General features: G+C 34.6%; 2 protein-coding genes and 1 long non-coding RNA gene across 4 annotated transcripts; 2 read left to right on the top strand and 1 right to left on the bottom strand.

Moving 5' to 3' along the window:
- Positions 1-31,647: 31,647 nt before the first annotated feature.
- Positions 31,648-39,410, bottom strand: LOC112710496 (linoleate 13S-lipoxygenase 3-1, chloroplastic). Its single transcript, XM_025762734.3, has 8 exons — positions 38,481-39,410; positions 38,014-38,294; positions 35,976-36,216; positions 35,283-35,615; positions 33,820-34,013; positions 33,286-33,587; positions 32,905-33,171; positions 31,648-32,612 (listed from the first exon to the last, which is right to left on the bottom strand). Exons 1-8 carry the CDS (start codon positions 38,911-38,913, stop codon positions 31,856-31,858), a joined length of 2,808 nt encoding a protein of 935 aa, XP_025618519.1. The 5' UTR covers positions 38,914-39,410; the 3' UTR covers positions 31,648-31,855.
- A 1,810-nt stretch (positions 39,411-41,220) lies between these two features.
- LOC140175282 (uncharacterized) lies at positions 41,221-43,952 on the top strand. The gene is made up of 2 exons (XR_011865424.1): positions 41,221-41,399; positions 42,877-43,952. It is a non-coding gene; the product is annotated as an uncharacterized lncRNA (long non-coding RNA).
- An 18,424-nt stretch (positions 43,953-62,376) lies between these two features.
- Positions 62,377-65,859, top strand: LOC114924410 (uncharacterized). 2 transcript variants are annotated; one of them, XM_029288913.2, is made up of 2 exons: positions 62,377-62,913; positions 63,620-65,859. In XM_029288913.2, exon 2 carries the CDS (start codon positions 65,066-65,068, stop codon positions 65,552-65,554), a length of 489 nt encoding a protein of 162 aa, XP_029144746.1. In that variant the 5' UTR covers positions 62,377-62,913; positions 63,620-65,065; the 3' UTR covers positions 65,555-65,859. The 2 variants fall into 2 exon arrangements, with proteins under 2 accessions (XP_029144746.1, XP_029144745.1); XM_029288912.2 differs by having other exon boundaries at positions 62,418-62,913; positions 64,256-65,859.
- Positions 65,860-72,089: the final 6,230 nt, after the last annotated feature.

The following is a 72,089-nucleotide window of genomic DNA, read 5'->3' as shown; positions in this document are numbered from 1 at the left end:
GAGTTTTAAAAGCCAAAGTTCACACTTCTAAGCCTCCGATCTCAACATTTGTGTTTTAAATCATTATGATATGCCTAGCAATGAGAAAAGGAGCTAGGGGATGTGGTAACTTGCGAGTGAAGCAAGGGAAAAATGAATGATCAATGAGGATCAAAGATGATTATGTGAGATGCGGAGGATGGCGGTGAAAGTGCTTGTTATGCCGTGGGCCGAAGGGCCGCAATTGTTAATGAATTGGCTGGTTATGGATTTAACCGTGAGCCGGATGGGTGGATTATTATCGTGTTACGACGGAGCCATGATTATGGCTAAGTATAAATGCATATATGTTGTTGAATGAATTGTGAATGTTGCACTTCCACTATCGGAGATAAGAGTTTTCCTGGGAGAAAGTAGTGGCTAGCCACCACGTGCTTCAGGTTGAGACTCGAAACTCTTTTGACCCTATGTCGTCAGGGTGGCCGGGCACTGTAAAAGCCCCGGATGAGCTCACCCCCATAAATATTCACGAGTGAGGGTGATGGATATGGATCATGATTATGATCAAGTTTTTAACTACCAGGACTTGTCGGGTTGGCTCTATAACCGACAGATGATATCATCAGCCATTAGGGATAGGCATTCATCATATGCATACTATGTGAATTGTTTGAGATTGCCTACTTAACTGCATATAACTTGCTATCTGTCTAAATGTCTTATCTGTTCATACTTGTATATCTCTTGTCTGAAATAATTGTGTTTGCCATATTATACTCCTGCTGGTGGTTGGGAGGTCTGAAGGAATTAGAAAGGGAAGTAGTAGTTAGACTGAAGGATCTTTAGTCAGATGCCCTTTTATGGTTTAGCTTGTTTATAAGCTTTGATTTTATCTGGAGGAAGTTCTAAAATTGCCTTCGGCTTTTCTCTATTATTATATATTATATATGTGGAAGCTGTTACCATGCTGAGAACCTCTGGTTCTCACCCATGCGGATTTTGTGATTTTCAGATGCAGGACGCGAGGCTTCTCGTTGAGGCATGCTGGAGATTTTTGGATTAGCGAAGATCCTTTGTTCTTGGAATTTTCTCTTAGAAACTTTTATCTCCATTGAATAATACAAACTGTGATGACTCCTTTTATAGGAGATTTTGTGTCACAGCCCAAAATGAGCCATGACTGGCGCTCAGGAAAAAAAGTTCCCTAACAAGCCTAACAGATTCGAGTATCAGATAAATAAAAATGTTACAAATAATTTTTGATAAATTTACACTTTCTAGAATGAATAATTACATAATTGAACAAAAATAAAATAAATAAATATAGATGGATCCTGCCTGTGACATATGGAGCAGATGACGTCTAAGAACTCAACAAAGAATAGAACCCATTGCAGATCATTACTCTTGAATAGAAAGGCTCACATAATCAAATACTTATTCCTGAAAAATATTTTTTTTTAAAAAAAGGGTGAGTTTTGCAACTCAGTGACTAGACAGTACATCTATAATTCACATGAGACCATCTAAACATTATTATGAAAATAATTTTAGTTAGAAAATAATAATTTATATGAATAAGTGAATTAATAAGGGAGTTCTCATACAGAAATCAAATCAAATAGTCCACACTTGGGCGGCTTCACCTCTAAGGGTAGCCCTTTCCTCTAGTGTGTCCATACGGAATAACAGATCCAACATGTGGCCTACACGTTAGGCTAGCAACTCTCCTGCTAGCTAAGGTCTGAGTCAGATACATCTAGGTTAACGTCATAACCGCCGTTAACTACGATTTTCTAATACGAGCCTCCCAAACCAATTTAAAACATATAATTTCAAATACAACGAATCTTTGATCTTTCAAATATATTCAGTATCAAATCAAATAATACTCTCTTATAAAAAAATCCTTTTCATACTTTACAAATTCATAGTATATGAGTGAGTATTCACAATACTTTAATGTTTCAAAAACACATATTCAATAAAATCGAATATTCTAAAATAATAACTTCATCAAACATGTATATAGTCTCATGTGCAGATTAAAAGTTCGAATTTCACAAAAATAATATTTAGTTCTAATAAATCCATTATTAAAATCAAATTCAAATCCTTTGTTAATAACTTGTAAGTATAGTCATAAATTCAAGTAGCATATATTAAAATAATTATAGACGTAAAGCTAAATAATTATAAATGTAAAGCCTACTCACAACTTGGTCCTGAAGGACCTAAAAGACCAAATCCAGAATGCCAAATTAAAAGATGAGGATGGTTGGAATAGAATAAATTGAAAGAACACAGTGATGGCAACAAATCGAACTAATCCCGCAGCAACATTGCAATAATCACAGCTATGGCGGCTGAAACAGAACAGAATAAAAACAAGGTAGCATAAATGGAATAGTAGCAGAGCAAAAGTGAAAACGAGGCAAGTTAAAGGAAATGACCTAGAACAGAATAAAGGAACTTCAATGGTGTTCTTTCTTCCTTTCTCTTTTTTTTTCAAAAACCACAACAGTAACGGCAACATAAGTTCCGGTAGGATGCTTAAACCGGAAGCAGAGGCAACTCTACCAGCAGCGGCGTACAGCTCGATGGTGGCCTCCTTCCCCAGCAATGACAGCAGCAGCGACAACATGCACCACCAGTACCCCTTTTTCCGGCGACAAGCTCTGCCATGTTCTCCTTTCCCCTTCGCAAAGTCCCTCTCTCTCTCTCCGGCCTCCTCGATGGCACAATGGTTTGATGACGGCGAAGCTAGCTTCAACGGCGGCGGCTAGGGCTCCGGCGTGACGGCGACGAAACCTCCCTCCTCTTTCGTCACGACTCTCTCTTTCCCATGTGTTCTCTTCTCTCTCCTCAGGTTCCCCTCAGCCACGGCGACGGTCTTCCTCACGCAGCCACCATGACGACAGCAACAACAGTGTGGCCCTAACTGGCGTCGTCTTCCTTCCCCCTCTTCTTCCTTTCTTCTCCCTCTCCGTTTCCCCTCTCTGTTTTCCCTTCTTTCCTTCTCAACTGTGTGTGTTAGAAGAGGTTTAGAATGGACAAAAATTAGGGTTAGGGTTGGGAAGAAAGAATAAGGGTAATTTAGGAATTTTGATAAAATTAGAGGGTATGATAGTAAAAAAAAGTTGGGACATTACATTTTGGAGAATAGGTTCTCAGTTCTTGTGCCCCTTTGGGTTTTTCTTGGGGTTTCCTATTTTATTTACTTGTATATATATGTTGCTATGTTCGGACCGGTTATCTTCGCAATCGGATTTTGAGTTTTGATATTTCTATTTTTGACACTCTTTTGTATATATATAATCCCACGTTAGTTTATTCTTGTTCGCTACGTTATCGATCGGAGTGTTGCGTTTTTCGAGTTACGATTTTTGTTTTACCCATTTTTCTTAAAAAGGCTCCTAGTTATAATCATTTTTCACTATACTATTCGTACTAAATTTTTATTTTATAGGTCGTAATACCTTACCATCTCTGAATTATGACTTAAGCATAAGATTCTGTATGGTAGGGTGTTACAATCAGAATCAGAAACAATGTGATTAACAAAATCAACAAATCAATTTTGGAAATAAAATTTAATATTTAAATAAAAAGGACAATTTTAAAATTAAGTTAAACTTTAGGAATGATTTTGTATGCAAAAAATGTTAAAAATCTAAAAAAATTTTCAACCTATACTTTAGAGATCAAAATCGTACTTAATCCTTAAAAATTATGAATATCAGAAATTACTATAGAAATTTAGTCCAATTATTAATTGTATCAGAACTATCAGTATCCTTATAACTTGACTGGTTTCAACTTTCAACTGAGATATATTCTCACAATAAACTTGCTTTTGAAAATCATATAATAATTGTGAGAAGAGTCTGGAGAACTTTAAAACATACGAGTTACCAAAATTTAAAATAACAATTTAACGTTATATAAAGATAATTTACATTATAAAATATATTGAGATAATAAAAAATGACTATTAAATAATTCTGGATGAATATTACATTTTTATTTTAAAAAAAAGAGTTAACTATTAATTTGGTATTCGAAAGATTCAAACACTTATTAAAAGGTCTTTAAAAAATGTTATTGACAAAATAATTCTTGAATAATTTGAAAATACGATAAAAATAATTAATAAATCTTATATTTTTATAAGTAACAAAAAAATTTCATATGTAACAAATGTACCTATCTATTTTATCTGAATTTTTGTGACAATATTTAAATAAATATTTAAAAAATATACAAAAAAATTTAGGACAAAATTTGATCTCTAGATTTTTTTTATTTTTAAAATAATGTGATTATTCACAATAATTTTTTTTAAAAAAATTACTTGAGATAAAACTACTAAAAATTTAAGAATAAAATGATTTTATTTTTTAATAATGTTTACAAAAATTTATATCAAAATCTAATATCTAAAATTATTTTTTAAAATATATATCTAATATTTAATTTTTTTATCCTATTTTTCAATTTTTTAAAAGTTTATTTATTATTAACATATTTTAAAATTATTTTTTGTGAATGATTGAAATTTTTAGTATTATTTTAATAAATTATTTAAAAAAAAGAGTATATACCCATTTTGGTCCTCAAAGAATTTTAGACTGGACACTTTAGTCTCTAACTAAAATTAATTACTCGATTGATCCCTAACAATTAAATCCGTCTGTCACTTAGGTCCTTTACTCCGTTAATTCTAATGGAGGACAAAATAGTCACTGACAACTCTAACAGGGGACAAAATGGTCCCTGACAACTCTAACAAGGGACAAAGTGATCCCTGACTTCTTTATTGGAAAATGACAATGTTCTTCATCAATTTTTATCATATCTCGAATAACCATAACATTCATACTCTCCTTCTTTACCTTCATAGTCTTCTTTTCCATCTTTTCCTTCCTCCTTTTTAGCTCCAAGATTAAGCCATGGTGTAATTGTCACACGTGTCGCACCTACTTCAACATGTCATGGACCACACACTTTCTAAATCTTTGTGACTGGTACATCCACCTCCTCTGCACTTCACCCACCAAAAGCATCCACTTCCACGTCTTTGATAACATCACCTCCAACCCCGACACGTCCACGACATCCTCAAGACCAAGTTCCACAACTAGTCCAAGGGCACACCTTTCTCCACTCTCTGGCAAGCAATATAGATTGTTGGATATTAGGACATCATGAGAAGATTCTCCTTTGACATCATATGCAAATTCTCATTTGAAATAGATACCGAGTGCTTCATTCTTTCTTTTCCAGAGTCCAGGTTGGCAGATAGCTTCGACTTCGGATTCAAGCTATCAGTACAACGAGCAATATCGCCGTTGCCGCTTATATGGAAACTGAAGCGATTACTGAACATTGGTTTGGAAAAGAAGCTGAAGGAAGCGATCGGAGTGGTGGACAATGTGGTAATGGAGATGATAGGGCAGAGGAGGAGGGAGATGGCAACGACGACGACAGGTCTTAACAAATCATATTTGCTGTCTAGATTTATGGGATCCATCAAAGACGATAACTAGTTGAGAGACATAGCCATTAGTTTTTTGAGTATGAATTGGTTGAGAAGAAGTTGAGAATTTTTTTTCTTGTGAACATTAAATTTATAGAGTGTGCATTGTGTAGTTTGAAGTTACAGTGTTAGACTGCTAGTATTATGCGAGATATGATGGAAATTAAGAGAGAATAGTGTCATTTCTGAACAGAGGAGATCAGGAATTATTTTGTCCCCTGTTAGAATTGTCAGGGACTATTTTGTTCTCCGTTAGAGTTAACGGAATAAAGAACCTAAGTAACTGGCGGAATTAATTGTTAGGGACCAATCGAGTAATTAATTTTAGTTGAGAATTAAAGTGTCCATTCTAAATTTTTTGAGTATCAAAATGAGTATATACTCTAAAAAAAATTATATAGGTTCTTGTGTCCAAACAATAAATGACAACGAGATGTTGTATTATAGATGGGTCCTCCAACACGAAGAGGAGTGGTGTCGGAATTATATTATTGGAGGGTTCGAAGGGCACGGAGAGAGAGCAATTATTCAGGGTTTGGAGTAGGTTTGAGTATTGGTAAAGGAGGCACCGGAGCAAAGTAGCAAACAATCTGTTTTGACTTTTGAGTTTATTATTAAGAATTTATATATACATTTTTTTTAATTTTATGTACTTATATATTTTTCGAACTTCAAAGTCGAAAGTAGTTGTTTGTATAACTTAAAAAAGAGATTTGTAGTATTATATTAATATGTGTTACAAGAAAATTGTTTAGTTTTACTGTTTTAGCATTATATATATATATATATTATTGGTGTAACTGTCTTTTCATATACTCTTTAAAGGGCTATTTAAAAGAAAAAAAAAGGCCAGATGATTTTTTTTTTACATGGAATGAATATATAAAATACTTATAATACTAATTACTTTCAGTATTAAAATTACACTTGTAAAAAAATTATATACAGTAAGGTGGAGTGATAATAAGACATGGTTGTGGTTGCTGGAGAAAGAAGCAACCTGGAAAAAGCGTCCCACAAAAGGTTTATAATTAGTGGTACAACAAAAAATTTTTTTTGAATAATCAGTTAACTAGTGTTAAAAATAAAAGAATAATTTGAAAAATGTATTATTAAGGGTGAATCAAATAGTATAATATACAAGAGTATTATACGTGATTAGAAGAATTAAAGTAATAAAAATACAAAATCCTATAATAAATATATAATTATGCTATATAAATATAAATGATATTAACTGCTGATCTTAATTGATCATAATTATACTCTAATATCTCTCCGCAAATTCAAGTGGGAGCTAAAGATACCATCTTGAGTTTGGATACTAGAGTTCGAAAATGAGTAAGATGATGAGCCTTCGTGAAGATATCTGCAGTCTGATCTAGAGTTTCAACAGCCATGAGACGAATAACATCAATAAAGAGTCGTTGCTGAACAAAGTGACAATCAATCTCAATGTGTTTGGTGCGTTCATGAAAAACATCATTATGGGCAATCTATCTAGCACTGCGGTTGTCACAAAAAGCATCAGTCGGGGATGACTGAGGAGTACCCAAGTCTTTGAGAAGCCAACGAATCGAGACAACCTCAGCAGTGGTGTCAGCGAGAGCATAGTATTCAGCTTCTGTGCTGGAGCGAGCAGTGAATGTTTGCTTCTTGGTTCACTAGGAAATAAGAAAGTCACCAAGAAATAAACAATAACCAGTAGTAGAACGAAGATCAGTGGGATCACCAGCTCAATCAGCATCTGAGTACGCCTGAAGGGATAAAAATGAATGGGCAGAAAAATGAAGTCCATGAAATAGAGTGCCTTTGATGTAGCAAAGAATGTGAAGAACGGCCACATAGTGAATAGTACGAGGAGCTGACAAGAAATGGATAAGAACATGAACTGGATAGGCTATGTCTGGGCGTGTGACAGTCAAGTAGACGAGACCTCCAACTAACTGTCGATAAAGAGTAGGATTATCCAAAACAGTGCCATTTATAGGGATAAATCGAATATTAGGCTCAATGGAAGTAGACTCAGTGCGACAATATGTAATCCCGGCACAAGCAAAAAGATCTGAAGCATACATAGCTTGAGAGAGATAGATACCCTCATCTATGGATATGGCCTCTAAACCAAGAAAATAACTAAGAGAACCAAGATCTTTCATCTCAAAAGTATGGTGAAAAGATGCTTTGAGATCAGAGATACCATCAGCATCATCTCGAGTAATGATCATGTCATCATTAATATACAAAAGTAGGAGAAGAACTCCATGTTCACTTTTACGAATAAAGAGAGCATTCTCATGAGGGGTGCAAGTGAAACCGAGATTACACATAGCGGTGTTGAACTTGTCAAACCATTTACGAGGAGCTTGCTTAAGACTATAAAGCGCCTTACGAAGGAGACAGACTTTGCTAAAAGGACAAGGATAACTCGGAGGTGATTTCATATAGACCTTCTTTTTCAAATCCTCATTAAGAAAAGCATTCTTCATATCCATCAAAATAAGAGACCATTTTTTTACCGCAGCAATGGCACAAAGAGCTCGAACAGATGTGAGATGAGCAACAAGAGCAAAAGTCTCTTCATAATTAATACCATACTCTTGCGTAAAATCTTGAGCAACCAATCGTACCTTATGACGGTCAATAGAACCATTAGAGCAAGTCTTGATCTTGTAGATCTATTTACTACCCACAATTTTCTGATTAGAAGGAGGATCAACTAAGTCCCAAGTGTGTATTTTTTTAAGTGCCTGGATTTTTTCCTGCATTGCTTGCTACCAACTTGAATTTGTGGAGGCTTCTCTGAATGACATAGATTCATAGTGATGAAGAATAGTAGAAAAATAATGATAATCAAGATGAGGAGGTAGATTTCTTATCCTAGAAGAATGAGTGGAAGGAGGACAAATAACAGCAGGAGCAGGATCATTGTCTGGTCTGGAATCATCAGGAGATGGAGAAGGTGGAAGAGTATGAGACTGTAAAGGTTGGCTTGAGATAGAACCTGTAGAATCATCAGTAGAAAAAATATCAACATCGGGGTTAGTAAAAAATGGTGATTGAGGAGGAGGAATGGACTCAAATGAGGAGCACCTGGAAAATAAGTGATGCTCTCATAATACAACATGGCGAGATATACGAATACATTTAGAAAGATGATCCCAACAATGATAACTCTTGTGTTCAGTGCCATAACCAAGAAAACAACACATGTGAGCCCGAAGTTCAAGTTTATTACGTTCACGAGGCTAAAGAAGAACAAAATAGACACAACCAAAAACTCGAAGAGAACTGTAATCTGGAGAGGTATGATAAAGACGCTCAAAGGGAGTAATGTTACCAGGGACAAAAGAAGAAAGTCTATTGATAACATGAACAGCAGTAAGAACAGCTTCACCCCAAGTATGCTCAGGACACGAAGAAGAAATAAGCATTGCACGAACAGAGTCAAGAATGTGATAGTGTTTGCGTTTAGCTCGTCCATTTTGTTGAGACGTACCAGGGCAAGAAAAATCAGACAAAGTACCATTTTCTGCAAGAAAGGTTAAAAGTTTGGAGTCACGGTATTCCATAGCATTATCGCGTAAAAAAACTTTAATGACCTTGAAAAACTGAGTTTTAATCATAGTAGCAAAGTTAATATAAATCTGAGGTAGCTCATGGCGATTAGACATGAAATAAACCCAAGTAAAGCATGAATAATCATCAATGAAAATGACAAAGTATCAAGCCCCTCCCATAGAAGCGGTGGGAGTAGGACTCCAAACATTAGAGTGGATAAGATCAAAAGGAGAGCAAGCAAGAGATGAATTATTGTGAAAAGATAAAGCAGGTTGTTTGATAGTTTGACAAGAAATGCAATCAAAAGACTCATTATTAACCTGACCCAAAACACTATGAAACACAAGAGGATGCAATTTTCTTAAGGAGCTATGGGCAAGACAATGATGCAGGTGAAGGGTAGATGGAGAAGAAGCAACACAGAGTTTTGACACAGGAGGAATATGAAGATTCTCAAGTTCAAACAACCTTCCGACCTTACGTCCAGTCCCGATGATTTGTCTTGACCGATGATTCTGTACACGACAACTAGAAATGGAAAAATTGACATCAAAATCGAGATAAACAAGTTGACCAACAAAAATAAGATTAAAATTCAATTTTAGAATATAATGAGTATCAGGGAGATTAAGAGTTGATTGGAAAATAGAACCCTTGTGTGTCGCGTGCAAGAGGGAACCATCAGCGGTATTGACAAAAGGTGCATTTGTAGTTGTAGACAAAGACGAGAAAAGACGACGCAAAGGAGACATGTGATGAAAGCAACCGGAATCAAAATACCATGTAGAATTACCTGAAAGAGTAGAAAAAGTAGTAGGAGTATTACCAGAAAGGGAGAGAAGATGCTTAAGAAGAAACACAATATCAGATAGAGCGACAGGAGATAGGTTGAGAGGAGCAGAGTTGGTAGATTCAATAGTAGCAGCAACAGTAGAAGTAGACACATTCCTAGAGAAGTTGGGACGAGAATGATACTTTGAGTTGATCAGGACGTGATGGGCAAGTAAGACAGTTAGTAATCAAATGTCTTGAGAGCTTTCAATAATGGTAGAACAATTGTGGATAATTGTAGCTAATGCGATCTTTTTGTTGGCCTTTGCGACGTTTAATAAAAGAGGTGTCCAAAATGGTTACAGTTTCGATAGAATTTACCCTTTCTGTCTGTGGTAGCAAAAATATCTGATTTTTCTATAATAGTAGATACAGAGATCAAAGAGAGGAGAAAACCTGCAAATTCAGGGCAAAAATGAGAAAATGGAGGGTAAAATTAGAAAGAGCTCACCAAAAAATCTTAGGGATGGTCCAATTATTTGCCACGTCAGAAGTCACATAAGCCAATGAAGAAAATGTGTCAGCGTCTGAACCACAACTAGAAATTGCTTATTACATATGGATTTACAGACAGATTTGGTATTCATTAAAGACGGATTTTTGGTTATTGACAAAATTACCAACGGATTTTGTCCCTCTATAAAAGCTTCATCGGAAATTACTTACCGACAAATTTTTCCGTCGATAATTTACCGACAGATTTTTCCCTGATACCGACAGAATTTCCCTCGGTAATGGTCTCCCCCTTCGCTAAAAAATCGTCAGATTTTCTGTCGGTAATTTACCGATAGATTTTTTTTGTTGCTGATAGATTCTCCCTTATTAATCGTCACTTCCATTTTGCTAAAACCGTCTGATTTTTCGATAGATTTTTTGTCGGTAACTAGCGTTAAATTTTCTGACAGATTTTTCGTCGGTAATTGGAGCCTTGGAAAAACATTTTCAAACTCTAAATACAGACGGAAAATTCTTTTGTAAATTCGTCAATATGGTAAAATAGGATTTTTTTAGATTTTTCCATTGCAAAAAAACTTGTTTTCATACAAAATAAATATAAATTTAATGAATACAAATTTTTATCTAACTTGTATTCAAACATTTATAATATTTCAAAAAATAAACAAATTCATCGTATTATCAAACTAAAATAAAATATTAGTATCAAAAGAATGTCTATAATAAAGAGTGTATGCATAGTTGGATTGTTTTACAAGACCCTAATTACCAAAACCCTAACTGAGCTACAGCACAAATAATTTGAAGTAATGGTTAGTAACTATTAACCAAGATCTTCATTCGGGTTCTTACATGTTACAATAAACCTTCAAACAGAAAACAATTACAGGGTGAATTCTTTTCTAAACACTTTGTTGAATCATTTTAGCTGCAACAGTTCATTGCAGCAAATATTAGGCTAACTAGGGTATGATGTAAGCAGATCAATGTAAGCAACAAATAAGACTAGCCTGTGATTACCTACATACACCTTCCTCAAAGAATACAAAATTCATATTCCTATGTACATCAAATCTTCTTCCACTATTTTTTAGTGGAAGTGAATATAATGGCCAACAAGATATCAACATGGTTCCAAAGAAATTGCACATGTATAAGCATTCCGATACTCCAGAGAAAAATAGCTGCAAATAGGTTTCGAATTAGTTCCACCTATATATAATGTGAAAGCATAATCAGACAATTGCAATGAACTTCACAATTCAATAAAAAGTAAATAAATACGAGAATGATACTTGATCCAAAGTATATTGAGCAAAATCTTTTGTAGAAACCATAATAGCAACCATAAATAAACCCAATTCAAGACCAAGGCCGAGATTATCACTGCACTGGAAAGATATTAAATAAAGTTAACAAAATGCATAGAATCATAACTAATTACTTACTCTAACAAACTGTATATAAACAGATGTTAGACAAGGCCATTAAGCTTTGAATTGTTTTGGAAAAGCAATATGGAATGGCACACAAATAAATAAAAACTTAGCATATGGTTTTCTTACCCATGCAGAGCGTAAGAGAAAGCAACAACAGCTAGCTAATAAAGTTCATTTGTCTGGATAGGAAAGAAAGCTCATGAATTGCTAACAGAGGCAAGAAAGTGGAAGTAAAACTATGAATCAACTATGAATTACCCTTACCTGAGATGAGAGCTGCATCATCAGTTTAAGAAAGCAAGGAACAAATGACCAAGACAAGACAGGAGTAGCAGTGAGATACAAGGACAGCATTAGCGTCCTACTACCACCCAAAACTGGAAGCAAGACAAATAGTAAACCCACAGTGCAATCCTGGATATACAAGTGTTGAACAAGGACCAAGAAATGGACAAGTCAAACCTTAGACATTACTTTATGAAAATCTAACAAGTTACCATTTAATAGTCAACCAAAAAGACACCTGGATATACAATATTTTTTGGTTTGGAGAAACATGAAAAACATACCACTACTGTTGATGACATGGAGAGAAATGAGACAATGAAAACACCTTCAGACAATTTGGCTCCAAATATCTGCAAATAAAGTGGAAAATGATGTTCAGAACCCATATCTACTCAATCATAAATTCTTAATTCTATTGAAGACCATAACATATACACTTAGCACCATACACGTACAACTTAAAAGTTACACAAGCATAGCTTGCTTCAGCGAAAATGATAGTGAGTTGTTGAAAACAACATACTTGTACCATTATTAAATAAATTTATCCAATATTTTTTTTATTTCAATTAGTATCCAAAATATTATTAAATAAAGTCAAAGAACAAAAGAATATGAATGCCTAATGCTAAATTTTCATTTAAAAGTTGATATAAAATAAAAACTAAAATTCTCAAATAGAATATCATGAAAGTTTATGAAAATCTGTTGGATGCAGGTGGAAAAAATCTAAAGGAAAATAATTCAATTGATGAATAAGGGAGAAAAAGCAAAAGGAAAATAATTGAATTGGTGAACTCATTTCTGGAAATGATAGATTTGCCTCTGGAGTGTCCAATCAATTCCAATAAACTCCTTCTTATCAGTCACATAAATTTTCATTCCTACAAAAGTATCAATATCCAATTATGTATTTATCAAAGGAGAATTAGAATACTCACACCATATCATAAATAAGTTACCAAGACATAATCAATCACATGAACAAAATGGAAACGAAGAAATCATACTTTCTAAGCCTAATTTACAAACTGCCCACAAAATAAAAGTGAAACCAAAAAGAGAATCTCATAGGAAAATGCATATGCATAACACATAATATGATACAATAAGAAGATTATAACTAATAAATTGTCACATTTATTCCCCCACAAAAACAAAAACTTGGTGATCCTTAGTATCTTATGGACAAAACTAGGAGATTTTTACCCATAAATGTATCAAGTATTATATCTTTTATCTTGAATCTAGATCTACTAAACTTGAAAAGTTGGGGGCAAGCATCCAGTGTCAGAGTTTCAAACTAAACAAAATCAATTTTCTATTTCAGAATCTTCTCAGTAATTATGGGCTTTGCAATATTCTTTGCAATCTTGCAAATCGCCTAAACAATAGAACAATTAACACATTTTGACAAACAAACAACCAAGGTAAAAAGCAAAAATGAAAAAGGATCAAAACTTATTCAAAATGCAAATACCTTATCAAGGTAAGTCTATTCAAGAAACTTGTTCAGCCAATCAATCTTCAGCAAAAACACAAAAACAAGAAACATTGCATCAATAAAAACCTAAACCCCAAAAAATTCAACCAAAATGAAAGTAGTCAAAGATAGTTTCTTACCCTATTAAAGTCTAGATTTTTTTATCCAAAATGGATTCTCAAGAAGCATTTTCTACAAGGTTTCTATGTCTTGCTCCACCAATGGCTTGATTTCATGATCCTGCCCCCCAACCCACCATAGCATATATTAGTTTGAAATAACAAAGCATTCAGTGCAACAATTTTATAAGCATAGGATTATGTTAGGCACTCGACAACCAACATAAAAGTTTGTGAATCTTCATAACTATGAATATTACCCAATGTTGATTTCTGTTTCCATTTTGTCTCCAGCTAAAACCCATAGCTTAATGCCTGCCTGGGCTAGCTTGTCAATGCATTCAGGAACCTAGATTTCACAAACATGTTTATAAGAACACAAAATAAAGAACTATAATTGTTACAAGTTCTTATCATAGAATAGGAAATAGATTTAGAGTTAGCGATGGAATATAGGATAATATAATTAGAGTTAGCGATGGAATTAAATGAAAGAAAACAGCGATGAAAGAGAAAGGAGATTAGGGTTGCCTGTACAACTGAGGCGAGATCGAAGAGAGAAATGAAAATTAGGGCTCGAAAGGGTGCAACGCGAGCAAGTTCGACGGAAGGGGGTTTGATGGAGAAGAACCGAGAATGGGTACGACAGAGCCTCAGTGCAATGAAAATTCAGTGCAATGGAGGTTCGGTGTGACAGCAGTGTAAGGCCGAGAAGCGCCGCCGTTGGAGCATTTAGAGGGGATGCGTATGAAGGCGCGGAAGTGTGATATGAAATGAAGAGGAGAACATGATCCCCAAACCTTTATTTTAACATTTCCGATGGAATATTTTAAATTACAGACACGTTTTCTATTTGTAATAATTTAATAAAATGCAACATTTTTGTTCATTTAAATACAGACAGATTTTCTGTTGGTAACTATTTTCCATGAAAAAACTAATTTTTGGGATAAAATTATCGACAGATTCTCTTTTCCATTCGTAATTCATGCTAATTCATTTTTCTCTATTTTCGATAAAAATTCCCTCACAAAATCTGTCTGTATTTTCGCAGAATAAAATATGTCGAAAATATTTGTATGTAATTAGTAGTTTTCTAGTAGTGAAGAGAGGAGGAAACCACGTCAGCGCTGATTCAGAGCACGCGGGTCAACCAATGGGCCGGATCGGGTCCAGATGCGGGTCTAACGGGTCAGACAGACGCAGTTAGTGCTAATTTTAGAATTATTTTTTAAAGCTTTTTTAATTGATGTTTGTTTCTATAAATTCTAATTTATTATTGGGAATTGTCCATGAAAATACTATTTTATGTTTGAAGCTTTAAAATATATTTTGAAGAATAATTCATTCTAAAAAATATTTATTGGCAAGATTTGAAACTTTTATTCTCATCCTATAAAATAGATATTTAAAATTTCTATGCACTACAAGAAATTACCGGAATAGTGACCGATTTGGATGGTCGCTAAAACCATGGTCGCTAATTAGAAAATAGCGACAAATTTTGGTCGTTAAACTTTAGCGACCAATTTGTTAACAAGGCCACCAAACCCTCACCAAAGAGTATCTATTGCTAAATAGGTCTTTGAGTAAATCGGTCGCTAATTTGCGACTAGTGTTTTGGTCTCCAATTTGCGACCGTTATTTCTGTCGCTAAATCGGTCGCTAATTTGTGACCAACATTTCAGTCTCTAATTCGGTCGCTATGTATGGACCTATATTTTAGGAACCAACTTTTAGTCACTAAATCGGTTGCTAATTAGCAACCAAGCATTTTAGTGAACAAATTTCCATGGTTGATCCTAGTTTTTTAATTATCATTTTTACTAAATTATTACATTTAGGCCATCAAATATTGAAAAACCATCAACACAAAACCTACACCTTAACTCATAAAAGTAAACAACACTTAACAATAACCACAATAACATAACACACTTAAACAATAACCAAAATAACTCATCAATTTAGTATCATAGACAATAACAATGATAAGTAAACAACACTCTTATATTACTAATTACATCATTTAAAGTCTATTAAATAACTAGCATCAGAACTACTAATCACTCTTCAAACGTACGTTCACCATCTTCATCCTTTCCTATATTTGTTTCTCCACCTTCTAGTTGAGGAATCGAAATTTTAAAATTAAGCTTTTTCATCATTTTTTGAAGCATACGGTTATTGATTTCAAGTTCTTTTTCTGTCTTTTCCAACTTAGTTTTCAAGTCATCGTTCTCTTCTTGCATTTTCTTCATTATTTCTTCGTGTTCTGACATTCGCAACTAATCAGATGACTGAGAACTAGAATCACGATAACTAGGTCTTTTGTCAATTGCAGTGGATTCTATTCCAAGTCCGTAAATTCTTCCCTTTTTAACTCCAGCTATTTCACACCACACATCCATCTCATTTGGTGCATTACTTCCTTCTTTAGACGCTTTTTGCGTAGCCTGTTCTATAGCATTCTTAAATTCATCTTGCCAATATCATTTACAAAATTAGCCATGCCAAACCCAAAGAGAACAATTAGCCATGAAACAATCTATAAGTTCTTTTCATAATTTCTATTTGGACAAAGTTCAGTTCAAGTTCACAAAACATAAAACTCTACTCTGCATGCAGGGATTTTTTGTATAAATTAATAAAAATTAAAAAAATGAAATAAAATTAGAGAAAATCAAAGATAATCCTCAATTGCCATTACAAACATAATATCCATACTCTTTAAAGACTTAAATAGCAATAACAACAAACATAAACATCCAAACATATCCATAAACAACCAACTATATTCATAAATAACAAAATAAAGTTTATGACATCATAAAAACATAATTCCACCATCTCAATCTTTCTTTCATCCCATAATGGTAGTGATGGTAGATTCAGACTTACTTGAATCCTACATCGACAAGAAAACAATTTAAAGTTAAAATCATATAATAACTCAATAAGTCAATAATATAAAAACATAGTGTGTTATATGTAATTTAATAGTTTACTTACGTCAATATCTCCTTCAATGTTATGAACTGTGTAGCACTCAAATCCTATGTTAGTTGTGGTACTAAGTTCATTCCAAAGCCAAGCTTGATTACACATTAGAGACTCTAATGTGTTCAGACGCAACCTACTACGATGTGGCATAACAAATCGACCACCCGCACTAAATGAAGATTCAGAGGCAACGGTAGATATAGGAATCGACGAAAAATCCCTAGCAATAGCTTGCAAAGTAGGATACTTCGCTCCATTTGACTTCCACCAATTAAAGATATCAAAATCATGTTTAGTTTGTGGTACCCGTCTCTCTTCAAGATAATAATCCAACTCACTTTTTGTATCAATAAATGCGGATTCCTCACTTATATGTGCAACAAAATCAGCTTGCCAATCTTCGTGATTGAACTTCCTCCCCTTTGAACTTGAAGGAATTGATGGTGGTGGCAGCATATCTAATTGAGCAGCTTGGTCTCTCTCTCTTCCCTTTGTTGCATATTCTAAAACTAAATCTTGCACTACCCTTTTCACATGACCAATTACAACATATGCCTCCGTCTCACCATATATTTTACGAAAAAAGAAATTTAATAAATACATCTTGTACCTAGGATCCAAAAGAGTCCCAATAGCCATAACTGTATTAATCACACCCCAATACTTTTCAAGCTTAGTTATCATACTAGTAGCCATCATTTCAATTATCTCATTTTCACAATTTTTTCATTCCATCAAAGCCAACTTAATCACATAAACCTTAGGAAAATAAAGATTTTATATAGGATAAGTTGTCCCAGAAAATAATTAAGTTACATCAAAAAATACCTTCAATCTTTGAAAAATCTCATGCGCCATATCCCAATCCTTCTCACTAGGCAAAGATTTATATTGACTCTCACGCAATGACAATCTTTCAAATACATCTCTATACATAATTGCAACTTCAAGCATCAAAATTGTTGAATTCCACCCAGTTTTACAATCAAGTCAAAGATTTTTTGTGTAGGATATTTTAAGTTGCGCACATGTTTCCTTAAATTTTTCTTCTCTTTTAGGTGTTGCAGTCCAATAATGAACACTATCCCTCACCCTTTCAATAGCATGTGAAATACGTTGTTACCCATCCTTGACAATCAAATTTAATATATGCGCATAACATCGCAGATGAAATAATTACCACCCAAGATAAAGTTTCTATCTGACATTTTAGTTAGAATATTCTCAATTATAACGTCATTAGTACTGCAATTATCAACAGTCAAAGTGGATACCTTCCTATCAAGATTCCAATCTATCAAACAATCCACAAGAACCTCTGAAAGTACCTCAGCCGTGTTGGGAGTTGGCACATATATAAACATGTAATGACAATTTAGTATAATTATAAACAAGACAGCTTAGCAATTATAAACAAGACAGTTTTGCAATTATATAAACAACACAACTTTGCAATTGTACACAAGAACATATCGCAATTGTATAAACAAGACAGCTTTGCAATCATATAAACATTCGGAAGAACCTATAATGATAATTTTATTACCTCACAAGATGGCTTTGCAATTTCCAATAATCAACAATGTAATGAGCCGTGATAGCCATATAACCTTTGTTTTGGTTGCTTGCTGTCCACATATCAGTCGTAATTGCAATTCGACTTTTATTACGCTCAAGGACATTCATTGTCTTCAATCTCTCATCATTGTAGAGCTTCAAGATATCACTCTTTAAAGTGTTATGAGTAATCACCTTGAAGAGAGGTCGCAAAGCATTGCAAAATCGTCAAAACCCAATGTGGTCCATAATAGATAGCAGATACTTGTGAAGACAAACCATAATTGATAACTCTTTCCTTGCATTTTCTTGGTCGAAGGTATATGCACCAACCACAACTATTTTCAAACTATATGTTGGAGTTGTCTTCAATATACATTGTCTTATATCTCTTGTGGTGCATAGCTTGTAGCTTTTGAAGTGATCACGTAAGTGCAAAGTGCCTTGTTTTGGTCACCAAGTATTTTTGATTTGCAATAATTGCATTCATCCTTTAATTTTCCCTTGATTTCCACAATCTTGAAGTGATTTCAAACTTCGGAGGTTAACTTCCTCTTTCGAACACCACTTGTAGAGTTTGTCGTTCCTTCATTAGTAGTTGCGGTATCCGTTGGGGGTTCTTAAGGTTGAGATTGTGAAGCCTCTTGTGTAGTTTGAATATTAGTGTCAATAGGTTCTTTTGATGGAGTATTCTTCACAAGAGTATTACTCAATGCATCCGAAGAAGACATTCTATAAATTATGAATAAAAATCACTTTAATCCAAAATCAAATAAAATAAAATCGTGAGTTACAATTGTCAATTACGTTACCTATATTATAAATGTTTCAGAAGACACATAGATTAAAAGCCTAATGCTACAATTCAAAATTGATACATGAAATTAACAATTGCTATTCATGTAACTGAAGAGATGGATGAATATTCTTTATGCATGCTTCAAAGGAAATCAACGGAATTAGAAAATCAATAAATATATATGTTATTATTAAGTAATAATTAGGACCAATTTTGTGGTTCATTAAAAAATTGAAGCTGTCAGATAATGTACAATAAAACTTTGTTTTTATCTTAATAAAATCTTGTCTGTGATCGTTTCAATGGTAAACAACATTTTTGGAATTCATAAATTTTCTAAATATTTTTTAAACAGGAAATATTGCATGTCGATATCAAACCCAGGATGAATGTTGCAAACTTTTTAGATTCAAAAATCACATTAAACTACTAATAATCACCAGAAAATTAAAAAAAAATTAAAATACCAAAATAGAAATCAGAATCAGAAAATTCAGAACTTTAAACCTAATTAACCTAAATAAAAAATTCAGAAATCAAATCAACCCTAAATAGAAATCATAATCAGAAAATTCAAAAGTCTAAACCTAATTACCCTAAATCAGAAATTCAAAATCAAATCAACCCTAAATAGAAATGAGAATAAGAAAATTCAGAACTCAGAAACATAAATTCCGAAACCACAACACTGACTTACCCGACGGAGAAAAGGTGCAGACCAGCGAAGAGCCGAAGACCAGCGATAAAAAAAGGACGACGTGGCCGTGACAGTGAGCAATCGAGGCTCTCAGGGGTTGGGAGGTGGCGCTGCGGAGAGGAGACGGTCGGTGGTCGGCGGTGTTCGAGAAGGAGACGAGAGGAGACATAGCGGTTAGCGGTCAGCAGTCGGCGGTTGGCGATGTTCAAGAAGGAGAGGAGACGAGACGAGATTGATGGTTTCACGGTGAGGAGTGAAGAGAAGAGGAGTCTATCTCTGAAGCAGTAAAGCATGTGTGAGTATAATGTGACGGCTAGGGTTTCTCCAACAATGAATCACATATTATATATATACCAAGGACATTTTTGTCTTTTCATATACACAGGGATTTAACGGGTCTCCACGGGGCAGGGACCTCTACCCCCGCCCCCTCATCGTTTATTATATGGGGCCCCGTCCCCGTCCTCGCGGGTAGAAATTACCCACATACCTGCCCCGCGAGAGTAATTTCCCGTGGGCATCCGTTTCGTCGAGGATTTTGTCATGCCTAGTTGTGTGGGATGCTCTCTATTCTTATTGGAATACTGATGCTGGATTTCTACAAAAGAGTGCACAAGGCAAGTTAAATCGAGCACCTGATTACAGCGGGTTTGGAGCGACTCTTCATACTACTGGCTTAATTTCCATTACCCAACACAAAGCTAATATGGTGATGTTATAGAAAAACTTAGATCTTTTATATTATAATTTTATACACTTCAATTGGTAGTTTATACTGATACATTTTTTAATTTAGATGTTTGGTAGAAAAAATCATTAAAGAAGACTCCAACACAGTTAGAATTTTTTACGAAGACCCACAAACACAAGGATGAGACATGGGTGGATAAGAAATCAAAACATGTTAAGGTGAGGCTATCTTAATCAAAATGTATATCTTTTCCTCTGTATGTATTAAACAATATTGCATTAGGGCTAATGTTCCAGCTCATACGGCTGTTCTGTTTATATGGCTATGTGCTTGGGGTTACTGGAACTCTAAATTTGAGTGATCTACTTTTGAATAATTGAGTCCTTTTCAATACTGTTATTGGGTTGCAAAAGATTATTTGTTCTCCTTTTCCATCCGTTCTTGTCCTGTGTCACAACTTTCAATTCCTGATGTCAAAGGAGTTATTCTCATCTGTGATTGTGATCCCTTCTCGTACAGAGGTCAAAGTTATCAAGCATTTGAACATTTCAAGTCACTACAATTGATGTGCATAGGTCGTTCCTAAATCAATTAAAGTCAAACTTACTTGTATTCTTTCATTTTTTCCATGACATGTAGACATCCACAAAACATTGCTAGGCATGGCAAAAAAATTCCGACAGGGCGGGTACATGCGGGGATTTACCCACCGGGAGGTAGGTATGGAGGGTAATTTCTACCCGCAAGAACGGGGACATGGCCCCATATAATAAACGGGGCAGGGGGAAGAGGGGTCCCCGCCCCGTGGAGACTCGTTAAATTTCCGCGTATATAAAAGACAAAAATGTCTTTGATATATATATAATATGTGATTCATTGTTGGAGAAACCCTAGCCGTCACATTATACTCACACATACTTTACTGTTTCAGAGACAGACTCCTCTCTTCTTCACTCCTCATCGTGAAACCATCAATCTCGTCTCGTCTCCTCTCCTTCTCGAACATCGCCAACTGCTGACCGTTGACTGCCACGTCTCCTCTCCTCTCCTTATCGAAGATCGCCGACCGCTGACCGTCTCCTCTCCTCTCCTGCTCGTCTCCTCTCCTCAGCGTCACCTCCTAACCTCTGAGTGGCTCGGTCGCTCACTACAGGTCTCGATCTCACTGTCGCGACCACGTCGTCCTCTCCTCGTCACTGGTCTTTGGCTCTTCGCTGGTCTGCCCCTTTTTTCTGTCGAGTAAGTCAGTCTTGTGGCTTCAGAATTTATGCTTCTGAGTTCTGAATTTTTTGATTCTGATTTCTATTTAGTATTGATTTGATTCTAAATTTCTGATTTAGGGTAATTAGGTTTAGAGTTCTGAATTTTTTTATTATGATTTCTATTTAGGGTTGATTTGATTCTGAATTTTTTATTTAGGGTAATTAGGTTTAGATTTCTGAATTTTCTGATTTTGATTTCTATTTTGGTATTTTAATTTTTTTATAATTTTTTGGTGATCATTACCAGGTCAATGTGATTTTTTAATCTAAAAAGTTTGCAACATTCATCCTGGGTTTGATATCGACTGCAATATTTCCTATTTAAAAAATATATAGAAAATTTATGAATTCCAAAAATGTTGTTTACCATTGAAACGATCACAGACAAGATTTTATTAAGATAAAAACAAAAATTTATTGTAAGGAAAGAGTTATCAGTTGTGATTGGTGCATATACCTTTGACCAAGAAAATGCAAGAAAAGAGTTATCAGTTATAGTTTGTCTTCACGAGTATCCGCTATCTATTGTGAACCACATTGAGTTTCGACGATTTGGCAATGCTTTGCAACCTCTCTTCAAGGTAATTACTCGCAACACTTTAAAGAGTGACATCTTGAAGCTCTACAACGATGAGAGATCAAAGATAATGAATGTCCTTGAGCGTAATAAAAGATGAGTTGCAATTACAACTGATATGTGAATAGCAAGCAGCCAAAACAAAGGTTATATGGCTATCACGGCTCATTACATTGATGATTCTTGGAAATTGCCAAGCCGTCTTGTGAGGTAATAATATTATCAATATAGGTTCTTTCGAATGTTTATATGATTGCAAAGCTGTGTTGTTTATACAATTGCGATATGTTCTTGTGTACAATTGCAAAGCTGTCTTGTATATAATTGCAAAGATGTCTTGTTTATAATTGCAAAGCTGTTTTGTTTATAATTGTACTAAATTATCATTACAGATTTGTTTATGTTCCGGCTCCCCACACGGCTGAGGTACTTTCGGAGGTTCTTGTGGATTGTTTGATGGATTAGAATCTTGATAGGAAGGTATCCACTTTGACTGTTGATAATTGCAGTACTAATGATGTTATGATTGAGAATATTTTGACTAAAATGTCACATAGAAACTTTATCTTGGGTGGTAAATTATTTCATGCGATGTGCGCATATATTAAATTTGATTGTCAAGGATGGGTTACAACTTATTTCACATGCTATTGAAAGGGTGAGGGATACTGTTCATTATTGGACTGCAACACCTAAAAGAGAAGAAAAATTTAAGGAAACATGTGCGCAACTTAAAATACCCTACACAAAAAATCTTTGTCTTGATTGCAAAACTAGGTGGAATTCAACATTTTTTATGCTTGAAGTTGCAATTATGTATAGAGATGTGTTTGAAAGATTGTCCTTGCGTGAGAGTCAATATAAATCTTTGCCTAGTGAGAAGAATTGGGATATGGCGGATGAGATTTTTTAAAGATTGAGGATATTTTTTAATGTGATTGAATTATTTTCTGGAACAAGTTATCCTACATCAAATCTTTATTTTCCTAAGGTTTGTGTGATTAAGTTGGCTTTGATGGGGTGAAACAATTGTGGAAATGAGATAATTGAAATGATGGCTACTAGTATGATAACTAAGTTTGAAAAGTATTGGGGTGTGATTAATATAGTTATGGCTATTGTGACTCTTTTGGATCCTAGGTACAAGATGTATTTATTGAATTTTTTTTTTTTGTAAAATATATGGTGAGACGGAGGCAAGTGTTGTAATTGGTCAAGTGAAAAGGATAGTGCAAGATTTAGTTTTAGAATATGTAACAAAGGGAAGAGAGAGAGACCAAGCTGCTCAATTAGATATGCCGCCGCCACCATCAATTCCTTGAAGATCAAAGGGGAGGAAGTTCAGTCATGAAGATTGGCAAGCTAATTTTGCTGCACAAGTAAGTGAGGAATCCGCATTTATTGATTCAAAGAGTGAGTTGGATTATTATCTTGAAGAGAGACCGATACCACAAACTGAACATGATTTTGATATGTTAAATTGATGAAAGTCAAATGGAGCGAAGTTTCCTACTTTACAAGCTATTGCTAGGGATTTTTTGGCAATTCCTTTCTTTACCGTTGCCTCTGAATCTTCATTTAGTGTCAATTTGTTATGCCACATCGTAGTAGGTTGCGTCCGGACACATTAGAAGCTCTAATGTGTAATCAAGATTGGCTTTGGAATGAACTTGGCATCACAGCTAACATAGGATTTGAGTGCTACATAATTCATAACATTGAAGGAGATGTTGATGTAAGTAAGCTATTAAATTATACATAACACACTATGTTTTTATATTATTGACATATTGAGTTATTATATGATTTTAACTTTAAATTGTTTTCTTGTCGATGTAGGATTCAATTAAGTCAAAATCTACCATCACTACATTATGGGATGAAAGGAAGATTGAGATGGTGAAATTATGTTTTTATGATGTCATGAACTTTATTTGGTTGTTCATGAATATGGTTGGTTGTTTATGTAATATTTGGTTGTTTATGGATATGTTTGGATGTTTATGTTTGTAGTTATTGCTATTTAAGTCTTTAAAGACTATGGATATTATGTTTGTAATAGCAATTGAGGATTATCTTTGATTTTCTCTAATTTTTTTAATTTTTTTATTTTTTATTAATTTTTACAAAAATCTGTAGAGACCTAGGTCCCCAGCGGATACGGGGTCCCCGTTACCCGTCATTGGGACGCGGCGGGGACGGGGACAGATATGGAGGGCGGGGGTATGTCCCCGCCCCATGGGGACCCGTTGCCATCTCTACACACAACCTCTCCTATCCATTGAGGTTTGACACGACTTGCACGCGCTTTTCCCAACAATTTTTTTAGTAAAACCGCACCTCGCTTCTCAAAATTTTTTCGAGCCCAATGAAGATCTGGAGGAACAAATTGATATTTGCTTCGGATAATCAACACAAGTAAAATAGTTATATGTTGATATATATTAAATATTTCAAACTTAGAGCTAATTCTTAATCTACTAAAGATTAAATATTTCTCTAAAACCTACTTCGAACTTTTTCCACCAAAATTTTCTAATAGCATCTGGTATTTTTTTTCATGAAGGCCATGGCTGAGAGTAGTATCCTTTAATAATGTCCAAAATCGCATGAGCCACGGTAGGTGAAGGTAAAAATCTGTAGATATTACTTAATATTAATCGGAATGCAATATAAGAGGTTAACTTCAAAAAATAAAATTATTGTGCTCTTGTATGGTATTAAGGAAGTAAACTTAGAATGATAAGGCCATGTTCTAATAGTGAAAACAGAATAAATTTATCCTAAATCCAAACAATCTGTTACTATCAAGTAACAATCCCAAGTGTATCTTAAATCTAGTTCCAAAATCTGATATCACCTCGTTTACTATTTCATTTCACCTAAAAGGGCATAAATTAAATGGGATCTCCAAAAGTAATTAAGTCCAGGAGTACAACCTATAACATTGTATATTAATTCTTACATTAAGTTTGTGTCAAGAAAAACACTTAGAGAATAAAAATAATACATTTCTCAAAAAAATACCAAATTAGGCAAATATTTTCACATTTGAAACATAAGCATAGAGTGAAACCAAAAAATAAAAATAAAAATCAAGCTTAAACCAAAAAATAAAAATAAAGATCAAACTGAAACATTTTCACAATTGAAACATAAACATAGAGTGAAACTAAAAAATAAAAATAAAGATCAAGCTAAAACTAAATATAATTAAGTGATTTTCTTTTTAATTCGAATAACTGGTCTTCTTCTCTTTAAGCTAAGGAATCATAAACATATATAATTATATTAATAGATTCATATTCATTCACATCCAGAAAATATAAGATTAAGCACCTCCATATAAGTAATATTATGTTTGCCTCATAAAACGTAATATACGTCCCACCAGGCATGAAATTAAAGTAATCCTTATTATTAATTCAAATAACTAGTTTTAGTTGGTTTATTTATAGATTATGTATTTGTAGTTTTCAGTTAAAACAATATATATATAACTAGTAACATTATTTTTTATTTTCTATTTAATTCTACATAACTAGTGATTTACTGGTAATAAGCCTAATAATGAGCAACTATATCTTTTTACAAAGGTTAAAGGAAAAATCACCTGAATGAGATAGACTAATATTCATCACTATCACTATCACTATCAATATTGTTTTAATTCTCATCATTGTTATCTTTTTCATTATCATCAAGCAATGTATCCATCTGATCTTCACTGTCATATTCAAAATCATTGTCAAACTCAAACTCCCCATCATTTGTGTGAACTACATTTACTTCATTCACTTGAACTTCTTCGTATGCACTATCCTCGACTCTTAAACTTCCTAATGGTTCATCATTTCCTACAGGTTCTTCAGGTATTGTTTCATCTTGAAATGCATGTTCTAGTGTCTACCGATCATCAACTGTACGTCTTGATTTGGTTCTAATAACAACCCACCAATTGGTCTTTTCTTTTATCTTTTCAGGATATGGGACATAATAAACTTGAATTGCATTTTGAGCAAATATGAGAGACTCATATCTTGAATACTCTCTAGTATGACACACCTCCACAATGCCAAATTGTTTATTAATCTTGACTCCATGATTAAGAGTACAATCAAACCATTTACACTAAAACAACACTAATCTATTCAATTCACATCCAGAGTATTCAATCTCAATAATTTTTTTAACTACTCCATAATAATAGCTCTCCTCATTGTCGTCATCATCTCCTTTAACACAACCTCTAGCATTGAAAGTCTTTTTATCAACATTCTAATTTTCTATGTGAAACTTAAAACCATTTACTATATATTAAGAATAACTGTGCACTTTTTTACTAGGACCCCATGTCAAGTGGTGTAGACTTTGATTCATTACTGAATTTTTGCTATTATAAATCTAGAAAAGATCCAAAGTGTTAATAACTAATAATAACTAACTTACTTACAAAAGTGAAAATATTTAATAAGAAATGCTAGGAAACTTACATAATTCTCAAACCAAATTAGAAATTCTAATGTTATTCTTCAGTTGGTTTTATCTTGGCTGATATTTGGATTTTCACCTCTCAAATCTTTCACAAAATATCTAAATGTCATATAAATATACATATATATAAGTACCTCATAAATAAGACTACTAAATTATAAAAATTAAGTATTTAGTGATCTTACTCGATGTATTGTTTAACTTCTTCACAATTAAGTAGAACATGTAAGTGTGCAGCAACTAACTCCTTATCCTCTAAGTATTGGCTCTTAATTATCCTAGATGCGCGTCCATGATGGTTGAATATTGATAAAGTTAGAAATTGAATGTTGATGGCTCTACCGTCATCATTCTGGCCCACATTAGTTCTCATTGATTGTACATGAGACTCAAAATAATAAGTGCAGAAATGAGAGGTTTCTTGACTCATGTATGCCTCACAAATGGATCCTTCAACACGTGATTTATTTTTAACCATTCGCTTTAATCTATTCAAGTACCTAAAGCAATGTAACATGTAAGCATAGAGTGGCAACCATAAGATTGAGATTAAATGACTAAGAGCATTGAATTAAAGTTATACCTCTCAAATGGGTACATCCATCGATATTGGACTGGGCCTCCCACTCTTGCTTCATATGGAAGATGAATGGAAAAATGCTTCATGCAGTTAAAAAATTCTGGAAGAAACATTTGCTCTAACTTGCACGTGGTGGTGATAATATTTTGCTCCATCAATAATAAGTCATCCGCGTACAAAATTGTGGAGCACTAATCCTTAAAAATTTTGCTTAATTAATCATATAGGCTTCCAGATTTGGAGTTGAAGATTGGCAAAGGCAATTGGTAACAAACGTTCCGTAAAGACATGACAGTCATGGCTTTTCTTTCTAAACAGTTTTCTTTCTTCTCAAATATTTATGCATTTACGCAAATTAGAAGCATATCCATATGTTATTTCAATCTCACTAACCCATTTATAAATTGCCCTTTTTTGTTCCATAGAGAGAGAGAGAGTGTGAATTTTGCGTTGGGTTTCATGTATTTTCCATTTGGTAACTATTACAACTCTAAATCCTTCCGCCGGTAGAGTTCCTTCAAATCCATTCTTGCCTTCACATTGTCTTTAGTCTTGTCTTTAATGTCCATTACCGTATTAAAGACATTATTAAAGACATTTTTCTTAATGTGCATCACATCAAGATTATGTCTTAACAAATTGTCTTTCTAATATGATAACTCCCAAAATATACTTCGTTTTATCCAACTATGAGAAACACCAAAACCAAGACATGAACAAGATTCACCTTTTGTACTTCTTGAAAGATTGCAAACACTTCATCAAACCACCTTTCCTAACAATCTAACCGGAGCTTGAGAGGCCACAACTCGATTTTTCAAGAATGAAACCTTATTTCTTCGATATGGATGATCCAAAGGCAAAAATTGACGATTGTAAAATTCAGTCAAACCGTAATTAATTAAATAATAAATTAAATATGAGTGAACATGGTTAGAAAATTTATCAATCAGAATTTGATAATTTAAATCTAATATTTGAACTCAGTGGATTGTTCTGAGTCAGAAAACATAGTTTTCTGCATAAAAATACACACTGGAATTTGACCGACAGTACCAGCTGAGATTTGTCCAGTACTGCAGTTGAGAAAATTAATTATAAGTAAATAAAATTAGAAAATTAGAAATTATAATGTGAAAAGATAGAAATATTTAAAATACGATTTAAAACTCTAATCTTAAAGGTTTTAGCTCAAAGTTGGGCCAACGAGCTAAACTGATTGGACCAAACTAAAGTGGGGCCCAAGCCGAACATATATACTCATCATTAATGAGCTTTCAGCTCATTTTATCCAAAGAGAGAGAGAGTTCGGTTAGAGGAGAAGAGAGAAGGGAGAGCAAAACCCTAATTTCACCCTTCACTTCAAACCACCATAACTTGAGCTACGAAACTCCAATCGACGAACCGTTTGCGATCACGCGTCGCTCTTTTCTTCCTCTTTGATTCCATCTGGGTATTGTGGTGAGTATATCTTTGTACTCTGTGCAATTTTTATTTTCCTCTCTGAATTCGAATATAGTTGTGAGTTTTGAGTGATTTTGTGATTTTGGTTGTTTAGGGTGCTCTAGTATGAGCCATTGGTGAATTCCATCAACCAATTTCGTGGGTTAAGGTAAGGAGCCCTCTAACCCTTGTAATTTATGATATTTAGTGAGCCCTAAGTTGATGTATGTATGTAATATGTGTATTAGAGTATTGGATACACTTTTAGAACTTGAATCTTGCTTGTGAAAGTGTTTGGTGGAGCTTGGAGCTGAGTTTTGGTGGAGACTTCCAAGTGAGAGCTTAAATTTGATTTTCAAGCGGTACGATTTAAGTTTCATTTAAGTACCGTATGGTTTGATATGAATTCGTAAGCTAGATGACCTTAGGAATAGGTTTGAATTGTGTGTCTTAATTGGAATTGATGTATATAGATATTATGATGTGAAAATTAATGAATTGGAATAAGTATAGTGTGAATGAGTGTGTTTGGTATGTTGTGAAATTGAGGAATTGGATGATGATTAATGGTTTGTGGAATGTGTATTGAATTGTGAATTTGGGCCGGAGGCCGGAAAAAGATAAGGACGATAAGAGATGATTGAGTTGTGTGATAATGTATGATATTGAATGAAAGGTCGGTATGCAATGTATGAAAATGTGATTAATGAATGAAATAGTGGAAAATGAGGTTTTTAGAATGTGGAATAGATGCAATTAAGGTGGAATGTGTAAAAGGAGTAGAATTGAAATTGGTTGTGTGGGAATAGGTAATTTGAGTTGGTCTGGGTTCATTTTGTTAGTTGGAAAATGATTGAGGCTTGTGAATCATTGGAAAATTGGCAAAAATGTGTTTTTGGTAAAAATGGGTTATAGGCCAACTTTGACGGATTATATCTCGAGCTGCCATTTTTGAAATTAGATGAATTTTATCAAATTAAAGATTTTTCAAAGAGCTTTAAAACGGTATCAATTTTGTAGAAATCTGAATTTTGTAGAGAATGATATAATCGTTGAAAGTTGGTGTCTGAAATCTGAATTTTGTGATGTTGCAGAAATTGTGATTTCTGGTTTGTGTGTGCACGCATAGCCTTGTGCGCATGCACACACAGGGATATATCTACTGTTGGGAGCGCTAGCATGCTCAGTGCGCATACATAACCTACGAAGTTTTGCAAGCTGTTCGCACGCACAGCCTTGTGCGCATGCACACGCGGGAATGTGCACTCTGCTGAGGACGTTCGCACGTATCGTGCGTATGAGTAGAATGAAAATTTTTACTTACTGTGCGTACGCACACCTTTATGCGTATGCACACTTCTTGAAAATATTTCTGGGCGTGCGTATGCACAACCCTAAATAGGAATTTTTATAGGAATCATTACTCAAATTTTTATTATGAAAAAATATTAAAATTTTATATATTTATTTAATGATAACTGAATTATAACTTGTTGATTATAATTTATTTAAACTTGATTATTTTTAAAATATTAGTAAAAATATCTATTTTAGATTTTAATTTTAGACTTTTAACTGTTTATATTTTTTATTTACGTTGAATCGGTTTTATCGATTCAATCAATAATTTATAGGTTGAACTAATAAATCAATAAACCAATAATCTGGCCGATTCAATCACCTTACAATTATGATATAAAAGACTACAATAATAAAATTGGATTTCAAAAACCACATTAAATAATCGCGTCAATCTCAAATTACTCTTATTTAATAACCGTCACTACACCACTACTCCTTCCTTAGTTCACTCTTCCAATCTTCTCAATTATCAAAGTATACTAGATAGGAAAAAAAAAAGTGAAGAAATCATTCATGAAACTAACTAGTTTACCAATCCATGTTCACTGTTGATAGTTCACATTTATTGACCATATAACTTATTTGGAAACTAGAATCCAATTCTCAGTCTCCAAAATAATTCAAGCCTAATTTCCTATTTAGGACTCATAAGTCAGATTTAATTTGCACTAAAATTAGAGTAGTTTTAGCCAATTCAAGACTAAATCTTAGTACTTTTAATGAACTCATAAACCTTTTGGGCTTAGAACATTCTTCTCGTAGCCACTTCCTCGTCCCTCTCCCGATCGAGACCAGCTGGCCTCGTATGTGATTCGGCACTCAAATATGTTAATGATCATGGTATATTAATGTATTAGGTGGTTTATTTTCTATAGATGAATGCTATGGTGCCTATATATATGCCTAACTTATTAAAAGGAGATAAAAATAAATATTTAAATTAAAAAATATAAAAATAAATAATTTTTTAATATTTAAAACTTATCATAAAAGACAAGTTCGACAATTTCGACACCAAAATTATAGACACCATAGAATTTGCCTTTTCCATATATCTGAACCTATGAATTATTGGTTGTACTCTTGTACTGTTTGGTCCCTGCTTGTTTTGTTTCTTTTGGTGGAGGTAGCACGAATACTGGTAGATAAGTGGTGGAGGGCATACCATTCTAATTTTGTAAAGCTATGTAACCTGTATTATATTGGACCAAGGGAGAAGCAACCATTGTGCAACTTCAGTGGATGCAATGTTTGATAAGATATTGTGAACAGTGATCTCAGTTATTGGCAATGGCCCAGAAGACCACACTTGGTTTTAAAATATGTTCATCCCATAGTTGCAAACAAGTACAATCACTTAATTGTGTTATGTGAATTATGATGGTTAGCTATTTGAAGTTTAGGACAATTTAATTATTCAACTAATTTTAATTTTACGAATTCATTTTCTAAGATTATACGTCTAACTAATACACCACCGAACTCTATTTATTATTTAATAAAATATGATATATATAACCTTAGAGTATATTACCAATAACCAATATATACTAACATTAATCCAATCTAGTTACAAATTAGGCAAGCCTAGTGCTCCACATAGACCACAGACCCGTTTCCCATAATACTAACTATTTAAGCCCAACATAATTCTTTATCAAGATGTGAGACTTAACTCTTATTTATTTCCGGAATTTACGTGGACACACTATTTGGAACTCCTCTGCATGTAACACCCGGTTCAGAACTTGGTGCAAGCAACTCATAAGGCAACACTCCTGCCCCACACCGGTTCCTCAGCTTCTTATCCCGGTTCCTTCCGTCAATGACCTTCTCAATCCGTCTCATCTCGGCCGAGAACTCGTAAAACGCCTCGACGATCTCAGCATCACCGGACCAAATGGAAGGTTGCTGCCTCTCTCCCAAGTACTCCTCGTCAGGGGAGTGAGTGGAGAGAGTGTCCACTACGGCCATGTATTTCGAAGCTTGCAACAAACTAGGCAAGGCGTTGAGAAAATACTTCTGTGGATCAGCAATGAAACTGGCATATTCTGGATCACTCTCATCCGGTATCAATCTTCGCATCAACGGGGGACGATTCGGCACGTACCCTCCATAAGGATACTGGCCAAAGTTAAGAGCAGCGTGCTGAGCAGATGCAAGCCAGATCAATGTAGTGAGTACGGTGACAAGATTCTCACTGTTGTTCAACGTGGGCCACCAGCTCTCGTGGCTGCGATCTGCGTGGCCCACGTTGATTGACTCATAGTACCATGCTTGAAGCTCTTTATCATTGATTATAAGGCTTGAATGTGGGTAGTAATGGTTCACATAGGTGCGGACCCAGTTTTCAATTGCTGACCAGATCATAAGACCGTCCGCAGCATAAGGGTAGTCTTCAAATACAAGCTTTAGGCCATGTGGTTGGGATGGGTCTGGTTCCGCCATTCCCCTGCATAGTGCCAACAGAAAAATCTTGGTTAGATATAGTTGCTTTTTGCAATCACCACATAAGGCAAACACCAATTCCACAATGTTGGTCCAGTCACAAGAATAGTCTATGTTATAAAAGTTTTATATTTCTCAAATTCATAATATTTACCACAACACATTGATTTTACGTTATTTTTATAAAGATATTATGTGTATACAAAAAATTAGTCACTAAATATTTGTAATTATTTTATATTTTAACATGTATTCTATATGAATGACATGAAAGAAAGGAACACTAAGATAAGTACCTGCGGATGAGATCAGCAGGGAGACTATCCATGTCGAAACGCCAATAGTTTTTGTAGAAAGCAGAACTAATTTCCATGGCGTAGCGGCCAGGGGTGAAGCAATTCTCAATAATTCCATCAGCATTGATTAAGCTCTGGCGAGCCAGGGCATTGATCTCCAAAGTGTACCTCATGTGTGGATCTAACAACTTAAAAATCGGATGCATAGCACTCATTTGCCTGTGAGCAGCCAAAATAAATGGTTCCATGCAAGCATGTGTGCGTAACCTATTATATAAAAATTACACACACAATAAAAATTCAGGTAAGCTACTCACTAATTAAGAGCTTATTAAGTACTTTGTAATGCACTAATGCATATTAAAGAGGGTTATAGCTTACCAATGGTTGTAAAGTTGGTGCACCCCGGCATCATTGGCACAAACATGCGCCTTAGCAAGCTGCCACATCCAATTGGTAGTTGCATCTATGGCAGGTGTGACTACGCGTTTGGACCGGGAACTTGGCCCGGCCGGAGGCAGGCTAAGTTCTATAGCCACAGGCTTGAGAGTACCAAGCGGTGTCAAGAAAAAGATTGTGCGTGTAGCATATGCTTTTCTACCATCAAGTGCATTAATCCTTTCAAGAAATGGAAGGTAAACATCATGATAATCTATTATGAACAGCTTATTTTCATCTATTGCCTGCAGCAGAGAATAGAAACATAATTGAATTTAGTCTCATCAAGTAAAGAACTAATTAACAGAAAAAAATATATATAAATCACATATACATTAAAAGCAAAGTGATTGGTAAAACTCATGCAGTATAGTTTTCGTCAAATTACTTGACATGTTTAACTAAATTACAATCTAATAATTTTCAACTATCAACTTCGCATACAGTTAGATATTTAAGAAGACTTTGAAAGGGTACCTGTTGCACAGTCATGCCGTTGAGTTGGTTTAGAATATGCTCTTCTTTAAGAGCAGACTCTTCGGGACCATATATTTGCGGGTCAAGCTTGCTAACCGGTGGAAAAACTTGAAGCCTCTCAATGCCAATAGGGTTGACTCCTGCAATTGCTTGGCGGGCAAATTCGTCATCTCGCAGCCACGCAAATTTGTCCTCTGCACGTTACACATGTGAGATCATTAATTTAATTAATTTAATAATAATAAAGGCTATAAGACAATGTATCATTTCTGTTTGACAATTTTTAAATAAAAAGCACACATAAATTATTCCCGCATGCCGCATGTGAAACATTAAAAAAAGAAATCAAGTTGACAATTGGATGCAGGTTTTGCTAAATGCCTATGGATATAAACCTTTCAGAAAGAACATACATAAAAAGACAGATACTTTTCCTTTTTTCAAAGTGTAGAAATTAACTGATGAACATTAAAGCACAAATTGCATATCGTAGTGGTCCTCTTTCGTTATCGGTCGAATAAATCATAGGAAAAGTCTAAGGGCCAGCAATTTTATTGCATTTTGACCAGCATGTAACCAGCAGAGAAATGTGAGCCATTGGATGAAATCTCGCACCAATCTCACACCATCAAATTATCATTGATGGCTAGTTGATGGCTACCAATCACAAATATTGCTAGTCCCCTAGCATTGCTCCTTAGTTATTTCTGGAACAGACATTTCTTATATCGTTAATCACAGAGAATTTAGATATGTCCAAATTTGATCTTATGTCAACTGATTTTTCTTTTCCTTACCTACCTATTTATTTGGCTGAGCGTGTCTAATTGAAAGTAGGTGAGTTTTAATGCTATTGCATAGCGCTCGCAATATGATTTAGAGCAATTCTCTGTGATTAACGATATAAGAAATGTCTGTTCCAGATATAACTAAGTACGAAATGTTACTTTTAAGGTTAAGTACGATTTTGGTCGTAGGAGTTGAAAATTTGTTTTATCCCCAACCTTTTTTTACTACAAAATGGTTCTCAAAGTTTAACTTAATTTTGCAATTGTCTTTTTTACCAAAAATTTAATAAATTATTACTAAATTACCTCTAACTAAACAAATTTAAAAAAAGACAAAAAAAAGAAAGAAAACAAAGGGAAAGGGGAAGGGGAAATCACGCGGAGGGTGAGGGCAGGGAAGAAGAAGGGGGAAGGTCATGCCAGCGAAACCACCGTCCACCAACGCTGCAGCTCCTCTCCGTCGTCGCACCTAGTTTTGTCATGGCATTCACTCGCTAATGAAAGAGATGTCTATTTTTAGTTTAATTTCTTTTGGTGCAAGTATAATTTTTGAAATCAATTATTTACCTATCATTCTGTCTCTTTATTTTTCTCCTCCTCACTATACAATTTTTTTATCCAAAATTCAAACAAATAAAACTCAAAAACTATTGACATGAACAAAGGAATACTCACTGGATATAATCTTGGGAGTGTCATATTTAAGAAGTCCCTGGCTTGATTCCTGGATCTTGCTAACCACATTTGGCAAAGGAAGTTTCTTTAAAACATCATCTTGTAAACCCAACTGAATCAGTAACCCTTTACTGTAAAGACCATCAACATCTGAGAAATCATTGAAATCTTGATTGTCAGCAGAGATACTAGCTTTAAGCCCAGGAATCAAGTTATGGAGAACAGCCTTGAGTCTCTTCACAGAAAATGTGTTCTGCTTAGACTCTTCAAATCGTTCGTCCCTCGGGACGTACATCGGATTTGGTTTCTCTAAACGGCTCTCTGCAAACATGTCTGCCAGATGCAATCACATAATACTTTGTGATCAGTAAAGCATAGTATTATATCAAAAAATTCAGTCTAGATGCAAATGATCATAAATAACTCATATATTATGAATGTCACGTTAACTAATTGCATAAATAGGATATCACCAATATTTGCTTGCTTATTGAGAAAATTTAATACATGTTTCAAAACCTTCTACCGTCCCATAGTTATCAATACCGTTGTCTTCCTATGAAGTTGACAATTTAGTCAAACAGATTAAATCATTTAACAGTTTTTGAGAATTAACTTCGCATGAAAACAACTGCATGTATACGAGTCTCTACCCTAATGTAATTCAGAAGGTAGAAATCTCAAAGGATTTACCAGTGTCAGATGGGAGACGGCCAGTACGACACCGTCTTGGGTATGGATACTGCTCAGATCCTCCAATTGTTGGTCTTGCAAACTCAGGTGCTCTGTCTGGGTTTCCAAGATCATTGTATGTATCAAAGTCATATATTCTATCAGACAAGTTTCTAACTCCTTTTCCATCGCCTCTGAGATTCCTCAGCTCCTTTTCCCTCAAAAATCTAAGACCAGCAGGTGTATCTCCAGGCAAGTAGGGCTGAACAAATGAATCACAAAACCATAACAATAACTGTTATTTGACATGAGAATAAAAGTGCTACTATTTGATTTACTTGATAATTTTAGAAAACTATATTTTGGTTGGCTTTACTTCATAAAATAAATTATTCATTTGTTTATTATATATTAAAAATATTATAAATAACAAATAAAACTATATAAAAGAGAGAAAATATTTGAAAAGTGGTAGTATAAATTTTTAACTACCAAAAAAAAGAAAAAAAAAAAGAATATACTAGCACTACATTAACCGACAGTGGGGGTATTGAAATTGGACGGTTTGTATGCCACAGATTGTGAAAGGTCAATGCAAAGTTCGCGGGCCCATGGCCATAGCCACATACGATTAGGCTTAGAATATTTTATTGATGAACAGTATACTAAAATTAGTCATTATAATTTGTTAGTAATATAAAATATATATTAAAATATAAATATACATTAAAAATAAATTAAAATACATATATATTTATATATAAATATATTAGTCATTAATTTTAATATACAAATAGTATTTTTATTTAACGGTTTAATAACTTTATCTAAGTAAAACTTTTATTCTTAACGACTTCATTTTTTATGTAAAAAAATTTATACACTAAATATTTTTAGAATACTTATTAAAATGTTAAATGTAAATCATTTATATTAAAAAGTTATAAATTTCAAGTTTCTAAATAACTTTATGCAAAAAACAATTATAAAAATTAAAATATTTTTTAACACAGATAACGATATTGGTTAGAAAAATCCTTAAACATAATATTGTTTCAAGTGTAAATAATAATAATAATAATAATAATAATAATAATAATAATTTAGCCATACTTGTACTGAAAAAAAAAATATTTAAAAATATAAAGTAATAAAGGATTTATTAATTAAAATTAATGTCAAATTTTCTATTAATAAAATTTAAAATTTTTATTTTAATAACTACATAATAATTTTAATTTTATAAAACTTTTTTGAGTTTATAATCTAAATCCAATAATAAATATACATACACCAAATGAAGAGATGATAAAAAAGGTCATGGCCTAATTGGCTATCCTGTTCAGTATTTGTTTTGGATGTTTACTATTCAATATTCTTTCTAGGCAGGGCTGCTACAGGAAATAAAAATTAAAATAAAAAAATAATAAAAATATATTAACTATTCAACTAAATTACTTGCTTATATAATCATTCACACAACTAATATTCAAAAATTCGTTGTTTCTTAAAAAATTGTAAAACAAAATAAAATAATATCAGATAAAAATATTCATTCTCTACTATTTTTCACTTTTTAATTTATATATGCAAGGAGAAAATAGTGTAGGACGTGTGTTTTATGCGGCTGTAATGTTTGAAACAAAAATTAGACTGTCCAATTTTTGGGTACATGACTCTCTTATTTGTGTTTAAAAAATTAAAAAAATTTGGAGTACATTCGATTTATGTACTCCAAATTTTTTTAATCCAAATTTTTTTAATTTTTTAAACATAAATTGAGCTGTCCGATTTGTTTACCTCCCATAATTTTAAAAAGCACAACAAATTAAATTCTAAATTATATTATTCATCTCACTTTTATATATAAATTTTTTAACCGCTATTTTATTCTAAATATACTAAAAAGTATATTAAAAATGCTAAAAATTTGAACCTTAAAAGAGAAGTATATGGAACTCCTTAATTAAAAATATCTTGAAGATTTTATGTAGCAGCTGCATAGTAATTAAGGCATACTATTATTGTCATAAATTTTGAGAAGTTGACAAGAGATTACCTTATTGGAAAAGAATATCCTTTTTCCAGGATGATCTTTTCGTGCTTGTACCCATGAATTGCAAGGGAAATGAACAGGTCCAGTGGCAAACCCTTCAATTGTTATGCATTCTAAGAAGAATTCTTGTTGATGTTTATTGGACACAGTTATTGCTCCTGGCTCTCCAAAATTAGAGTCAATCATGTACTCTGCTATGTAATTAACTCTCTCTGCTTTAACATTGATCTTCTTTGACCAATCTTTCAGCACTGCTTCGTTGCTCTTCTTTGCGGCCTTCGTTTCTGCAACACACCAAAATCAATAAGAGACTCTTGTGTAGTTTGCAAAATATTTTCAAAAATGAAAAAACATTCCGAAAACTAGGGAATCTTTCTCAAAAGATAAGAAAGAGTTGACTTTCTATTTTTGAGAAAATAAATAAAAGAGGAAATACAGATTCTTAAAAGTTATAATTAACAAGGTCTTACTTGGATCAATCTCAGTGCTAATAAGTTCCAGAACAATATTCTGTCCAATATTGTCAGTAAGAGCATCAAAATGCTTCACAAGAGTCTCTTTAAAACCTTCTTTGATCTTGTTCCTCACAGTCACCACAGCTCTGACTCTAAACTTCACCGGTTTCTCAGGGGGTACCATGGGAACAGGAACAGGCACAGACGTAGTAGAAGAAGATAAAGACACTGAAGACGAAGACGAAGTGGAAGATGAAGAAGAAGAAGAGGAGGAGGAAGAGGAAGGGTCCCTCAGCAAATCTTCACTTAAAGCTGCCACAGGAAACTTTACAGCTTTCCTCAACCTCACCAACACAGGGCTTACCAAGAATGGTGATTGACTCTGTTTAAAACTATTACGTAGAAGGACTCTTGATGAAGAAGTCATGATTTCATTCGCAAACGCCATGGCTTCAGTTGATGTTGTTGATTCTTTCTCTCTTTCTCTCTTTTTTTTAATTTCACTGTTCACTGTTTCTCTTCTCTCTCTGCTATGGAAAAGTGGATCACTGTGGAAGATGTTAGTGGCCTGTTGGTTGGAATAGAATGAGCTGGCTCTTATTTCTTTTATATAGGGAAGAGCGAAGGAAATTTAAATTAAATAAAATATCAAATAACAAAAAAGAAAAAAAAAAGTAGCAAAAACATGAATCTCACTACACCGTCCATTTCACACGTTTTTAAATAATTGCCAGAAAAATTAAAAAAATTTATGATTTGTACTTGTAAATCCACATCTATGTGGTCTGTTTTATTGGCTTTGATTTGTCATTTGTTTCTGTGGAACATTAATGGGATCCTTTTTACTACTCTAATTGTCATCAATTGGTACTCTTGACTTTAAAATTGAATGAATTGCGAGTCAAAAAAATGTGCAATTTCCAAGTTAAAAACGCGGTGTTCAAGAACCTAACCCTAAGGTGGACTTGTCACTTTGTAAACACTTTGTGTACACGTTTCTTCATGGTTTACTTGCAAAATGGCCATCGTGTCCTAATGAGATATATTGTGGATATTATAAATTTAATATTTCGATATCTAGTAAGAATTTATATTTTTTTTAGTTGATATTAGATAAATTCTATTAGGGGTTACATATACACTAAAATCTGTCATCAAAATTAGTCACTAATATAAAATATATATTAAAATATAAATACACATTAAAAATAAATTAAACCACACATACATTTATACATAAATACATTATTAATTAATTTTAGTGACTAATTTTAGTATACAAATAATATTTCTCTTTTAAAACATGCGTTATTTTCCTAAATGCATTATTTTGCAGGCGAAAGTTAATGCACTCCAAGTAAAGTAAAGAGTGTAGCACTCTTTAAAAATTAATCTAATATAAAAAATTATTAGGTAAATTAAATTTATTTATTATTGTTATTATTATTTTTTTTGTTATGACCTGAACAAACAAATTAACGCTGACAAAAAATACTAATTTCCTCCTTTAACTCAGGACGACTTTTACACTACAAAAGTACTCGGGATAACTTATCGAATTTCTCCGTTACTATGTTATTTTTGATGTGATGTCTTCGAACATCTTCATTGTTTTGTTTGCTGGCTGTGCTTTCACTATTGTTCTAATTAATCACAGATTTTGACGCTCTTGAGCCCACCCCCTTTCACCTCTGTCATGAATGGCTTTTAAAGTCCGAAAAATCGTTGCCATAGAAGAAGAAGACGCCTGTCTGTCGCGCTGCTGGTTAGTTAACTCCAAATGCAAAACCGATTTTGTAGAAGAACTCCGATCTCCACAAAGGCACGATAATAAAATACAAGACAGTTATAACAAGTCCATTATCTTTTATTTTAAATTATCCTCAACGTGTATGTAATAAAATAAAAAATTAAAATATAATTATATTTAAATAATTATTGTGTTATTTTTTATTAATTTATTTAAAAATAATTAAACTTTGAAGCTAATTGATATAAAATATTTAAGATATAAAACTAGGAAAAAAATTTATTTGTATAAAAATGAACTTAATAAAAAATTATTCTATTTAATATATAATTAAGAGTATTTTTTTTTTGCCAACCAGTTATAAATTGTGTATTCAAGTCTTCCTATTTTTGGTAAAACAAAGAAGTACTTCTTTCTTTTATTATCTTTTTTAAACATTAGTTATTCCAAATAATATATTTTAAATATAGTAAAGTAAACATACTTCAATAACAAATTGTTAATAAAAAATTATATAAATATTTTTTATATGAATTTTTGTTTCGCACAAAATAAAATTAATATATGTTTGTTTGCTTTTTACGATGTATATATAATTTTTTTAAATTAAATTTATATAATACAAAATCTTTTATTATTATGTTCATATTTAATGTTTTAATTTTGTTTCACACAAAATAAATAAATATATATATATATATATATTAATTAAATTTATATAACACAATTTTTTATCATTGTGTTTATATTTAATATTATATACTATACACCCTGTTAAATTAGTAAATAATTAGCCAATAAATTAATTTTTAATAAAAAATTAGAAATGTGAATATTATATTAAATTATGATAGAGTTCATCAAAACGAGAATTTTGACATTAATTTTAAAGAATTCGACCTAAAATTGAACCGATCGGATCAAACTAGTTGAATCGGGTCCAAATTGGACCCGTAGGCCCAACCAGCCCAGCACTTAAGTGAACCCAAGCTTCTCATCTTCCCCAATTTAACAAAAAACAGCGCTGAAACACAATAGGGGGAAAGGAGAAGAGAAGCTTTCCATAACCCTTACGGTAAATTCAAATCCACGTATCTCCTCCGTCCGAGCTCCGATCGTTGCACCGTTTGCGGCCACGCGACCACCATGTCGAACTCTACGTTTCTATCGGAACAATTTCATAGGTAACCCGCTTATTCACTCTTAGCTTCTTCTTCCCCAATTTTTATTAAATTAAGTGGAGGTATTGAATTTCTTTGTTCTTTCATGTTTTAGGATCCAATTAGCTTGAGAAAAATGTTCACTCTAACTTATACGAAGCTTGGGTAAAGTGAGGATACCATAAATCTTATTTAATTTAATGAATTTATGCCTTAGGTATTAAATTGGGTATATGTGTTATAAATGTGTATTAGATTGTGAATAAATAATTGGAGTTTGAAATTGTGAATATCGAAACTTGGAGGAAGTTGTTTTATTGGACTTTTGGGGGCTGTGTTTATTTTAGTAAGTTGCCTTGGACAATACGTGAAAAATTGTCTAAGGTGTGGTTTAGGTTTCTTGCATTTAATATATAATGTTCTGTAAAAACTTAGGCTAGAGAACCATAGAATCGGTTGAAAAGATTATGTATGTTGGATGTTTAGAATTAGTAGCATTGATTGGTAATAAAGATTATGTATGTGTTGGTGATGTTGTTGGTAAGTTGGTGATAATGATTGCATATGTATGTATGGCAAAATAGTGGTAATTTTGTTGAAGGAAGTATAGAATTTTGTTGATTGATGGTAATGATGATTTATGGATAGTTGAGTGATTTGGAGTTGTTATATATTGTATGTTTGTGCTGAATGTAGGTAGAGGAAGTGAACATTGAAATTGTTTAAAGAAAATTGAGGTTTTTAAAGTATGATAAAAATTGGTTTTTGACTGAACTTCGGTGAGTTATAACTTGGCTTCCGAAATTCTAAATTGATTTCAACTTGTTTTAAATAAAAATTGGATTTGTGAAGTTTATACCGTTCGAAAAATGGAAGAAAAACAATTTAAAACGATTAAGTTATGCATGTCGAAAGTTTTGGTGTGAAATATGTAATTATGCAGGTGAATACTTCATGATTATGCAGCTTTCTAGTTGATTTGATTTGTTTTGGAAAAACGTACGTCCACGCGTACGCGTGAGCAACGCGTGGCATGGAATTTTTGACTACGCGAATAGCCCTATGTGTATGTGTGATGAGCCAGTATGCATGCCCACGCGTACGCATGGCTCACGCGTACGCGTGACAATAGGTACTCACCTACGCGTACGCATGACAAGAGAAAGCGCGCGCGAGCTGCTTTATTACACTCCCACGCGTACACGTGGCTACGCGTGGTCCCTTTTTCAGAAAACATTATTTTTCTGAGTTTTAAACTCTATTTCAAACTTCTAAATCTCTATTTTCATTCCTTTAGTCATAAATAATAATATTAGACCTGATAGTCAGATGAAATTAGAAAGTGGAGATAACTTGGAGGTGAAGTAACGCTGAGAAAGTTATTAATTGAATTATGAAATGTTATGAATGATTATGTAGAATATTTGGCTTGATTAATTAAATGATCTGAGACATGAAATTCCCTGGGTTAAGTATTGTGGCTTGGCACCATGTGTATCAGGTCGAAAACTCGATACTCTGTTGACCGGACAACGTAAGGGTGACCGGACGCTTATAAATTCCCAGGAATGTTTATCCCCATTGAGCAATATTATTTATTTGAGAAAAATCTATGCATAGACTCTTGGTGGGGATGCACGTCGGGGGACAATCCAAAGGTTTAGCAAACCGGACTTGTCAGGTTGGCTTGATAACCGACAGATGAGACTCATCAGCCATAGGACAGGCATGCATCATGTGTATATTACTTGAATTATTTGTTTGTGCACTAACTAGGTGTGCCTAAATGTATTTTCTATGTTAAATGTATATTTGTTACCGGCAATACTTGTAACCTTCTTGTGCTTGTCTTTATCTGCTTGTTTGTCTGTGATATGTTGACTGAGATAGAGGTATGAAGGAAGGGCAGTGTGACCTAGATTTAAGATTAAGTTAAGTTAGGCCTAGATACTCTTAGAAAACCACCATTTTATGGTTTCTGTATAATACTTTAAGCTTCATAATCTGAGTGTCGGCGTCCTTGGATTGCCTCTGGAATTTCTAGGACCTTATATCTTATATGTGTGGCACCTTTACCATGCTGAGAACCTCTGGTTCTCACCCCATACTATGTTGTTATTTTTCAGATGCAGGTCGAGAGACACCTTGTTAGGCGTCTGGACTTCTGAAGCGAAATGGTTATCGGGTTATTTTGTTGTACAGTTATGTATATATACGTACTTAGTTTCCTCTTCACATGACTTGATCATTTTGACCCTCTTAGAGGCTTATGGAGAGACATGATTTTGTTTATGTAAATTTGGGTTTTGGATATGCGCCAAAAACTTGGTGCGGAATTTATAACCCACAAACTAACCGGCAAATGCACCGGGTCGTACCAAGTAATACCTCAGGTGAGTGAGGGTCGATCCCACGAGGATTGATGGATCAAGCAACAATGATTGACTAATTTACTTAGTTAGACAAGCAAAAAATGGTGTTTGAGAGTTCAATTGCATTAAATAGTAATTAAGAATATCAGAAAGCAAGCAGCAAATAATGTGTGAAATATATATGGAGAAACAGTTAAGGCTTCAAAGATATCTATTTTCTGTATTGACTTTTCTTACTAACTATTTTAATCATGCAAGATTTAATTCATGGCAAACTATAAGTGACTAAACCCTAATTCCTTAGACCTTTTTAGTCTCCTTTAAAATTCATCAATCGCCAATTCCTTGGTCACTTAATTCCAATTAGAGGGTGAAGTACAATTCTAGTTTATATGCCACAGAAATTCTAATTACCCAAATATAAGAGGATTATATGTCATGTATCCCGTTAAGTCCAGATAATTAGAAATTTAGGAGAATATGTTTTCAAGCTGTTGTTCAAGTAAAGAGTTTTTCCAAGTTATACAAGAACTCAATTAGAACAAGGGTCATACTTCCGTTCCACCCAAATTCATAAGATAAAGAACGAAAATAATTCTTGAATTATAAATCAGTACATATATTAGAATAGAAAAATAATAGTATCAATCCATACAATATACAGAGCTCCTAACCTTAACAGTGGAGGTTTAGTTGCTCATGGTGCAGAGAGAAAACTAGGATTCCTAAAAACTATAAAGTGCGGAATGAGGTGGAATCAAAAGTGGGATCCTATCCTCCTTAATTTAAAATCTATTTTCTAAAATTAAAATAATATATTTTCCTATTTTAAAATCAAATTTAAATTTAAATCAGAATTAATTATAGCAATCAGTATGTCTTCAATTGATGGATGGGGACTACTTGCTTCGTAGGATCCATCCCTAACTTGGTGAAGAGCTGCGCCTTACTTGAGTGCCAAAATGGGGCCCAGAAATTGCCCCCAGCGTTTTTTGCGTTTTCTACACGTAGCGCATGTCATGCGTACGTGTCAGTCACGCGTACGCGTCGATGGTCTTTTTCGTGTGTCACGCGTACGTGTCAGGTACGCGCACGCGTCGCTGTATAAATCTCCAAATCACGCGCACGCATCAGGTACGCGTACGCGTCGCTCATCGCTGCTTATCCCTATCAATTCTTGTGCTCTTCTTCTGCAGAAACTCCATTAAATCCAGCAGAATGCTACCTAAAATAAACAGAATTGCACAAGACTCGAAGTAGCATCTATAGTGGCTTAAAGATAATTAATTCTTGATTAAACTCAACAAATTAAATGCAAATTCACTAAGAAAAGATAGGAAAGATGCTCACGCATCACAACACCAAACTTGAATTGTTGCTTGTTCTCAAGCAACCAAAACTAATGTAGGCTTAGGATGTGAATTTGCATGAGAATGAGAGTTCAATTAAGCTCATGTCTCTTCTTGAAGTGGGGTTTACAACTGCAATCCTGAATAGGTTTGGCATCTCACTATCCTTTGAATCAGAAGAATGTTACTGTCACTCGGAATTAGAATCCGGACAATATTATGAATTCTCTAGTCTTTTATATTTCAATTTAATCCTTGAACACAACAAATTTCTTTTTTTTTGTTCTTTTCACTTTGAGCCTAGTTATGACTTTAAATGTTTTGTCTCAAGCTTCACTTGACACAAAAACACCACAAGCACTTAACTGGGGAACTCTCTTTAAGTTCTGATTTTCCTTTCAGTTACTCCCAGACAGTGGTGCTCAAAGCCTTTGGCATACTCTGTTAAATGCAATTAATCTCGACTCTTAGTGTTCTGTCTCAAGGGTTACTTGACACAATCACACCACAAGCATATGACTAGGAAAACAACTCTTTGAGCTTTTAATCATGTCTGACCTCCCTAGTCATTGATGCTCAGAGCCTTGGACCTTGCTTTTATTTTTCTTTTGCTATTTCTTCTGCTTCAAGGATTAAACTTTCTCTTATTGCAGAGAATTCATAATAGTTCTCTAGATTCTTGTTCTTTGTACATCAACATTCTTTAATTCAAATTTAAATATGCACTGTTTATGTCATGCATTCAGAGTCACAGAAAATACCACCACATTTAGATAAATGAGACTACTCTTAAAATTAAACCAATTTCTCATGCACTACATCTTTTCTTCTTTCTTTTTGATTTCAAGCTCAGTGGGCAATACATGAGACACCTTTCAACATTAAAGCAAATAACAGAATAAATAAAAAAATAGCAAAATAAACTAAAACTTAGGAATTGAAGATATAACTGATCATGCAGTAACAACAGAAAATAGGAATATAACATAATAAGAACGGGAGGAAGAATAGAATGAAAGGAACTCAACCACCTCAGTTATCCAAGTGGCCATCTCATTCTTCTGGTTGTTCTCATCTGTGAAGATGATTTGCCTCCCTTTGGTGCTATTAAAAATAAACAGAAAAGCTATAAGTGAAGCGTCAACACCAAACTTAAAGGTTTGCTTGTCCTCAAGTAAAGAAGAACTGAAAACAAAGAGGGACATAAAAAGACACACGAAAAAAACAAATAGTATGAGAGAAGAAGAATAAAAGGATAAAAGAATAAGAGAGAATTAGGATTTAGGAGGGAGAGAAAATAATTGAAATCTGGGCGGCGCACTAGTGAAATGAGGCGATGTGTGCGACGCGCACGCGTACACGTGGGTCGCAGAAAGTTCAAGCGACGCGTACTCTTGCTCTCAGTTTGTGCGAATCGCGCGAAGGCAGCCTTGTGCACGCACAACTCTCAGGTTGATGCGCATGAGGGCCAGATAGACAGACGTCGCGTGCGCGTCAGGAACGCGCACGCATGGATGGGGACAAAGTGAAACTGACGCGTACGTATCAGGGACACGTACGCGTGATGAAAATTGTGCTTCTAGCACAATTCCAGCCCCAAGCCATCACAACTCTCTGGCCAAACTCCTATTGACGCCGATTTCCAGGGTTACGCGTACGCGTAAGAGACGCTTACGCGTGGGCTGGCAATTGCGCAAGCGACGCACACGCGTCTTAGACGCGTACGCGTGGTCTTGCTTGTGCGTAAGGCACGCTTCCAGCACCACTGCGGCCAATCTCTCGGCCTATTTTCTTCCTTCTCTTCTTTTTTTGGTTCCTGTTCTAAAATAGCTGCATGATCAGAACACACGTAAAACGAAAGAAAAAACAGTAAATTGTCAATAGAAATCAAATAAATAAGAAACCACTACTACAAAAAGGATATGAAATATGAAATTATCGGGTTGCTTCCCGACAAGCGCTTCTTTAACGTCACTAGCTTGACGGTCAGTTCTGCTAATTCAGTAGATGAGCGGACCACTGGCGATCGATCTCGCCTCCAAGATAGTGCTTCAACCTCTGGCCATTCACTGTAAATTTTCTGTCAGAATTTTCTTCCTGTATTTCCACATGACCATATGGTGAAGCTCTGGTAACCACAAACAGTCCTGACCACCGGGATTTCAGCTTCCCGGAAAAGAGTTTGAGCCTTGAATTATACAGAAGCACTCTTTGTCTTGGCTCAAAGACTCTGATGGCAATCTTCTTGTCATGCAATAACTTGGTTCTCTCCTTATAGAGCTTGGCATTCTCATGAGCTAAATATCTGAATTCATCATGCTCATTCAACTGAAGCATTCGCTTTATTCCTGCAGCTTCTGAATCAAGATTCAAATACCTGATTGCCTAGTAAGCTTTATGCTCCAGCTCAACTGGCAAGTGACATGCTTTGTCATAGACCAACTAATAAGGGGACATGCCAATGGGACTCTTGTATGCTATCCACTATGCCCAGAGAGCATCATCAAGCCTCATAGACCAGTCCTTTCTTGAAACACTGACGGTCTTCTCTAGAATTCTCTTGAGTTTCCTGTTGGAAACTTCAACCTGTCCACTTGTCTGAGGGTGATAGGGGGTTGCCACTTTATGATGGACTCCATATCTATGCAGAAGTGAGTCCAACTGTCTATTACAGAAGTGGCTTCCTCCATCACTAATGAGTGTCTTTGGGACACCAAACCGGCTGAAGAGATATCTCTGAAGAAAGTTCATTACCACCTTGGCATCATTGGTGGGTAGAGCCACAGCCTCCACCCACTTAGACACATAGTCAACTGCCACTAGAATATAGTTGTTTGAATGTGAGGGTGGGAAAGGTCCCATGAAATCAATACCCCACACATCAAATAACTCAACCTCAAAAATCTCCTGCTGTGGCATTTTATGGTTGGCAGGGAGATTCATGGCTTTTTCACATCTGTCACAGTGCTTCACAAATTCTCTTGAATCTCTGAAGAGAGCCAACCAGTAAAACCCGCTCTGAAGGACCTTTGTAGCTGTCCTTTCACCACCAAAGTGGCCTCCATAATCAGAACCATGATAGTGCCAAAGAATCTGCTGTGTTTCTTCATCTGGGACATATCTTCTGATTATACCATCTGAACACCTTTTAAAAAGGTATGGTTCCTCCTAAATGTAGTACTTTGCATCAGTCAATAGCTTCTTTACTTGTTGCCTACTCTATTCCCTTGGAATATAATTCATAGCTTTGTAATTTGCAATGTCTGCAAACTATGGAGCCTGCTGAATGAGGAACAATTGCTCATCCGGAAACGTCTCAGTCACAGCTGTGTGTGGTTGTACTCCTGCTTCAGGCTCAATTCTAGAGAGATGGTCAGCTACTTGATTTTCTGACCCTTTTCTGTCTTTTATTTCAATATCAAACTCTTGAAAGAGCAACACCCATCTGATTAATCTTGGTTTAGAATCCTGTTTGGTTAGAAGGTACTTCAAAACAGCATGATCAGTATAAATAATAACCTTAGAACCAATTAAATAGGACCTAAACTTATCAACAACATACACAAATGCTAATAATTCTTTTTTCGTAGTTGTGTAATTCTTTTGGGCATCAATTAACACACGACTAGCATAGTAAATGACATGTATAAGCTTACCATGCCTCTGTCCTAAAATAGCTCCTATAGCAAAATCACTAGCATCACACATCAACTCGAATGGTAAATCCCAGTCAGGGGGAGCTATAATGGGAGCAGAAGTAAGGTTTGCTTTCAGAGTTTCAAAAGCATGCAGGCAATCAGAATCAAAGACAAAAGGAACATCAACAACCAACAAGTTGCTAAATGGTTTAGCAACTTTTGAAAAATTCTTTATAAATCTTCTATAAAATCCTGCATGACCCAAGAAACTCCTGACTGCCTTAACATTAGCTGGTGTTGGTAATTTTTCAATTACCTCCACCTTTGCTCTATCAACCTCAAATTCCCTTCTTGAAATCTGGTGTCCAAGAACAATACCTTCTGTAATCATAAAATGGTATTTTTTCCAATTTAAAACAAGGTTTGATTCTTGACACCGTTTCAAGACAAGAGATAAATGCTTAAGGCAAGATTCAAAAGAATTACCAAAAATAAAAAAATCATCCATAAATACCTCAATGAATTTTTCAACCATATCAGAAAAAATTGAAAGCATACACCTCTGAAAAGTTACTGGAGTATTACAGAGTCCAAATGGCATTCTCCTGTAGGCAAATACTCCAAAGGGGCATGTGAATGCTGTCTTATCTTGATCTTGAGGGTCCACTGCAATTTGATTATATCCAGAATATCCATCTAGAAATAAAAAGCATGACCAGCTAACTTCTCAAGCATCTGATCAATGAAAGGCAGGGGGAAGTGATCCTTCCTTGTAGCAGTGTTGAGCCTCCTGTAGTCTATACAAATTCTCCATCCTGTCACTGTCCTTGTAGGAATAAGCTCATTCTTTTCATTCTTAATCACTATCATCCCTCCTTTCTTGGGAATTACCTGCACAGGACTTACCTAAGGACTGTCAGAAATAGGATAAATAATACCTGTTTCCCATAATTTCATTACCTCTTTTTGGACCACCTCTTTCATGGTTGGATTGAGTCTCTTTTGTGGCTGCACAACTGGTTTAGCATCATCTTCAAGGAGGATCTTGTGCATGCACTTGGTTGGACTAATCCCCTTTAAGTCACTAATGGTCCACCCAAGAGCTGTTTTATGGCTCCTGAGCACTGAAATAAGTGCCTCTTCCTCTTCAGGCTTTAGGGAAGAGCTAATAATCACTGGATATGAATCATTTTCACCCAAGAACACATATTTCAGAGAAGGAGGTAGAGGTTTGAACTCAAGCTTGGGGGCTTCCTCCTCTGCTTTAGGCGTGTGAACCACAGTCTTCTGGGACGGTGAATCATCAATTTCCACTAGTTCATACTCAGAAATAGAATCCAAAATGTCATCAAGTACCTCAGCTTTCAGTATCTCTTGAATAAGTGGTTCAATAGCATCTATTTTCATACACCCTTCAGAATCATTAGGGTGCTTGAGGGCTTCAAATACATTAAGGACCACCTGTTCTTCATTGACCCTCAGGGTTAATTCACCCTTTTGCACATCAATCAGAGCTCTACCTGTAGCTAAAAAGGGTCTACTAAGTATAATAGAGGATTTACCTCCTTTTCCATGTCTAATATAACAAAATCAACAGAAAAAATAAATGGTTCTACTTTAATAAGTAAATTCTCAACAACACCCACAAGTAATTTAATAGAAAGATCAGCAAGTTGAAGAGAAATATGAGTGGGTTTTACCTCCTCAATTTGAAACTTTTTCATCACTAAAAGTGGCATTAGATTGATGCTAGCTCCAAGATCACATAAAACTCTCTGAATGGTGACATCTCCAATGGTGCAAGGGATTACGAAGCTCCCTGGATCTGGCATTTTCTCAGGAAGGTTGTGTTGAATTATGGCACTGCATTTCTTGGTTAACACCACTGTTTCTTGTTCCTTCCAATTCCTCTTGTGGGTCAACAATTCTTTCATAAATTTAGCATAGAGAGGCATTTGCTCAAGAGCCTCTGCAAAAGGAATGTTAATCTGCAGCTTCTTGAAGACATCTAAAAATTTAGAAAACTGCTTTTCTTTGGAAGCCTTCTGAAGCCTCTGAGGATATGGTATTTTTGGCTTGTATTCAAGAGCCTTTGGCAAGGTGGGATAAGTGTCAAGAGAATCAGGGAATGGGTTGTCTGCACACTTAGAAGGGGCGTGTTCTACGTCTTCCTTCTTCTCCTCTAGAGCTTCTTTTTCAACTAACTCTTCATTGGCCTTGGTCTCAGAGCCAGCTGCTTTACCACTTCTCAATTGAATAACCTTGCAGTCTTCTCTTGGGTTCACCACTATATCACCTGAAAATGTACTTGTAGACCTCTCAGTTATTTACTTGCTTAATTGGCCCATTTGCACCTCTAGATTTCTAATGGAGGCTCTGGTTTCCTGCATAAAACTCCTCATTATCTCCCAATTAGAATCTTCTTAGGATTTAGAGTTTGTCTGTTGAGGTGGTTGTTGTTGAGGCTGAAATTGGTGGTTATTGTGATTATTCTATTGGAAGCCACCTTGAGAATTATTGTTGAAATTCTGAGATCTCTGAGGTTGGTCCCTCCACCCAAAATTTGGGTGATTTCTCCATCCTTGGTTGTATGTCTTAGAGTACGGATCATTATTGGGGTTTCTAGGACCATTCCCCATTTAATTTACCTGTTCAGAAGACAATTGAGCATAATCATAATTATTATTTTGCACAAAATTACCTGTCATGTCATAAGAGCTCTTTTGAGGTGGACTTTGGTTGTTGATAGCTGAGACTTGCATGCCACCCATCTGTTGAGTAAGTAGACTTATTTGCTGAGACATAAGCTTGTTCTGAGTAAGAATAGTGTTAAGAGCTTCTACTTCTATAATACCCTTCTTCTTAGGAGTCTCTGAGTTCATAGGATTCCTGTTAGATGAGTATAAATATTAGTTACTAGCAACCAATTCAATAAGTTGAATATTCTCCTTTGGTGTCTTCTTCTTGTGTAATGAACCACCTGCAGAATTATCTAAACACATCTTGGATATTTCACCCAAACCTTCATAAAAGATATCTAGTTGGGTCCATTTGGAGAACATGTCTGGAGGACATTGCCTAGTCAGTAGCTTGTATCTCTCCTAAGCTTCATAAAGAGTTTCACCATCCTTCTGCCTGAAAGTCTGAACCTCCACCCTAAGCTTAGTTAGCTTCTTTGGTGGGAAAAATTTAGTAAGAAACTCAGTAACAACCTTGTCCTAAGTATCCAAACTCTCCTTGGATTGGGAATCTAGCCATAGCTTTGCTCCATCCCTCAGAGCAAACGAGAAGAGCATGAGTTTGTACACCTCCGAGTTCACTCCATTTGTCTTCACAATATCACAAATCTGCAGAAAATTAGAAATAAATTGATTTGGGTCTTCGTGGGGAAGACCATAATACTGGCAGTTTTGTTGCACCAGGGTTACCAATTGTCGCTTCAACTCAAAGTTGTTCGCAGCTTTAGGAGGCACTACAATGCTTTTACCATAAAGATCTGCAGTAGAAGCAGAGTAAGAGCCAAGTACTCTCCTAAGAGCCAAGTACTCTCCTTTGTTGCTCATTTCCATTTGGATTTGCTACATTGGCATTAGCAGCATCGTTAGGATCCATAGTGAATTCTGCAGTCTGGTAAAGTTTTGCTTGTTACAAACGCCGCCTGAAAGTTCTTTTAGGTTTAGGATCAAAGTCTAAGAGATGTTCTTTGTCTCTGTTCTTGTGCATAAACAAACAGAAGACAAGAAAAGATGGAACTCTCTACGTCAGAGTGCAGAAAATTTCCAGTGAGGTAACCTGAGTAAAGAGATAAAAATATTGAATAAAACAAACACTAAAATTTGAATATTACTAGTAAAATTAAGACTAAAAATTTTCAAAATTATTAGGCAAATTAAAAGTAGAAAAATTAAAATAAGACTAATTAGGGAACACCAAACTTAATTTCAGAGATTAAGAAAAATATTAGTATTAGATTATTTCTTTATTTTATTTATTTATTTATTTATTTTCGAAAATACTAAAGCAACATTTAAATAAAATTAAAACTAAAATGCCTAATCTAAGCAATCAAACAACTGATAGTTGTTAATCACTATCAATCCCCGACAACGGTGCCAAAAACTTGGTGCAAAATTTATAACCCACAAACTAACCGGCAAGTACACCGGGTCGTACCAAGTAATACCTCAAGTGAGTGAGGGTCGATCCCACGAGGATTGATGGATCAAGCAACAATGATTGACTAATTTACTTAGTTAGACAAGTAAAAAATGGTGTTTGAGAGTTCAATTGCATTAAATAGTAATTAAGAATATCATAAAGCAAGCAGTAAATAAGGTGTGAAATATATATGGGGAAACAGTTAAGGCTTCAGAGATATCTATTTTCCGGATTGACTTTTTTTACTAACTATTTTAATCATGCAAGATTTAATTCATGGCAAACTATAAGTGACTAAACCCTAATTCCTTAGACCATTTTAGTCTCTTCTAAAATTCATCAACCGCCAATTCCTTGGTCACTTAATTCCAATTAGAGGGTGAAGTACAATTCTAGTTTATATGCCACAGAAATTCTAATTACCCAAATATAAGAGGATTATATACCACGTATCCCGTTAAGTCTAGATAATTAGAAATTTAGGAAAATATGTTTTCAAGTTGTTGTTCAAGTAAAGGGCTTTTCCAAGTTATACAAGAATTCAATTAGAACAAGGGTCATACTTCCGTTCCACCCAAATTCATAAGATAAAGAACGAAACAATTCTTGAATTATAAATCAGTACATGAATTAAAATAGAAAAATAATAGTATCAATCCATATAATAGACAGAGCTCCTAACCTTAATAGTGGAGGTTTAGTTGCTCATGGTGCAGAGAGAAAACTAGGATTCTTAAAAACTGTAAAGTGCGGAATAAGGTGGAATCAAAAGTGGGATCCCATCCTCCTTAATTTAAAATCTATTTTCTAAAATTAAAATAATATCTTTTCCTATTTTAAAATCAAATTTAAATTTAAATCAAAATTAATTATAGCAATCAACAAGTCTTCAATTGATGGATGGGGACCATTTGCTTCGTAGGATCCATGCCTAACTTGGTGAAGAGCTGCGCCTTACTTGAGTGCCAAAATGGGGCCCAGAAATCACCCACAGCGTTTTCTGCACGTGGCGCATGTCACGCGTACGCATGAGTCAGGTACGCACACGCGTCGATGTACCAATCTCTAAATCACGCGCACGCGTCAGGTACGCGCACACGTCGCTCCTGGCTGGTTATCCCCTTCAATTTTTGTGCTCTTCTTCTGCAGAAACTCCATTAAATCTAGCCGAATGCTACCTAAAATAAACAGAATTGCACAAGACTCAAAGTAGCATCTATAGTGGCTAAAAGATAATTAATTCTTAACTAAACTCAACAAATTAAATGCAAATTCACTAGGAAAAGATAGGAAAGATGCTCACGCATCAATATGTATATATATGTGTATATATATTCTCCGACCAGCTTTGACTTCGCAGCCTAAATTAGGAGCTTGTTATTTTGTATCTTTGGTCCTCTATTCTCACTTTTGTTATTTTATAACTGATAGTTATAGTTTTTTTACTACGAAGTTAACTCGTTTTCTAAGCGTTGTGTTTTCATTTCGCGATTTTTATTTCTTCTGTTCTTCAAGACTCTTAGTTTATTATATTCTTTTTGCTATTATATGTACACTTTTTATTTTAGAGGTCGTAATACCATATCACCTCTATTTTACGGCTTAAACGTAAAGGTTTGTGTGGTAGAATGTTACATATACATAATATATATTTAATATTATTTTTTTAAGATTCTAATATATCTTTTTTTTTTGGATTTAGTACATGAATTTTTAATTTATTTTTCATGTATTATTTATTTTAATTCTAAAGCTTAATAACTTTTTTTTTGTACAAACATGTTACTTTTAATATTTATATACTATTTTTTTATTTTGAACTTCAGCCCAATGCCTAAAACTTACAAAAAAAATCTAAAATTTATAAAAAAAAATGGTTAACCTGATTAACAAGTTACTTTTTTAAATCCAGACTAATCAAATAAAATATAATAAATAAAGAGTTCAGATTTAACAAATTAACAAAGTGTGAAGCACTCCATACTTAACAAAGAGCGTTTAAAGATGAACCTTTTCCGCATATATTATTTTCCTAAAAAATAAAAATTATAAATAGTTCATTTGAGTGGCGCTGCTCATAAAGTTATCCAAAACCAATTTGTTGAAAAAAAAAACCTTCCAATTTCCATGTTTCTGGATAATTCTCTTTTAGAAAAAAAATGATAGAAGAGGTAATGAGAAATTTTAGTATTTCAAAAGAATAATAATTAAATAAAAATTAATATTAGCATATAAACTAATTTAAATTTGTTTTTAAAATTAAAATTAATTTTATTTTTGTGAACTAATTTAAATTGATGAACTACATTATAAATTTAATTTGTTATGTGAAAAATAATTTGGTTTAATTTAGTATAGTTTGAATTCAATTTATGAAAAAATTAAACTATAAAGACTTATCCAAAATTAAAGTGGCGAAATTAGATCTTTTTATTTTTTTTCATTTGAAGAGATAAAATGTAATTTTTTATCATACATTTGATAGGTGAAACAAAAAAAAAAATACATAAAAATATATTAAAATATTAAAAATCATACTTTACACTCTTAATTAAAAAAAACTGAGTATTTAAGTCCATGATTCTCTTTTTTTTTTGTACTTGAGGAGATAAAGTATAATTTCTTACTGTACATTTTATAAGTAGAACAAAAAAAATATAAAAAATAAAAATATTATTCGTACATCAAAATTAACTACTAAAATAAGTCATTAATATATTTGTGTATAAATATATGTGTGGTTTAATTTATTTTTAATATATATTTATATTTTATATTAGTAATTGATTTTAATAACTAATTTTAACATACAAATAATAAATTAAAAAATATAAAAAAATTAAAATTACACTTTACATCTTCGACTAGAAAAAATTGAGAAAATTTTGTATTTTATTTATCTTTTAAGTCAGAGGATTTTTACGTAATTAAACTAAAAAAAATAATTTTATAATTTTTTTATATAGGTAAATCAGTAAATGACAACAAAAACTAAAAAATTAGAAAGAGTATTGATTTATCTATTTTAGAAAATATATAAATCTCATCAAACACTAGAAATTAGAAAGAGTATTAGAATCTCTTTATCTCTTTATGTACTTAAATTGCTGCGCCGGTGCTCATTTTGTAAATCATAAATCGCATCAAGCCTTTGCAATTTGTTGAATGCCAAAATTAAAAATAAAAAATTTAGATTCAGAGATGCAGACAAAATATTAAAACTATTAGAAACGTGAAAAATAAAATGAGTATTCAATTTGGTTTTTGAATTTATATGCAGTTTTAATTTAGTTTTTGAGATTTTAATTGTTTTTATTTAGTCCTTAAATTTTATAAATATATCTTACATTAATTTTGATATGGATAACCAAATTTTATGTTAAAACTTGTAAAATGATGTAATTTTAATTTTGGTATTTAAATAGTTTAAAAATAGTATCGTATTACTTATTTTGTTAGGTAAAATTTTAATAAACACCACTTGTAATGTTGTTTTTGGGTTATTTGAGTGTTAAAACTAAAATGACATATCTTACAGAGTTTAGCGTGGCATTCGACTGTCTACGACAGCGTTCTATTAATATTTGTATGTTAAAAATTGTTTCAAAGACTAACATGAATTATGTTCATAAAATTTAATAACTAAATAAAGACAATTAAAATTTTAGGAACTAAATTGAGGCTCGCATACAAATTTAAAGACCAAATTAAATATTATCTCAAAATAAAAATTTGTGTATGCTTGATATCAATACTAACTAAAACGCTCACATTAACAATATGGAGGTGGAGATATCTCACTAATTTAAAAATTTTAAATAAAATCTTTCACAAAATTTAAATAAAAAAAAAATCTCTTATTTTCGCAGACAGAAGACAAATAGCTTCTTCTATCTATTTACCCTTTAAAAATAAAACGGATGCTACAATATTTTTGGTAGATACCGACAGATATCTTAGAGCAATTTGAGAATCGCCAATAATCATTTTGCAGCGATTAAAAATCGACGCTATCCCGCTTAAAGAATGCCATTATCTGCTGAAATTCTTATAGTGAGAAGTAACTAATGTGGATGTGACGTTGTCTATATTTTTGTTAGGCTATCCAAGTGAAAGAAGGCTAAAAAATTGGAAAACATCCACCCACAAAACGATGTCACTTCGAAAGTGAACACGCTCATCATTTTAGAATCATTTTTGTGAAAAAACCTTACCATTTAGGCCTAAAAACCAACCAAAAATAAATAAATAAAATAAGTCATAAACTTAAACCACATTCACCTTTATCTTGTTCACAAAACTAATCTCTTCTTCAAATTCAACTATTTTTTTCGTAGGAACTTTTTTTTCATCAATTATTATTATTATCTCATTTCCTTAGGCAAAAAAGTATTAAATCCAAAAATCAAATTGTTGTGCCATTTGAATAGTTCTTTTACCCTTGTTATGACACCAACAACAACGTTAGCTCTTGAAGATTATAGAAGGTTTAGGGGGAATTAAATCTATGGTATTCTTTAAATTTAATGAAATAAGCATTTAATTACAAGCTTACACTTAGAATCTGTTTGAACTGTGCAGTGAAAACTTTATGAGACGATTCCATTTTGTCTTATAAATATCAGAAAACAAAACTTAGAGAAGGAAAAGAAGAATAACACAGACATGTATCCTAGTTCAGTTGTCTTGTGCTATGCAACTTACATCTAGTCTCTACTACAACAGCGGTGGAATTTTCATTATAGTTAAAGTATTACATACACCAATTTCTTAGGATTTACACAATCTTTTCTCTCTCAAGTTCTAATCTAACTTGACTTGGTTATGCTAATACCTAACTCTTCACTCTAAGTGCTGACCCAAATTAGAAAGGAGCACCTCACATGTACAAGACACAAGACATATGAAACAATATAAATAAATCTGAAATCACTCTAGATTTTTCTCTCAAGTGTTTCATTCAACCTTTTGTCACTCATTGGCTTTTTCTTGAACTCTCTTTTTCAGCCTTTTACAACTCAAGAAATTACAGAAAGATATACATTGAAAATGAAATACAAACTGTGAAACATGAAGGAGATTAATGCATCAACAGCCTCTGTTGCTATAAATTGAACCGGATTCAACTGACTCTGATTGAGTTCTTCATCTTAGCGGAATGCTTCTTTAACTTGGAAAACACTGTCCAAAGTTGATGAACTTTTTATAGAGAAGCTTTTCAGAACAAAACTCTAAATCTGGTTCTCTCTCCTTATGTTCAGAAAGATGAAAATTTTTCTTTTGTACCTATTTCCAAGTTGATGTGTTGCTCTCTTCTGAGTCAATTCTTCGAACTGTGTACTTCTCAAAATTGTCATTTCACTTTCTTCCATTAACCCCCAATTAGGGATCTCAGAGCTAGTCCTTTTGCTTTGACCAAGTGCCTCAGATCAGCAAAGAGAAATGTTTCAATGGTAAACTTGAATCTAAACCCTTGAGCAAGTACTTTGTCCCAAGAAACAATTTTAGTCTTTGATTCACAACAGTGATTATCAGAGAACACTTTTTCATTTATCCTAAATTAGAGTTGCAAAAAATTGGAGGAGTGAAGAAAGTAAATTGCATGCAAATAGAAATAAATTACCATGAGCTTACTATGGTTTGATTTGGGCGATTAGACATTTACTTTTTGATTAAGCTTTCTCTTTCTTTCTTCTCTGGTAAAAGAATGGAAAGGTAGAATGATAAACCGCTATTTTATGGTTTATCTTATGCTTATTTCAGTAGATTTTACCCATTATTCTCACACTTATTCATGTAAATTGTATGTTTTATATTTTCCTTCTTGATTTTGTGCTATGATTGAAAATATGCTTCTTTGTCCTTAAATTTGCTACTTTTAATCCTCTCTTATTACCATTCGATGCCGTGATATATTTGTTGAGTGTTTTCAGGGTTTATAGGGCAGGAATGGCTTAGAGGATAGAGAGGAAGTATGCAAAAGTGGAAGAAACACAACAAAACGAGGAATTCAGAAGCTGGCAGCGACGCGTACGCGTGACCAGCATTTTTACTCATCGACGCGTACGCGTGACGAGCGTCACGTGTTGTAATTCACAAAAAATACTGGGGGCGATTTCTGGGCTCCTCTTTGACCCAGTTTCTGGCCCGAAATTCCAAATTAGAGGTCGCAGAGTGGAACAGATGGGGACATTCACTTCTGATTCATTATTATTCATAATTTTAGATTTTAGATGTAGTTTTCTAGAGAGAGAGGATCTTTCCTCTCTCTAGGTTTTAGGTTTCTTAGTTTTATTCCTTCTCAATTTCTGAATTCTATCTTATTTCAATTTAGTTTCCCTCTTACTTTTAATTGTTCTAGTACTTTAGTTCATCTATTTTTCTTGTTGGTTTATCTATGTTGCCAATTTAGTTTATGAATTCTCATGTTAGATTTGATTTTCTTTTTTAATACAATTTTATGTTTTATGTTTATGGCTTCATTATTTATTGGTTATCATTGATACTTGCAATTGGTTGTTTAGATTTATTATCCCTTGTTAATTTTCTATGTTTTTGTTTTGCGCTTTCCAAGTGTTGATAAAATGCTTGGTTGTATTTTAAATTAGCTTTTTGTATTCTTAGCTTAGATTGAGTAATTAGAGACTCTTGAATTGTCAAAGTCTCTTGTTGGTTGGTGATTGAAACTTGTTAGTTGGCTTGAGCTTCACTAAATCTAATCTTTGATTAGGACTTGTGAACTCAAGTTGATTTTCTCACTTGACTTACCTTCAATTGTTAGAGGTTAACTAAGTGATAGCAAAAAAAGGCAATTACCATCACAAGTGACTATGATAATGGGGATAGGAATTCCAATTATCAATCCTTGCTAAGACTTTTCTTAATTATTAGTTTATTTTCTTTTCATTTACAGTCCTTGTTCTACATTTAAAAAACCTAAAAAGATAAAATCTCATAACCAATTATAAGTACTCTTCCCTGCAATTTCTTGAGAGACGACCTGAGGTTTAAATACTTCGGTTTATTTTTATTGGGTTTGCATTGTGACAAACAAATTAAATTTGATTGAGGTTTAATTGTCGGTTTAGAACTATACTTACAATGCGATTATTTTTGTGAAATTCTTTACCGACGATTTTTCCTCCATCAATTTTTGGCGCCGTTGCCAAGGAATTGCAAATGTGTGCCTTATTATTGGTTATTGTAAATATTTGCTTTTTGCTTGTTTGTTAGTTTTAGGACTTTGTTGCTTATTTTCATTAGTTTTTGTTTTTATTTGCTACCATGAATTCTCACCCCTTTAGCCATGAGTTTGGTTACAATTATGTTGTAGGAAGTGGAGATAACAATGAAGGCTTAGATCAAGGATAGGACAATCAAAGATGGAAGGAGCCACAAGGATTTGATCAACCCTCTTGGCAACAACCACCTCCAATGCACTATGAGCAACAACCATCATATGATGCATACCAAGACAATGGTTATGGTGGACCGCTTCGTGACAATCAACACCCACCACAATATACCTATGAACTCTCTCCTCAATATAGTCCACAACCATTCTCACAAGTCCCATTTCACCAAACACCTCCATATGACCCCAACCCATATCCACCGTACCAACCACCCTATGATCCATATATAGAACCACACCTATTCCAACACAATTACTCCCAAGAATCACCACCTCAATATACACGACCTCCATATCCCTATCAAGATAAACCACATTCCTATCATGAACCCTTCCTTCCAAGCGATGAACCCTCATATCCACTCCAATCTCCAATGAACGACACCCTTGGTGTTCTTCTTTAAGGACAAGAAGAGATAAAAAGGGAGGTATTAGAATTCATGGCTACCTTGGCCGAGGTAGTAAATTGATTAGCCTCCCAATGTTTGAATACCTAAGGAACATCCATGGCCACATGTGGAGAATCAAGTGAGGAGCATAGCATGAATGAGAGATTGGAAACTCCGGTGGAAAAGGGGGAATGCGATTTTGTACTAGAACAATTGGAGGAAACTATAATTATCGAAGAGGAAGAAGTGGTTGAAGACTTGGGAGATGTTGAGAGTCCATACGAATCTCATGTCATAGAGCCTCCTTCTAAGGAGTTTGAATTTAATGTTGAGGAGGGTGTACAACCTCCAGAGCATATCATAGTTGAAGACTTTGAGGAGATTGATCAAGAGATGGATTCAATAATTGATGAATTTCTTACTATAATTGAGTCATCCCAATTGGACTTGGAAAAGAGGTTAAGGAAGAAGGTGAACAACTTCCAAAGCATATTTCTTATGAGGAATTGGATGGAATATATCAAGAGAAAAGTTCTCTTGGTGATGATGATCATGAATCAAGCCAACCTTCTCCTGATGAAATTGAAAGCAACAATGAGGTGGAAGTCGTTCGAAAAGGTTGGACAGGAGTTGAATATGCATTGTCAAGATCATCGGAGACTTCTCTACCTAGCTTACCGTATGCTCCTTCAATTGAGTGGGTAAAATTTATCTCCATTCACTTTATTGTCCCACTTGAGTATGGTCTTCTTGAAATGGATGGCCAACTTAGGAGGTTTTGCGGAATGAAGCGTAAGAGAAGGATATTTAGTGGTTGGAGTTGCAAAACAAGGCTCATCAAGGTTTCGATTTCAAGAGCTAGATGCAAGGGTCGGGCTAATGATCCATTGGTTGGATCTAAGAGAAGAGTTTGGTACTTCATTGAGAATTCAGATTGCTTGCCACCCGGATGGAACAATGATGATCCACTTCAAGACGGGTGTAGAAACAAGATTTGGGATCCCGGCATACAAGAGGATCAATTTTGGGAACTCACAGCTTGTGAAGAACTTCATCAAGGCTTGGTGAATTCATTCATAAATGATGGAGCTCATTGGAAGTCCAAGCATTGGTGGAAGTTTCAAGATGAGTTCAAGTACAAGCCACCATGACAAGGAGCTCACCAAATGTCCAACTTAAGGACTTTAACTAAAAGTACTAGGTGGGAGACACCTCACCATGGTAAACTCTTCCAATTTTATCTTTCATTTATGATTGATAATTAATTGAATTTTTATTTTTAGTTAGAATTATTTTGGATTTATTTTGGTAGCTTGTTATATAAAATAAAAAAAAGTAAGGCAACCCGCGCGTACGCGTGATACACGCCTACGCGTCGATGCCAATTTCACGTTTTAGCTAAAATGAATAGAGAGTTGGGCTGAAACTGCGCTGGAAGGGTGCTAGACGCACAACGCAACCCACGCGTGTGCGTTTCCAATACGCACGAGTCACCTGCGTTTTTGACAATTCACGCGGAAGTCTCCCTGACGCACGGACGCGTGGATTTGGAGATCGGAGTAAAGAGAGTTGCGAGAAAACAGTGCTGAAATTGTGCGTTTGGCACAATTTCGCTCGACGCGTATGTGTGAATATGCGTATGCGTCATTTCTTTCCACCCACGCGCACGGATCGATGACGCGTACGCGTGGATTTGAATCCACTTACACCCCTTACGCGAGAACCCTAACCCATTCGCGTGCCCTATCTCTTCCTCCCTCCAACGTCTTTCTCTTCAACCCCTTTTTCCTCCATCGAAACACTCACCACCATCACCCTCTCGTCACCACCGGCCTTCATCACCGACGACCCCGAGCCGCCGCCGACCACCCATTCTTTCCCTTATTCTTCTTTTTTTCCTTCTTCTCTATTCTCTCTTCCCCCTTTCACCACCTCTCGATCCTTCCCACCATCAACCAACACCACCGCGACCGCCGTTGCCGCCATTAACCACCACCCTCTAACCAAGACCACCTTCCTTCCTTCTTCTCTTCTTCTTTGTTTCTTCTTGCTCTGCTATTTTCGCGATAGGAACAGTGAGCCCCATTCCCTGAGTTCAGCACCTTCATTCAGTGCCTCCATTCCGCCGTCATTACCTCCATCAGTAGCTGCCGTTTCTGGGTCGACGCTGCTCTTCTCTCTCTTTCAGTTTCCATTTCTGCCTACGAAACCCTACCAGGTTTCCCCCGTTTCTCCTTTCTGCGTTCTGTTTACATTCTGTTTACGTGGTATAGTTAGCATTGCTTAATTTCTGCTCAATTAGGATAGTTAGAAATGCATGTTAGTTGATTAGGTTGTTAGAGACTCTGGACTGGATAGTGGATTTAGGTCTTGTCTATTTACCGCTGCTGTCTGAAATGGCTGATTTTTGTTTGCTTTGTTGAGTGATGATAATGTGATTCTGTACTACTTTACAAGTTGCTGTTGTTACTAATTGTGGGTCATGCTGCTGTTTGAAACTGTTACTGCTTCATTAATTTGCTCTGTGCTACACTAGCCTGATTGATGCTGCTGCTTTAATGTATTTGTTAACAAATTGTTTGCTCATTGCAACTATTTGTGCTTGTCATGCATTGATGCTCAGTACATTGTGGATTATGCCTACTGCTGTTCAAATGAAGATCGCTACTATTGCATTTTATTTCTTGCTCCAATCTGAACTTAATCACTCGATTCAGGATGCTTAATTGTCTGAATTCATATTGAATACTTATGATTGGTTGTTAAATTCAAAGAAATGAATGCTGCCCGGTTATAAATTCTTACTTTTTCTTGTTGGTGACTGGTTTTAAAACAAACAATTCATGCTGCTGAGTCCTTATTTCAAATTGAACTTCATTCTTGGATTGAGCTATGTGTAATTGTTGAACTTTTATCACTTGCAGTTGACTGCTGAATTCAGTGAAGAAATGTTGCTGGATCTACTGCGTTTGTGCATTGTTGCTGATTTGGTGCTATGTTTCAAGTCATTATTTTTGTTCATTATGAAGGAATGCTGCTATGCTATTTTGAGCTGTTTTGTTTTGCTTAATGCTATCTGCATCATATGGAATTACTGCTCGCTGCATCTGTTTGAATTCCACTAAATTCATTTGACTTGTTGTTTACTGCTGTTTTAATCCGGGAACGTTCAAATTACTGCCGGAATGCTGTCAAATTTTTCTAAAATCTTTATGCTATTAACTTCCAATTGTGAACTGAATTTGGCACATTTGACCTTATTCCTACTTGATTACTGCCAAATTCAATTCATGAATTGGTCGGCTAGCATTTCCACCCGTATTTGCTTCCCTTTATCTGCACTACTTGTTTGATGGCAACAAGGAGCTATTTGACGAAATTCTGTGTCAAATAGAACCTTGATTGACCAAGTGACTTTGAACCTCTTTTCTGTTTTAATTTTGTTTCAGGTCAAGTCAATACCCTTTTGTTTCTGGCTTTTTGTATGCTTGATTATTTACCTGCTTTTTTTTTCCTCTGTTTTATTTGATAATATGTACTCTGGGAATTCTGTTTTTCAGGATGTCTGATAGGAAAGGAAAGGGAAAGGCTAAGGCCAGCTCCAATAAAAGTAAGAGAGGACAGTCGTCCGTTGTTCTATCGGATGAATTTTGGTGTGAAAAGAATTTTTCTGATCAAGAAAAAGCTGATCAACTTGTGCCTGCTAATGACCCAGTTAAATTTGCCAACCATTACTGTGAACTCAAGTTTCCGGTGTTTGTGGAAAATGGGAACCTCTACTTGGAAAGAAAGCTCAGAATACCAACCGATTTGAGAAAGTACACTGAACTTCAGATTGAACAGAGAGGTTGGGTATTTCTGGATAGAGATCTGGCAGAGGTAAACACATCATGGGTCCGTGAGTTCTATTCTAACTATTATAGGACGACCCTTGATGAATTGCAGCTTAGGGGAAAGCAGATCTTAGTCACAGAGGAGGCTATACAGGATATCCTCCACTTCTCGGCCTAAAACAGATGATACATATGGTTTTCAGAAGGCCGAGAAGTCTATTAGATTCATGATTTTTGATTGGGATGCTGTCTGGCGTACTATAGCCATTGATCCTGATGTTCCGTGGGCTATGGGAAAGTCAAAGGAAACTCCACGGGGTATAAAGGTTGTTTATCTCAATGATGAGGCTATGGCAATAGATACTGAGCAAATATGTGATGCCTAGTACTCACGGGTCAGAAGTGTCAGCTGCCATGATCCTCCTTATTTGGTGTGTCATGGAAGGGAAGGACCTATACCTTCCAAGACTCATCAGGAAGTATATGTCTAGAGTTCATGTGAGAGGCACATTGGCTTTCCTTTATTTGATCACCTAGATGGCTCACCGAGTTGAGGTACTCTGGGAGCCAGAGGATGAGAGACCACTGATTGCCAACTGCAAGAAGGTTATTCCGCACGGCAAGCGGTTTGACCCTCTAGACTACAGACCACCTACTACTGCTCCCACTGAGGCGGCCACTTCCTTAGCCGCACCTGCAGCACCACCTACTTCAGCACCACCTACTTCAGCACCATCATCCACTTCTCAACCAGTTTACCACCTTGTGCACCGCCATTTTGAGCGCCTTGATCAGATGGAGCACCGCAATCAGCGACGCTACGAGCAGTCTGAGCGTCGCAACAAGCGACGTTATGCACACTTGAGGCTGATTATGACTTCGGGGCGTACTGATATCCCCTCCGAGCCTGATACACCCTCGGAGCACTCTGAGGAGGAGGATGAGCAGGAGGAAGATGAGCCGGAGGAGACCCAACAGGAGGAGACACAACATGGGATCCCTACAGAGCCACAGGCACCTGCATAGCCACAGTCGACAGAGCCAGAGGCACATCCTTTGACAGGCGACGATCCTTTTCACCCAGCTTGACTGAGAGCATTGAGGACGATGCTGTGATTTAAGTGTGGGGAGGTCGCCATCTCTGGCGAACTATATTTTGGTGAACTATTTCAGATTTTTGTTCTATTTGACTTTATTTTGTTTTATTTTTCCTTTAGTACTTGCACATTTTTATTTTATTGTACTTTCGTTTATTTTTACTTTGGTGCATTTTGTACTTTGGTTTGTATATATCTTAGACTATTAATTTGAATTGCACTTTTAGTTTGTTAGTTGTGATGTGGAAAAATATGGATTATTGAGCTTACTTTACCCTTTTGGCTATGAGAAATTGATTTAATTGAAAATAGAGAGTGAATTAGAAATTTTTAACTTTTCACAATCACATCATTTTATTTAGTATACATATATAATACAAGAAATGTTGGTCAAATTGATGAAATTTTCAAGGAATGTATCTTTTTCGTAACAAGGGCATTTAAGATTCACATTGAACCGAGTTAAAACCTTTTGAAACTTGCATGATATATATGTATAGCTTGGAGTATGATTTTTTAGCTAAGAACATACAACTCGTGAGTTTTCGAGCTTAATTGTATGGTTACATTATATAACCATAATTTTTATTCTTGTGTGTTTTCTTCTCTATGATTGTAATATTTGGTTTGTTCCATTCTATATGTCCATTATTGAGTATATTTTAATGCAATTAGGTGATTGAAGCCATCATTTGTTATTAGTTCACTTGTCTCAAATAGCCTACCATTTTATTTGCCTTTGTTTGTCACTTTAAGCCTTTTTAATCCCCAATTGTTCTTTATATTACCACATCACTAGTCTTAAACAGAAAAACAAAAAAATAATTAATTACCTGATTTGAATCTTTGGTTAGCTTAAGATAGCGTGTGTCAACTAAGTGTGGGAAAATGTGGGAACTTGGGTTGATGAGAATGTGTTGTGTTTTTACTGACAAATATTGGGAATTTGGGTGTTTACTCATGTGAAATTAGAAAAACTATATGCATTGATATATTATGTTTTCATATATATATATATAAGAAAAAAAAGATGAAATAAATGAATAGGGGATAAAATTACCTCAATGCTAAGTTCAATAAAATTATCAATGCATATATGATGGAATTAGAATTGATACATGAGTGTGTGAAAATATGCAAAAGTGAGATTGGGTGGCTAAGCTTAATGTTAGAATTGTATATAGTGTGTGCACGTGTTAAGTAAGAATCCAAGTCAGTCAAAGATTCAAATGATAGCTCACTTGGCCATACATATATCCTCACTCTTACCTTAGTCCCATTATAACCTTGAAAAACCCTCATGATATTTGTATTTGTACACTTGATAATTGTTGATTGGTTAGATGAAGAACAAAGTTTTAGAAAGCATGATTAGAGGAGATTTGAGTAGTTAACACCAATCACTTGAGTGATTAAAGTGCATATACAAATCCAGTGAGGGTTCAATTGCTCATTTCCATATGTCCATATTTGATCATTGCTTGTCTTGCAAGTTTGTGAACTCTTTTGATTAACTCAACTCAATTGTGAATGTGCTTTGATATGATTAATTTAGTCCTTGACTGTCCATATATGATTTCTTGGAAATGTGACTCACTTTGACCCCACACACACACAGACAGTAATTAGAATAGCATGATGCATTTAGATAGGTTGCATTGTATAAGTTCTACCATTTTGCCTTCACTCTTTTAGTTCTCTTGAACTTAGCATGAGGACATGCTAATGTTTAAGTGTGGGAGATTGATAAATCGCTATTTTACAGTTTATCTTATGCTTATTTCAGTAGATTTTACCCATTATTCTCACACTTATTCATATAAATTGCATGTTTTACATTTTCCTTCCTGATTTTGTGCCATGATTGAAAATGTGCTTCTTTGGCCTTAAATTTGCTATTTTTAATCCTCTTTTATTACCATTTGACGCCGTCATATGTTTGCTGAGTGTTTTCAGGGTTTATAGGGCAGGAATGACTTAGAGGATAGAGAGGAAGCATGCAAAAGTGGAAGAAACACAAGAAAACGAGGAATTCAGGAGTTGGCAGCGACGCGTACGCCTACGGGTGACTGGCACGTCAGATAAGCGATGCGTACGTGTGAACTACGCGTACGCGTGACGAGCGTCACGTGCTGTAATTCACAGAAAACGTTGGGGACAATTTCTGGGCTCCTCTTTGACCCGATTTCAGGCCCGAAATTCCAAATTAGAGGCTGCAGAGTGGAGCAGATGGGGACATTCACTTCTGATTCATAATTATTTATAATTTTAGGTTTTAGATATAGTTTTCTAGAGAGAGAGAGGCTCTCTCCTCTCTCTAGGATTTAGGTTTCTTAGTTTTATTCCTTCTCAATTTCTGAATTCCATCTTATTTTAATTTAGTTTTCTTACTACTTTTAATTGTTCTAGTACTTTAGTTTATCTATTTCTCTTGTTGGTTTATCTATGCTGCCAATTTAGTTTATGAATTCTCATGTTAGATTTGATTTTTCTTTTTAATGCAATTTTATGTTTTATGTTTATGGCTTCTTTATTTATTGGTTATCATTGATGCTTGTAATTGGTTGTTTAGATTTATTATCCCTTGTTAATTTCTATGTTTTTGTTTTGCGCTTTCCAAGTGTTTGATGAAATGCTTGGTTAGATTTTAAATTAGCTTTTTATGTTCTTAGCTTGGATTGAGTAATTAGAGACTCTTGAATTGCCAAAGTCTCTTGTTGGTTGGTGATTGAAACTTGCTAGTTGGCTTGAGCTTCACTAAATCTAATCTTTAATTAGGACTTGTGAACTCAAGTTGATTTTCTCACTTGACTTACCTTCAATTGTTAGAGGTTAACTAAGTGATAGAAAAAAAAGGCAATTACCATCACAAGTGACTATGATAATGGGGATAGGAATTCCAATTATCAATCCTTGCTGAGACTTTTCTTAATTATTAGTTTATTTTCTTGTCATTTACAGTCCTTGTTTTACATTTAAAAAACCCAAAAAGATCTCATAACCAATTATAAGTACTCTTCCCTGCAATTCCATGAGAGATGACCCGAGGTTTAAATACTTCGGTTTATTTTTATTGGGTTTGCATTGTGACAAACAAATTAAATTTGATTGAGGTTTAATTGTCTGTTTAGAACTATACTTACAACGTGACTATTTTTGTGAAATTTTTTACCGACGATTTTTCCTCCATCATAGAAGCTTTCCCTTTCTCTTTGATTCTGATCGAAGCCAGCTTGAGAATGATGGCTTTGGAAGGCTTTCACTTGGATCAAGCATCTTGGGCTTGGAATCGCTTCACTTACCTCTCAGCCCATGTGATCTCTTAGTTATTTTTCATTTAGGCTTTGTTTATGCATTTTGTATGCTTCAACAACTTATGTTTGGGCTGTTGCAACTATTTTATTTCTTTGGCCTGCAACACTAATCAAACACAATCAAACCTAATTGGGTGTTTAACCTAATAAAATAATATTTGTCATTATCAAATTAAACTTAATTATTTACTTAACTTAATAATCTCTCCGTTGATGACAAATATAATTGAAACATTGATCAAAGGGATTGAATTTGAATAAGGTTAAGGATCTTCCCTTTAGGTGATGTTACTTGCATTTGAATTGCTCCCCTTTTTCTTTTCAAGAGTTACTCCTCCTAAATTTGTGCTCTTCTTTCCTGTTTACATATTTTCATAGAGAACACAATAATATACTATATACAATATGTTGTCCATGGATGAAGCAAACAGCAAGAGTAGCAAAAGCAAAACAGAGCAACAAAGATACATGCAACAGATACATGCAACATGCAATAGATACAAGCTACTACTATACTACTACTCCCCCTTTTGTCATCAAGGGAGGAAATGGAAGCAATACCAATCCTGCAACTTAAAGCGTGCAACAAACTGTTAATGCAAAGTTCAAACATCTAAATAACTAAAATTAAAGGTGACAGTTGTTAAACGGTTTACAGTCATTTGAGACAAAATAAAAGGAAATAAAAAAGTAAAAGACAAGAGTTTTTATGAGACAAAAGTAAATAAAAGGCTGCAGTAACACGAGATATTTTCAAGCATTCGAACCATCTTCTTCAGAAGCAGCATCGTCTTCAGGATCAGTGGCAGCATTGTCATCCTCTTGGAGGTTATCAATGAATTTCAAGAAGACTGCCACTCTATCTCTGGATTTTCGGAAGAAGCTTTCATGCTTGCTGGCAAGTTTCCTTTGCTCTTTTCTCATAGCAATTAGATGGTTTGACTGAGAGACAAATTCTTGCATCACATCCTTAACAACTCCATACAAAACAGATTTGTGTCCAGTGGAAGTTGAAGTACCTGTGGTAGAGGGAGGAGGAGTGTCATCAGGAACAGATTCATCATCATCATCATCATCATCAAGAACCACCCTTTAAAAATGAGTGGGTCCCTTTTTTTGCTGTTTCACTGAACTACCTCCTTTTAGATATGAATGTCTATTTTTATATGTCTCATTTGACAAGTCAACACCAAAATATTCAAAAATACAGGTTAAGAACATGCCATAAGGAAGAGCTTTATCTTTCTTACTTCTAACACAATCAAACATATACTTTAGCATTAAATATGCAAAAGAGATTTCAGTTTTTATGAGAATAGCATACAAAACTAGAGTATCACAGAAGGACACCCTTTGATATGAGCCACTTTGAGGAAGGATGATATGGTTCACTATGCAATGCAATTGAGCACGAGTGTAACCCAGGATTTTGTGTGTAGGAGTGATGCCATCAATCAAAGAAATGTATTCACATACATAGACCAGAGCATCATTGTAAGAGAGACCTACCCCATCATCCCACTTACCAGAGGTGTAAACACAAGCACCAACATCAGTGTATTTCAGAGAATCACTGATGGTTTCCTCATTCAGAATAAGGTCACGGCCTTTTAGATAGGAATGAACACTTCCCTCATGATCAGTCATATTTGCATAAAACTCCTTGACTAAAATAGGATAGACTGATTTTCTGATGTTAAAAATATGGTTATAGTCCAGAAATTCAAAATTTTCAGCAAAAGCAAAACCTTTCTTCTTCAAATTTGGTAAATCAACGAAAAAGGTGGGACATATGGTACGGTGAGCAATAACACCATCATAGAAGTCATTGTTCATGGCAGATCAAAAATGGTGAGGATTATAGTTTGAGTGAGAGGTCATAGAGTGTGATTTGTGTGCAAAAGAATCAATGGAGCTTTCTTTAACTGATTTTAGAGGGATGCGATGGTTACCTTTTTGAGGACGAGAGGGAGCAGACCTAGGCTTAGGACGAGAGGGTTCGGGCGCAGGTTCCTCAGCAGCAGGGCGCTTTTCTTTCGAAGTGCTTGGCTTGGATAGAGTACTTGGTGGTGCTGTTTGCTTGGCAGAAGAGGGAACCTTAGAGTAGTTTTGGTCCTTGCCATTGGATCGGTACAAGGAGAAGAAGTAGGAGGAGATGGAGATTGTGTGAAGGTCTGATCTTTGGAGTGAGTAGTGCGTTTAGGGTTCTCTGGTATTTGAAAATCTTTTCACGAGGACCTCTTTGAATGATAATTTTCTTCCTCATTAGAATGAAACCTGGTTTCGAATGAAGAAAAGCACTAATGGTAGTGGAAAAGAAATGAGGAGGTAGTGGAAGGATTTATGAAGAGGGAGGTTTGGTAAGTATCACAAGAGAAGAGGTTTCTTGAATCCATGCAACTACATGACTATGACTAGACATTGAAAAGATTTGACATCACAAAAAGATGATTTGATTTTATTAAAATATATTAGGTAAAACAAAAATGATTTTAAAATTGAAAACTTTTGACTAAAAGACAAAAATAAAGTATAACACATGGATAATGTAACACTTATTGGGCTCGGAGATAATAGTGTTTAAGGAAACATGTTGGGCCACTGTGTCTCTGAACTGAAGGGCTGGCCATGCAGATTCAGAACATGCTATTTGAGCCCAGAAAGAAAAATGTTTAGGAAGATGATTCTTCATGTGCCCAGAATTGTCTCATCTTAACCCGAGAGACAAAAACTTCAACAAACACATCAGCAATGCGCAAACAATGAATCATGACTTAAAATCCCTAGATTAGTCCTAAGCTTGCAAAATCTGTCTTCAGCTAGAGGTTTGGTGAAAATATCTGCTAATTGGTCTTCTGATTTAACAAATTGAATGCTAATATTTCCCTTTTGAATATGTTCTCTTATTGAGTGAAATCTCACTTCAATACGTTTAGTTCTAGAGTGCAAAACTAAGTTTTTAGAAATATTTATGACACTCATATTATCACATAACAAGGGAATATTTTCAGTATTTAATTTATAATCAGTAAGTTGTGTGTTCAGCGAAATAAGTTGAGAACAACATGAAGAAGCAGCAATATACTCAGCTTCTGTAGTGGATAATGCCACTGTAGACTGCTTCTTACTTGACCGTACGTTTAGAGACTT

This window comes from Arachis hypogaea, chromosome 9 (genome assembly GCF_003086295.3).
Source record: "Arachis hypogaea cultivar Tifrunner chromosome 9, arahy.Tifrunner.gnm2.J5K5, whole genome shotgun sequence".
NCBI classification, from domain to species: domain Eukaryota; kingdom Viridiplantae; phylum Streptophyta; class Magnoliopsida; order Fabales; family Fabaceae; genus Arachis; species Arachis hypogaea.
This window is presented reverse-complemented; position numbering and strand designations above follow the sequence as displayed.

Coding starts and splice junctions, on each gene's coding strand:
- LOC112710496 (XM_025762734.3), bottom strand. CDS start 38,913: ATGGCGTTTGCGAATGAAATCATGACTTCTTCATCAAGAGTCCTTCTA. Junction 38,295..38,480: donor TAGCACTGAGATTGATCCAA/GTAAGACCTTGT, acceptor GGTGTGTTGCAG/AAACGAAGGCCGCAAAGAAG. Junction 34,014..35,282: donor CACTCCCAAGATTATATCCA/GTGAGTATTCCT, acceptor TGTAACGTGCAG/AGGACAAATTTGCGTGGCTG.
- LOC114924410 (XM_029288913.2), top strand. CDS start 65,066: ATGGCTCACCGAGTTGAGGTACTCTGGGAGCCAGAGGATGAGAGACCA.